This window comes from Rhinoraja longicauda, chromosome 5 (genome assembly GCF_053455715.1).
Source record: "Rhinoraja longicauda isolate Sanriku21f chromosome 5, sRhiLon1.1, whole genome shotgun sequence".
NCBI lineage: Eukaryota > Metazoa > Chordata > Chondrichthyes > Rajiformes > Arhynchobatidae > Rhinoraja > Rhinoraja longicauda.
In genome coordinates this window covers 77067025-77139113 of record NC_135957.1, presented here as the reverse complement: position 1 = coordinate 77139113, position 72089 = coordinate 77067025, and the positions used below count along the sequence as shown (strand labels likewise).

General features: G+C 44.8%; 1 protein-coding gene across 1 annotated transcript; it reads right to left on the bottom strand.

The window, feature by feature from the left end:
* Window positions 1-23366: 23366 nt before the first annotated feature.
* hmgn3 (high mobility group nucleosomal binding domain 3) lies at window positions 23367-46702 on the bottom strand. Its single transcript, XM_078400243.1, has 6 exons — window positions 46437-46702; window positions 36452-36499; window positions 36245-36271; window positions 29334-29405; window positions 25960-26052; window positions 23367-23830 (listed from the first exon to the last, which is right to left on the bottom strand). Exons 1-6 carry the CDS (start codon window positions 46452-46454, stop codon window positions 23792-23794), a joined length of 297 nt encoding a protein of 98 aa, XP_078256369.1. The 5' UTR covers window positions 46455-46702; the 3' UTR covers window positions 23367-23791.
* Window positions 46703-72089: the final 25387 nt, after the last annotated feature.

The window sequence follows — 72089 nt, the reverse complement described above, 5'->3', positions numbered from 1 at the left end:
ACATCCTCAAAAAATTCCAGAAGATTAGTCAAGCATGATTTCCCCTTCGTAAATCCATGCTGACTCGGAACTATCCAAATGCTCTGCAATTTCGTCTTTTATAATTGACTCCAACATCTTCCCCAATAATAAACTAGACTAAACTAAGCCTAAATTAAACAGATATACCATACAATCAAAACAAACTCAAATATAATAGATAAGGGGAAGATGTGCTGGAGAAGATATAGAGTGCTGAATATCGTTATCAGCATTGTGGTGCACAGTATCACTTTGTGATTTCAGGTGGACAGAATCGAGAAATTTGATTGTTGAACTGTATTTTGGCCTTGTGGGTGAAAATGTGTACTTAATCTTGACTGTAAATTGTAATCACTGTACAATTACGCCACCATGTGCTACTTGCCAAATTGAGTTCATAAATTCATAAGTGATAGGAGCAGAATTAGGACATTCGGTCCATCAGGTCTACTTCGCCATTTAATCGTGGCTGATCTATCTTTCCCTCTCAACCCCATTCTCCTGCCTTCTCCCCATCACCCCTGACACTTGTCACACAGAATTATGAGATTCCATGTGCTTCGGGCACACATGCTGGAAGAATACTGAGGAGGATGGATGGATTTAACCCTTTATGCAATGCTCATTTGAACACCCGACCTACCAAAGTGGCTGTGTGTATGCACCTAACACACATAGTGAGTCACGCACACAAATCCAGGTCTAAATGGAATAAAGAATCTCCCAATCTCAAGCCATGCTAAGTTGGACTATTTAAAATAATTTTTGCTGGGGACTGAGAGGAAGGTGAGCTGATTATGTTGGGGTTTTTCAAACAAAATTACATTTATTCAATTATTTACAATATTTACACAACAAACAATAACAAAATACCCACCACCGTAGAACAAAGAATGCAAAGCATTCGTACAACAAGACATCAAATTACTATATTACAATTGTAATCCAGAATACAGTCAGTCCTCCATAGTGCCCAGCGGTCCCGGAACCCCTCCATGGTGCCAGTGGACACTGTTGTGAACACTGCCCAGTCCATCACCGGCCCTGACCTCCCCACCATCGAAAGGATTTACCGGAGTCACTGCCTCAAAAAGGCAGCTAGAATAATCAGAGACCCACACCACCCTGGCCACAAACTCATTTCACCCCTGCCATCGGGAAGAAGATAACAGGAGCCTGAAAACTGTAACGTCCAGGTTCAGGAACAGCTTCTTCCCCACAGCCATTCGGCTATTAAACACTACAACCTCAAATAAGCTCTGAACTACATAGACTATTATTGTTATTATTGCACAAAACTTGTTTGTTTTTTGTGTGTACGTTTGTGTGCGCATGTGTGTGTGGGTGTATGTGTGTGTGTGTGTATATATATATATATATATATATATATACACACACACACACACACACACACACATTATATATATATGAAACAATGGGATTATTAAAATAACCTGGAAGTTTGGAGACTTTCAGTTTTACTACTGAGTGCTGTATTTACAGAAACACCCATATATATATATATATATATATACACACACACACACACACATTATATATATATATATATATATATATATATATATATATAATGTGTGTGTGTGTGTGTATATATATATATATATATATATATATATGGGTGTTTCTGTAAATACAGCACTCAGTAGTAAAACTGAAAGTCTCCAAACTTCCAGGTTATTTTAATAATCCCATTGTTTCATATATATATAATAATAATAATAATAATAATATATTTATTTTATATAGCGCCTTATCACATGCTCAAAGCGCTTTACAAATACAATTAACATAGAAACAAACAGACAAACTATCCTGACGGAAAAGCGGCGAATACTCAACGCCAGCGTCCTCTCACGTCAGGGTCCGGCAGCAGACATCAAAAAGCACAAGACACACAGATACAATTTTTTACACAAAACAGCCATCACAGTGATTGCTCCAGGCATACCCTCACTGTGATGGAAGGCAAAGTCTTATCTCCTCCTCATTCTTCTCCCGTGGCGCCACGAGGCGATCGAGGCTCCCAACCCCTTGAAGCCCCCACCGGGCGATGGAAAGTCCCAGGGCCGAGCCGAGCAGGCCGATGAAAGTCCTGAGCCCCCACCGGGCGATGGAAAGTGTGTGTGTGTGTGTGTGTGTATATATATATATATATATATATATGGGTGTTTCTGTAAATACAGCACTCAGTAGTAAAACTGGTCTCCAAACTTCCAGGTTATTTTAATAATCCCATTGTTTCATATCATGTATTTTAAGTAATGTACATGTTCATGGTGTGTAGCCAAAATAATGAGATCTGTTTTTACAAAGAAAAATATCAGATATGCCCCTGTGTTTTCTTGCCTTTTTTTGGTGACATTTTTCAAGCAGGATTTATACCAGAACGATCACATTGATTTTGCAATTAAATAACTCTATATAAGCTGAATTCTGTTTATGTTTATGATTTATCATCTGATTTGATGGTTTTCTTATGTCTGAATGTCTTGCAGCAAAATGTGAGTGGCAGTCAGTGCCCCTTTTGGTCACGTGTGAAATGTGTGAATTAAAAGCTGAGTAACTGTTTTTATATTTATTGTTTCTTTTTTTTATTGTGTTTAAGCTTTCAATTGAAATACTTAACAATTAATAAAATGTAAAATCATGAAATAAAAACCTAGTTTGCTCACCTATTTCATCGATGTCTCATTCTGTAGTTCCTCCCGTTTTCTGACCTCCTCAATGCTATATGGCGGTTTGTTTCGCACTCTTTGTGATTTTTGTTTTAATTCAAACAGCGCGATTGTAATGACCCTGACCTGAACTACAAGACTCGTGGTGGGTTTACATGCCGACATTCATTTTGCAAGGGAGCTTAGAAATCAGAATAAGAGACAGTGTCTAAGTCAGAATCAGAATTACCGTTATTGTCATCCAAAAAAAATCTTTTGGACGAGATTTCGTCACCCACAGTCCAACAATAAGAGCAATAAAATAAGCAATTACACACACAACCACAAACCAACACAAAACAAAAAAAGAAACATCCATCACAGTGAGTCTCCTCCAGTCCCCTCCTCACTGTGATGGAAGGCCAGAATGTATTTTTCTCTTCCCTGCCGTCTTCTCCCGCGGTCGGGCTGTTGAAGTTGCCACGTTCCAGGCCGTGCCGGACGGTGAATCGTTGTAGGCACAAACTGAGCTCTGAGGAACGCTGTGTTTACTTTTTTTTGCTTGGAATCATTGGTTACTAAAAATCTTTTTGCACGTTTTCGTTCTTTTCTCGTAAATGTTGCTTCAAGTTTACTATAGAAATGTTTAAATTCCGTTAAACTTTCATTGGCTTGTTGCTATATGTTGTTAGAAAGTGAGCACAGTAACGAAGTTGTCTGAGGAAGGGTCTCGACCCGAAACGTCACCCATTCCTTCTCTCCTGAGATGCTGCCAGGAGCATCCCTGACTCCCCTGACTCCGCTATCCTTAAGAGCTCTATCTAGCTCTCTCTTGAATGCATTCAGAGAATTGGCCTCCACTGCCTTCTGAGGCAGAGAATTCTGGTTTTGGTTCTGGTTTTGGTTCAGGTTCTGGTTGATTACTGCGCATCAAAAATATTTATTCAAATATTAAAATAATATATACAATACAATAAAACCAAAACAGAACCCACCACCAGAATACGATACAAACAAATATACCAATTGAAACTATTATACAATTATATTACAATCCCCATCCAGGATACATCCAATCCCCCGCGGTGCCCAGCGGTCCCGGAAATCCCCCAGGGTGCCTGTGGACAGCGCGAGTCCCTCTCCATCACCACCCGGGTGCGGACGTAACCCCGGGAAAGGGGTAGGCAGCTGGCTCAGACAGAGCCCTCCTCCGCCTGGCGCCGTGAGTCGCGGATGGCCAGCTTGGCCTGGCCCAGCAAACACCTTATAAGTGGTTATCTCGCGCAGGTCGGAGTGAGTAGAGTAGTGATTAAATTTTGAAGTGGGCCTTTTTGACCATGTTGAGCAGATCTAGTTGCTCAATCCCCTTTTTAAATGACTGAACAAGGGGGAGCAGCACGTGTGTTGGGTGGTAACATATTCCATTCCCTTATTGACCTAGCTAGGGTAAAGGGAATATTGGTAGCAAAGTTTATTGAAATTCATATTTCTTGATAACGCCATGACATGTCTCGTTGAAAGTATGCTCCTGCCTGCACAGATGCTTTTGGTTCCGGGCAAATTTCTAGTAAATTAACATCGAAATCGATGAAAGGTTACTATATTCTTTCTCATTTATGTATTTAAAAAACAAAAAATTATTATAAATTTTTTAAAAATCTCATTTATTTGTCAAATTTTGAACGCATTAAATTTTGGTCAATTCTGATCTCAAATTAGATCAAAAGGATCATAGGTAGGCCCATTTTTAACTGTGGTATTTCATTATAATTTAATAACTTTCAAATTTGCCCACCCATGTCACAGGTTGGTACCCTTATTTATGGAAATACCCATATATATATATATATATATATATGTGTGTGTGTGTATTTGTGAGTGTGTGTGTATATATACATACACTGAAGTTTTTTTTCTCTCTCGGTTATTATATTGTTTACAGTGTACTGTGTTTACATATTCTGTTGTGCTGCTGCAAGTAAGGATTTCATTGTTCTACCTGGGACATCTATATACTAAAACTCTGTTTGTTCGTTTGTTCCTGAACTACAGCCAAAACAGTACAAGATAGCGTGACAATTTTAGGCCCACCTTACTCACCGTTGTCCCTTTGGTGCTAATGGAAGAAGTTTCATTGAAATCGGTGTTATATTTTTTAAGTTATTCACGTTTTAAAGTTTACATCTGTCTCCTAAGGAGGGAGGGGGAGGGAGGGGGAGGGGAGGGAGGGAGGGATGGGGAGGGCAGGGGGAGTGGAGGGAGGGGTGGAGGGAGGGGGAAAGGGGTTGGGGGAGGGGGGGAGAGGAGAGGAGAGGGGAGGGGAGGAGAGGGTGCTGCAACAATGCAGGAGAGGTTTGGGCCCAACGGGTCCACTTGATCTAGTATGACAATAAAGAACACTGTATGTTCTTTTTCATTGTGTTGTCTGGAGTGGAATAGTTCAGAAGAACTTCCGTTGAAAGCTGAAGTGATATTTTCCTTTTGTCATTTACAAAAATAGAGATACAATAGTGAGGCTTCAATGGTCCTTTATTGTCATGTGTACCGAGGTACAGTGAAATTTGATTTTACCATACAGTCATACCAAAAGAGCAACAAGATACAAAACTACATAAAGATTAAACATAAACAGCCACCCCAGGGCACACAGCATAAGTGAAGACCCACAGCCATCAGTTCAATGTCCGGGCCACACACACGCTCCTTCACCGTGATGTGACCAGAGTTGTACCGACCGCTGTCATGCTCTCTGCGGTCCCTGTCCGCCCGAACAGTCAGAAAGCCGTCCACATTCGCACTAGACTCCAGAACGCTCCGGTGGCACGACGTCCCCGCAAACACCGAGATCACCGCACTCACGACAATCCCTCCGAGTCCCCACTAGCTCAGGCAGCACGTCCATCTTGTTTTTTTGGCGACCTCACATTCCCCACTGTGATGAAAGGCGAATAACTTTTACCTTCTTCCTCCTTTTCTCCCGCGGTCGGAGCGATCAAAACATCCGCAGTCGGGGTGATCCAAGCTCCCGCAGTCGGCAATCAAAGCCCCCAAAATGGGGCGATCGAGGACCCCACGATCGGGGCGGTCGAAGCTCCTGCAGTTGGAGCTCCCAAAGTCGATCCCTAAGAAAGGGACCGCCAGCTCCACGATGTTAAAGCCGCAGTGTGGACGGAGATAAGATACGGAAAAAGTCGCACCTCCGTCGAGGGAATTTTAAAAAAAAGTTTCCCCCAACCCCCACACCGCACATAATACAAAACTTAAAATACACTAAAACATACAAATAAAACAAACTAAAAACAACAAAAGAAGAAAGGTACGAGACTGCCACATACCACCGTGGTGGGCATCTGGATACGCAAGGATATGGATTATGTGCAGCCAGAATAAATTAGTTTAATTTAACATTAAGTTCAGCATGGACACAGTGGACCATGGGACTTGATCCAGTGAACTACCGTTTTATGAAATGGGCGTTCAATGTTTGTCTCATGAGCTGCCTTGCTGCCAATTACTTCCAGCACTTTTCCATATTTAGTTCAGATTTCCAGTATCTGCAGTTCTTTTTAAATTCCATTTTCCTCCATTATTTCTTTTAATACCTTGAGTTGAAAACATTCAGATCTTGATGAGCGGTCTTTCTATTTCATCAATTTTCCTTTCATCTTTTTTTAAACATGTCAAATCTAGTGATTCATCCTCAAAGTTAAATTTTCTTCATATTGCTACTTCATCTTCTGATTGATGATTATATCATTTCCAAAGACTCGAAATACTCAACATTAAAATTAGAGAAAGGTTCGTGAACTTTTGGTTTTGTTAAAATTACCTCTGACTGCGTGATCCTCATCTTAGAAAGTTACGAGAACCAAGTGGACCCATTGGGCCCAAACCTCTCCTGCATTGGTGCAGCACCCTCTCCTCCCCCTTCCCCCTCCCCTCTCTCCCACCCCTCCACCTCACCCTCCCCTCTCCACCTCCCTTCCTCCTCCCCCCTTCCTCCCCTCCCTCCTCCTTTCACCTTCCCTCCCATCCCCTCCATCTCCTCCTCTCCCTCCCCCCCACACTCCATCCCCCTCAACCCCCCTTATGGACAATAGACAATAGACAATAGGTGCAGGAGTAGGCCATTCAGCCCTTCGAGCCAGCACCGCCATTCAATGCGATCATGGCTGATCACTCTCAATCAGTACCCCATTCCTGCCTTCTCCCCATACCCCCTCACCGCTATCCTTAAGAGCTCTATCCAGCTCTCTCTTGAAAGCATCCAACGAACTGGCCTCCACTGCCTTCTGAGGCAGAGAATTCCACACCTTCACCACTCTCTGACTGAAAAAGTTCTTCCTCATCTCCGTTCTAAATGGCCTACCCCTTATTCTTAAACTGTGGCCCCTTGTTCTGGACTCCCCCAACATTGGGGACATGTTTCCTGCCTCTAATGTGTCCAATCCCCTAATTATCTTATATGTTTCAATAAGATCCCCCCTCATCCTTCTAAATTCCAGTGTGTACAAGCCTAATTGCTCCAGCCTTTCAACATACGACAGTCCCAACATTCCGAGAATTAACCGAGTTAACCGAGGGAATTATCCTCCCTCCTCTCCCCTCCCTCCACCCCCCAACCCTCCCTCCCCCCTCCCTAGGAGATAGATTTAAACTTTAAAATGTGAATAACTTAAAACAAATAACACCGATTTCAATGAAACTTCTTCCATTAGCACCAAAGGGACAACGGTGAGTAAGGTGGGCCTAAAATTGTCACCTTATCGTGTACCGTTTTGGCAGTAGTTCAGGAACAAACAAACAAACAAATGAGAGTTTTAGTATATAGATGAAGCAAGTCCTTCACAACAGAGCAAAGAATAAATTCAGAAGATAGACTCAAAAAGCTGGAGTAACTCAGTGGGTCAGGCAGCATCTCGGGAGAAAAGATGTTTCGGGTAGTGACCCTTCTTCAGACTGAAAGTCAGGGGAAAGGGAAATGGGAGATATAGACGGTGATGTAGAGAGATATAGAATAAATGAACAAAAGATAAGCAAAGAGTAACAATGATAAAGGAAACAGGGCATTGTTAGCTGTGTGCTAAGTGAGAATGAGTACAGACCTTACGACTCAACAAGATGACTTCGAAGCTTGTATGACTTGGGTGGGGAAAGGATGGAGAGAGAGGGGATGCAGGGGTTACTTGAAGTTAGAGAAATCAATATTTATACTGAAGGTAGACACAAAATGCTGGAGTAACTCAGCGGGACAGGCAGCATCTCTGGAGAGAAGGAATGGGTGACGTTTTGGGTCCGAAGAAGGGTCTCGACCCGAAACGTCACCCACTCCTTCTCTCCAGAGATGCTGCCTGTCCCGCTGAGTTGCTCCAGCATTTTGTGTCTACCTTCAATTTAAACCAGCATCTGCAGTTCTTTCCTACACAATATTCATACCACTGGGTTGTGAGCTGCCCAAGCGAAATATGAGATGTTGTTCCTCCAATTTGCGTTTGGCCTCACTCTGATAATGGAGGAGGCCTCGGACAGAAAGGTTAGTATGGGAATGGGAAGGGGAATTAAAATGTTTGGCAACCGGGAGATCTGGTAGGTCCAGGCGGGCTGAACGAAGGAGTCTGAGAAACTCAGTTTATGAAGAGAATTCCAAATGCTCGGCCTGGATCATGCGTTTTAAAGTCATTTTTAAAAGGCGTGAACGATTAGTTCACTTAAAGGAGCTGAATAACTTGCAAGTGAGCAGCTGTGAGGAGAAGTAGCGTTGGAGATTTAAAAGGCAGCCGGTACAGACGTTGGCCTTTATCAGTCAGAGTATAGGGAGGAATTACAGACGCTGGTTTAAACCAAAGACAGGTGTATGTGGAAATATATTTCAGGAGGGCAGGAACAGGCAGAAACAATGGGTCCACCAGGGCAGTTGTGTTTATGGATTTTGGGGAGAAGGTAAAACCGGGCCGTGAGGAGATAGAGAAAGATTTCAGTGGGGTAGGAGCAGACAGAAACAATGGCTATATCTCTCGTTCCCCTTTCTCCCGATTCTCAGTCTGAAGAAGGGTTTCGACCTGAAACGTCGCCTATTCCTTTTCTCCAAAGACACTGCCTGATACGCTGAGTTGCTCCAGTGTTTTGCATGTGTCACCAGTCAAGAGTATTGAGTATAGAAGCTGAGAGGTCATGTTACAGTTATATCAGACTTTGGTGAGGCCACATTTAGAGTATTGGGTTCAATTTTGGTCACATTGTTATAGGAAATATGTCGTCAAGCTTGAAAGGGTTCAGAGAAAATTTACCAGGATGTTGCCAGGTCTCGAAGGCCTGAGCTATAGGGAGAGGTTGAGTAGGCTGGGACTTTATTCCTTGGAGCACAGGAGGATGAAGGGTGATCTTATAGAGGTGTACAAACTCATGAGGAATAGATCGGGTAAACGCACAGAGTCTCTTGCCCAGAGTAGGGGAATCGTGGACCAGAGGATCTAGGCTCAAAGTGAAGGGGAAAAGATTTAATAGGAATCCGAAGGTTAACTTTTTCAGCAAAGGGTGGTGGGTGTATGGAACAAGCTGCCAGAAGAGGTATTTGAGACTGGGAGTATCCCATCGTTTAAGAGACAGTTAGAAAGGTACATGGATAGGACAAGTTTAGAGGGATATGGACCAAGCGCATGCAAGTGGGATAAGTGTAGCTGGGACATTGTTGGCCGGTGTGGGCAAGTTGGGCCGAAGAGCCTGCTTCCACACTGTATCACTCTTCGACTCTATGACTCTAATGTCCATTGGCTGGAAGTCGTAAAAATATGCTGCACTTAGGAATTGCTGGAATTTTAAAAAATAAATCAATATTCATTCACATGCATTTTATGAAACTTCTTTTTCATTTCCTCTTATAAATACTGTATAAGGGAAAGACAGATCAAGTTTATTGGTTTTAGCAGTTTCTTGCCAGTTAGGACACAGAATTGCACAACCTTAATGGAAAATGCTTTTAAAGAATTAATTTTTGGATTCAAGGCAATATAAATACAAGATCCTTAAAACAGATTCCAGTCCCACTGGGTCTATTCTTAACCCTACAATGTAATGAACCCTCACGGTCAAAAGATTGCAGTGGGTGAAACACATAGTCATCCATGATTCAGTTAACGTCAGTTCAGTTGAGTTTATTGTCACGTGTACCGAGGTACCCTGAAAAGCTTTTGTTGCGTGCTAACCACTCAGCAGAAAGACAATACTTGATTACAATTGATCTATTTACAGTGTATAGATGCATGATAAGGGAATAACGCAAAGAAAAGCAAACATGTCAAGAACTGTTTGCTCTGGGGCGGCACAGTGGCGCAGTGGTAGAGTTGCTGCCTTACAGCCAAAGCTAGAGACCTGGGTTCGATCCTGACTATGGGTGCCGTCTGTACGGAGTTTGTACGTTCTTCCCGTGACCTGAGTGGGTGTTCCCCAGAAGCTTCGGTTTCCTCCCACACTACAAAGACGTACAGGTTTGTAGGTTAATTGGCTTGGTAAAATTGTAAATTGACCCTAGTGCGTGTGGGATAGTGTTAGTGTGTGGGGATCGCTGGGCGGCGCGTTCTCGCTGGGCCGAAGGGCCTGTTTCCGCGCTGTTTCTCTAAACTAAACTGCACCAAAGCCTGAATGTTTAAACAAAAAATTGTCTTGAATATTTCATTAAAAATGAAAATGATTATAGAGCTTTTAAGTTAGCTTGAAAACGTGCAACCTTAAGAGGAGATTTAAATGTGTCTGGGAAACAAGGCATTGCAAACACACACCCGCTGAAAGCTGTAGGATAATTTGAACAATAGAATTTTCTTCTGAGTTTTCTGAAGAAGGGTATCGACCCAGAACCTCACCTATTACTTTTCTCCAGAGATGCTGACCCACTGAGTTACTCCAGCTTTTTGTGTCTGACCCGCTGAATTACTCCATCTTTTTGTGTCTATCTTCAAATTTTTGTTTTATTTTCTTTACTTTTCCTGAATTCTGGCATTCCTGATTCGCACTGCACCCAGGGCATGGCTTGTGCAGAGCTGCAACATATCTTTACTTTTTCTTACCAGTTAAATGTAAAGATAATAGATTTCATTACTTATACAGCCTAAAGGCTAATTTGCAATAAATTCCTGACAAAATTCTCTTATTTAGTACAGAGTTAAATGTCTCCAGCAAACATCCATTATAGTTCTTGCACGTGACAGAAAGAAACCCAGCAAAATTTAATTTCATTGGCTCGATCCAGAACAACCTAATACTGGAGCTGGACACAAAATGCAGGGTCAGGCAGCAACTCTGGAGAGAAGGAATGGGTGACGTTTCGGGTCAAAACGTTTCTTCTACCCGAATCGTCACCTATCCCTTTTCTGCAGAGATGCTGCCTGACCCGCTGAGTTACTCCAGCACTTTGTGTCTATCTTGGGTGTAAACCAGCATCGGTAGATCCTTCCTACACATTACATATCATTATCTTTCTATTGAGGTACAGTTACGGACTCGCATCTCGGATCAAAGGTGGAGCCTCTATCTGCCACTCGGCACTAACACTGGAGCTGTTGCTTGTCCTATTCCAAGCCTTTGGCTTTCACCACTAGGTTTGGAGATCCATTTCAACTATTGCTCATTCTTTGTGAAGGAAGCTCCTAACGTTGACCTTAAAGTTAAGCTTTTACTGTATTGATCCCATGCTCTTCTTGATCAAATGTTCAGATTCTGAAAATTGCAGCAGCGTGACAATGAGCTTGACAATGCCGCCTACCCAAAATTTTCCCTTTCCCGATATTATCCTTTTAAATAATGCCCACTTTTGCATGCCATTGAGCTAATTTCCCCATTCACACACAATTTCAAAATGTTCCCCTTAGCTTTAGAAACATAGAAAATAGGTGCAGGTGTAGACCATTTGGCCCTTCGAGCCAGCACCGCCATTCAATATGATCCAAAATCAGTTCCCCGTTCCTGCTTTCTCCCCATATCCATTGATTCCATTAGCCCTAAGAGCTCCATCTAACTCTCTCTTGAAAACATCCAGTGAATTGGCCACCACTGCCTTTTTGCAGCAGAGAATTCCACAGATTCACAACTCTCTGGGTGAAAAAGTATTTCCTCATCTCAGTCCTAATTGGCCTACCCCTTATTCTTAAACTGTGACCCCTGGTTCTGGACTCCCCCAACGTCGGGTACATTGAGCTTAAGCAGTTAATATTCTGGATGAAATCCAAAATAGGCTTTTTGGACATTAAAAGCATAAATATTTTTAGAGTCCAAGAGACCTGATCATGCCAACTTGTGTGCCCTCATCAACGGAACGGTTATTGAGAGTCAAAAACTTCAAATTCCTGGGCATGCACATCTCTGAAGATCTGCTCTGGACCCAGCAGATGAAAGAAAGCCCATCGATGCCTCTACTTCCTTAGACGATTGAGGAAATTCGGTGTGCCAATGAATACTCTCTTGAACTTCTGCAGGTATACAGGTACGCTAGAGAATATAGTTTTGTGCAGTGCAGTTGAGAGTAGATTGATTGGTTGAATCACCATCTGGTTCGGCAACTTGAACACCCAGGGATGAAAATTATTGCAAAATGGGGTGAACACTGCCCAATCCACCACAGGTACTGAGTGATACGGTACAGGTACTGAGTGATGCTGTACAGGTACTGGGTGGTACTGTACAGATACAGAGTGATACTGTACAGGTACTGGGTGGTACTGTACAGATACTGGGTGGTACTGTACAGGTACTGGGTGGTACTGTACAGGTACTGGGTGGTACTGTACAGGTACTGGGTGATACTGTACAGGTACTGGGTGGTACTGTACAGGCACTGGGTGGTACTGTACAGGTACTGAGTGATACTGTACAGGTACTGGGTGGTACTGTACAGATACAGTGATACTGTACAGGTACTGGGTGGTACTGTACAGATACTGGGTGGTACTGTACAGGTACTGGGTGGTACTGTACAGGTACTGGGTGGTACTGTACAGGTACTGGGTGATACTGTACAGGTACTGGGTGGTACTGTACAGGTACTGGGTGATACTGTACAGGTACTGGGTGATACTGTACAGGTACTGGGTGATACTGTACAGGTACAGGGTGATACTGTACAGATACAGAGTGATACTGTACAGGTACTGGGTGATACTGTACAGGTACAGAGTGATACTGTACAGGTACTGGGTGATACTGTACAGGTACAGAGTGATACTGTACAGGTACAGGGTGCTACTGTACAGGTACTGGGTGATACTGTACAGATAGAGTGATACTGTACAGGTACTGGGTGATACTGTACAGGTACTGGGTGATACTGTACAGGTACTCAGTGATACGGTACAGGTACTGAGTGATACTGTACAGGTACTGGGTGATACTGTACAGGTACTGAGTGATACTGTACAGGTACTGAGATACTGTACAGGTACTGTGATACTGTACAGATAGAGTGATACTGTACAGGTACTGGGTGATACTGTACAGGTACTGAGTGATACTGTACAGGTACTGTGATACTGTACAGATAGAGTGATACTGTACAGGTACTGGGTGATACTGTACAGGTACTGGGTGATACTGTACAGGTACAGAGTGATACTGTACAGATACAGAGTGATACTGTACAGGTACAGGGTGCTACTGTACAGGTACTGAGTGATACTGTACAGGTACTCAGTGATACGGTACAGGTACTGAGTGATACTGTACAGGTACTGGGTGATACTGTACAGGTACTGAGTGATACTGTACAGGTACTGAGTGATACTGTACAGGTACTGGGTGATACTGTACAGGTACTGAGTGATACTGTACAGGTACTGAGTGATACTGTACAGGTACTGAGATACTGTACAGGTACTGTGATACTGTACAGATAGAGTGATACTGTACAGGTACTGGGTGATACTGTACAGGTACAGGGTGATACTGTACAGGTACTGAGATACTGTACAGGTACTGAGTGATACTGTGCAGGTACAGGTACTGACCTCCCCATATTGAAGGAATCTACACGAGTCGCAACCTCAAAAATGCAGCCAGCATCATCAGAGACCCACACCACCCTGGCCACACCCTCATTGCACTCTTGCCATTGGGGGAAAAAAGGTATAGGAGCCTGAAAACTGTAACAGCCAGGTTCAGGGGCAGCTTCTTCCCTACAACCATTAGGCTATTAAACACAACAAACTCCAAATAAGCCCCAAACAATATAGACTTGGAGGGTCTGAAGAAGGGTCTCGACCCGAAAAGTCACCCATTCCTTCTCTCCCGAGATGCTGCCTGACCTGCTGAGTTACTCCAGCATTTTGTGAATAAATCGATTTGTACCAGCATCTGCAGTTATTTTCTTATAGACTTGGAGGCATTGTGTTTGCACTATTATTATTAGTTTTTTTGATACACACACACATATATATAATATATATATATATACACACACCTAACTTTTTTTTGTTGTTTCTTACGGTGTTTACAGGGTACCCTGTTTACATATCTGTTGTGATGCTGCAACTAAGAATTTCATTGTTCTGTCTGGGACTTATGACAATAAAACACTCTAGACTTGCCGTTTGCCATTTGCATCCACTAGATGGAGAAAGAGTGAGCAGTGGAAGTCACAACAGAAACAGTGGTGGCCAAGGGAGGGAAGTCCCAGTCTGAGTGGTAAGGGCGATGTCAGGTGTTCATTCCGTGCATTTTCCACCATCATGTTAGATGTGATTATCAGCTACTTTGCATAGCATTTCATACACTTTATAAAGACTGCACAATAGCTACAGTATGACCATTAACCTGTTCAGTGCCACCCCAAGTATACTTGGGTCATGGCCAATAATGAAAACAAACTTGGCAGTGAACAGGTTAAGGGTTAGAAGTTAGATAAAGAACTGTAAACAATATTATTACTATAAAACATTTCAACCATGGGCAAGACAATAAACTGTGACATATATATAAAATTAATATGAGAACATTCTTCTTTAATTCAATGTGCAGAGAAGCTTACCAAGACCCAGAAGAGATTGGAGATTGAAGTGAAAATGAATTGATTTATTAAAAATTGGTGAATGGCCAAGCTCAATGATCCCAGGAGTACTGATTTTGGATGATCAGCAATGATCATATTAAATGGCGGTAGACACAAAATGCTGGAGTAACTCAGCGGGTCAGGCAGCATCTCAGGAGAGAAGGAATGGGTGACGTTTCAGGTCGAGACCCTTCTTCAGACTGACCCGCTGAGTTAGTCCAGCATTTTGTGTCCACCTTCGATTGGAACCAGCATTTGCAGTTATTTTCCTACACATATTGAATGGCAGTGGTGGCTCGATGGGTCGAATGGCGTACTCCTGCACCTATTTTCTGTTTCTATCATTTGCAATCTTGGTACTATTAAATAATTATGTCAGTAAATATGTTTAGTTTTGACACAAATGGTAATTAGATATAAAATGTATCAAGCACAATGCAATGTAAAAAATCTGTCCACTGATTGCAAATAATGAATAATATGTCAATAATTGCCACCATAAATATAGATCAATAGGAAGACAGCAATCCTTCAAATACAGGAACATTTGTAGCAATGAAAGGTAGTTCACTTCATATGTGCTTTCAGCAAATAATTTTAACATGTGTATTGTAGCACGTCGATAAAGGCAAGGAGCCAGGTATTCCGAGAAGGTATATTTTATTGTATAACAGTTGTCAGACGGGTCTAGTCTGCCGGAATGGCTTGGCGCCCAAACCTTGTCCTTATATACCTGGTCCCGGACCGCCTCCCTGGACTGGTCCATTCCCGTGCCGAGGGGTCGGTAGAAGTATGGCCCGACCCTTGGGAGCCGCCACAGTACCCCCCCCAGAACAGGAGGCACGAAACGCACTGGTGGTCGCACAACCCGACCAGACCGCGTACGGTAATCGATCGACAGAGGGGCCGGCGGAGGCACAGTTGGAGGGACAGGTGGTGGGACCCGCAAAGGGGGGCGACCTCGTGGCCGAGGCTGGGCAACCCACACCGGTTGGTCGATGTCTAAGTGGGCCGGCTTCAGGCGGTCAATTGACACGGCCTCCGGCCGGCCCCCCATGTCCAAAACAAAGGTTGTCTGTCCGTGCTCCAGCACCCGGTACAGGTCCTCATACGGCCTCTGGAGTGGCATCTGGTGGGCGTCACGGCGCAGGAACACAAAGGCGCAGTCCCGGAGGGCCGATGGCACGTAAGGGCGGAATGTCCCATGGCGGGACGTCGGCACCGGTGCGAGCTTGCCAACTCGCTCTCGGAGGCGCTGTAGGGTGGATGAGGGCGGTTCCTCTCGCCCCGGCAACGAGGGCACGAACTCCCCGGGCACCGTGAGTGGGGACCCGTAGACGAGCTCCGCTGACGATGAAGCTAGGTCCTCCTTGGGCGCAGTCCGGATGCCCAGCAAGACCCATGGTAGCTCGTCCATCCAGTCGGGGCCGGCGAGTCGCGCCTTCAGCGCTGCCTTCAGCTGCCGGTAGAACCTCTCCACCAAGCCGTTTGCCTGCGGGTGATAGGCCGTGGTGTGGTGCAGCCGCACGCCCAACAGGTGGGCCATGGCCGACCACAGCTCGGAGGTGAACTGTGGCCCCCGGTCCGATGAGATGACCACCGGCACACCAAAGCGAGCAATCCAGTGCGCGGCCAACGCACGAGCGTATGTGGCTGTAGACGTGTCGGCCAGTGGTATGGCCTCCGGCCACAGCGTGAAGCGGTCCACCACCGTGAGGAGGTGGGTGATGCCCCGGGACGGCGGGAGCGGGCCCACAATGTCCACGTGCAGGTGGTCGAAACGGCGGCAGGGTAGACCGATCCCTTGGAGTGGCGCCCGGACGTGGCGTTGAATTTTTGCCGTCTGGCACGGAATGCAAGTGCGGGCCCAGTGGCCAACCTGCTTGCGCAGACCGTGCCACATGAACCGCGCAGCTACCAGTGCGGTCGTCGCCCGGATGGATGGGTGAGCCAGCCCGTGGACCACGTCGAACACCCTCCTGCGCCACGCGGCCGGGACGATGGGGCGCGGCTGGCCTGCCGACACATCGCATAGTATCGTCGTTGCATCCTCAAGGCGGAGGCCAGAGATGGCAGTCCGGTAGGCGGGCATCTCCCCGTCCGTTAGTTGGGCCTCCGCCAGGGCAGAATAATCAATGCCGGGTGCCACTTCTAACACGGCATTGATGGCGGGGCGAGACAATGCGTCGGCCACCCGGTTTTCCTTCCCCTCGATGAAGCGGATGGAGGTGGTGAATTCTGATATGTAAAGCCAACTGGCGCTGCTGTCGGGCGGACCATGGGTCGGAGACCTTTGCCAGGGCGAACGTGAGCGGCTTGTGGTCCGTGTAAGCGGTGAACGGGCGGCCCTCCAGAAAATAGCGGAAGTGACGAACGGCCAGGTACAGGGCAAGGAGCTCGCGGTCGAAGGCGCTGTACTTCCTCTGGGCGTTGTCGAGGTGCCGGCTGAAGAAGGCCAGGGGGTGCCAACCCCCGTCCGTGAGTTGCTCCAGTACGGCACCAACCGCCAACTCTGAGGCGTCCACCGTAAGGGCTGTCGGGGCATCCTCCCGTGGGTGAACAAGCAGCACAGCCCGAGCCAGGGCCTCCTTTACGTCGTCAAAAGCCGTTACCGCCTCGTCGGACCACACGACGTTCTTACGCTTGCCCGCCAGCAGCTCGTATAGCGGCCGCATGATGTGGGCCGCGGATGGCAGGAACCGGTGATAAAAGGCCACCATGCCGACGAACTCCTGCAGGCCATGCACCGAGGACGGACGGGGAAACCGGCGGATGGCGTCTACTTTGTCCGGCAGGGGAACCGCTCCTTGCGAGGACACACGGTGGCCGAGAAAGTCGATTGTGGCCACGCCAAAGCGGCACTTGGCGAGGTTTATAGCCAACCCGTGCTCGCTGAGCCGCTGGAAAAGCTGCCGGAGGTGGGCACAGTGCTCCTGCCGCGAGCGGCTGGCTACCAACATGTCGTCAAGGTAGACAAATAGGAAATCCAGCCCGCGACACACGCCGTTCATTAACCGCTGAAATGACCGCGGCGTTCTTGAGGCCGAACGGCATCCGTACGAACTCGTAGAGTCCGAACGGCGTGATGATTGCCGTCTTGGGTACATCCTCCGGGTGGACCGGGATCTGGTTGTAACCTCGCACCAGATCCACCTTTGAAAATATCGTGGCCCCAGCCAAATGGGCGTTGAAGTCCTGGATGTGGGGTACGGGGTATTGGTCCTCGGCGGTAGCGACGTTCAGCCGCCGATAATCCCCGCAAGGCCTCCAGCCCCCGTTTGCCTTGGGGACCATGTGGAGTGGGGATGCCCATGGGCTGTTGGAAGTGCGGACGATTCCCAAGGACTCCATCGTGCGGAACTCCTGTCGTGCCAGGCATAGCTTCTCAGGCGGGAGTCGGCGTGCTCATGCGTGGAGGGGTGGGCCGGTAGTTGTTATATAATGGAACACCCCATGCTTGGGGGTCGACGACCGGAATTGTGGGGCCATAATATCGGGGAAGTCCGCCAGCACCCGAGCGAAATGGGAGTCCACGGACGACAGCGGGCGTATAATGGGGTCATTCAGCCGCAGCGCAATGGGCTCCATCGTGGCGGAGTGGACCAAGCGCTGCTGCCTGACGTCCACGAGGAGAGAATGAGCCCGCAGAAAGTCGGCCCCGAGCAACGGCTGGGAGACGTCGGCGATCGTGAACTGCCACGTAAAATGACTGGCGCCGAAAACGATGTGGACCGTGCGGACGCCATAAGTCTGAATAATGCTCCCATTTGCCGCGGTGAGGATGGGCCCCCGCTTCCCAGAACGAATGTCCAGCGGCGAAGGGGGCAGGACGCTCAGCTCCGCCCCGGTATCCACGAGGAAGCGGCCCCCGGAGCGCCGATCCCAGGCGAAGAGGCGGTGAATCTGGCCGGCCACCGCGGGGACTATTGGCAGCCGGCCCCGGCGTTTCCCGGAAACGTGCACGGCTGGCGGCATTGTCGGGCTGCCGCACCCCAGCGCTGGTGGTAATAACACCAGTACCTCCTGCTGGTGCTGGCTGGAGCCTGCTGGTGTGGGACTGCAGGTGCACGACCACGTCGAGGTCACCAATGTAGCGAGTCGATAAAGGCAAGGAGCCAGGTATTCCGAGAAGGTATATTTTATTGTATAACAGTTATCAGACGGGTCTAGTCTGCCGGAATGGCTTGGCGCCCAAACCTTGTCCTTATATACCTCGTCCCGGACCGCCTCCCTGGACTGGTCCATTCCCGTGCCGAGGGGTCGGTAGAAGTATGGCCCGACCCTTGGGAGCCGCCACAGTATATTAATAAAAATCTCACATTTATAGATTTATTTTTAAGAATACTGGGTAAATAAATAAATTCCAAATTAGTCTATCAGCACATCTTAACTGTGCCTAGTAAACAGAATTCTCATTCTAAGATATTTTCAATTAATTAATTACATTCCCCACATGAATCTTGTAAAAATTGGGTTTTAATTTGTTATTCCTTTGACAGATTAAACAACTGTCATGGACCGAGCAACAAGCTGAGAAATTGTCTTTTGACACGACATACTTGATAAATTGGTCGTAAGTTCGAGCTTTGTGAACCATTTTGTTCACTTCATGGTACTTTGTTGGCTGTGAAATGCTTTTCGAACCTCCAAGATTGTGAAATATATAAAATATCCTCGATCAATGGTAAAATATTGTCGTCAGAAACTGTTTGCTCTGATTGTTCATTACTTTGTTCGTTACGTTGTTTTTCGTCTGGGGGAAATATATGTTTCTGGATCTAATACCCTATGGTATGGCACTTTATTTGACACATGTACCGAGGTACAATGAGATTCATTATTGTATACAATCCAGTACCAGTATCACCATACATAAGCACTTAGATACATATTAGATAAGCATCTCAGATACAGTACAAGTGCAGTACAATACAAGTGGTCAGCAGTAGTACACTGAGACAGTATAGAGTCGCCGGTTTGGTGCCATTTCCAAGTCCCAGTTATTGTAAGTGCAGGGATTTTGATCTGACCATGAAGGTCTGTTGTCATGGCGGGGTTCCAGGGTGGGCCTGGCCAAGCGTAGCCGTGGTGTCCTCCACCGCTGTAGGCCGCGTGCGGTCCACGTGCTCGGCCTCTTAGAGCGGCGCCCAGTCCAGCCGAGCCCCAGGCTGTTGCGGGGCCTCCAGCGGCCCACTCCTATGTAATGAATTCCCGGTACAAAATTCAACCATTCAAGCTTTGATAAAGTCTGAATTAGGGTGCAATTCAAGTTTGCAGGCCGGAAAGGATAATCAAAAGGCTAGTTATTGGCTGCTTTCACACTCTATTAGAAGGGTCTCGACCCAAAACGTCACCGATTCCAGCAATGCTGCCTGTCCCGCTAAGTTACTCCAGCATTTTGTGCAAAGATAATAGAGCAAACCAAGATAGACCACTCGACCCTAAAAACTGTAGTATGTCATGGCACCATTTTAGTAGGCAGGAACCTGCAGAAACATTTACAAAGAAAAAAAAACAAAAATCTGTGAATTGCTAGATGAGATGTATTCTGCATTCTTATGGTATCATCACACATACTGTTTCCCCAAAATACTGATTGCACTGCAAGAGGCAGAGCGAACGGCCTGTTCGGCGGGTTTTGCTTACTAAAATGGCGGATGTTACGCTCCTTTGCGTACTACACTTCAGTCTAGGCGATTTCAACGGAGTGGTTCATCTTGCTCCTCTAGTATCTTTGATTTTGTGTCACTACATCAAATGGCAGATGACAAAAGGTTATTATCAGATGCCTCGAGTTAGTTTGTGTCCCTGTGGTGAAGCAGGGGGGAAATTTTAATGGAAAACTATTTTGCGCGGAACTCTTAAAAATAATCAATTTAAATATCCTCTTTAAAAAAAGCAGCACCCACTACAGATTAGTCCTCCAAAATAATGTGCAGGCTGGTGTGGATTTCTCATCACATGAAACCTGTACCTGACACAATTGAACTGCAGACCTTTTAGTTTCTGACATCAGCAGTTGTATTCTGTCAAAACTTTTCACTTTGGGGTATTGTTGGACAATCAGTTCAATGAATGGACTGCATATGTCCCTGCAGTCTTTATCTGATCTGATCTTTCTCCACCATGTCACCCGCCCCCTCACTCTGTAGTCAGTGACAAGTTAACCAAACCATTCTGTTGTTATCTTGGATTTTTAACTTTTAATCAGGCACATGTTCTTTTAGCCCGATTGTTCCAAAAGTGCGCGTGAAAATACCAAACCTGATCAAAGAAATTATTTGGAAAGTATTTCCATCCCTATAAGTTAATGCACAAAACAACAAAGTCCCCCAATTCCGTAACATGACCAAAGTAATTACAGATGTACCAAATTCTTCTTTTCGTGTCCAGCATTCAAATGTTGACATCACTATCATCGTCTGTCCTGAAAAGGACGCAAGCTTCCGGCAACAATCAGTGCGGGCCATCACTTGTACAATACATGGTGGTGGTCGCAGAATGAGCTCAGGACACTTCCAGTTTCCAGCCCCGCGAGGTGGACGCTTCTGCTATGGGGCCATTTCCTAAATGGACTGATTATTTAGAAGGAAGCAGGTCTGGGGTAGGATATGTATTCTTGTGATTAGAGTCAGAGTCATTCAGTGTGGAAACACGCCCTTCGGCCCAACTTACCCACACCCACCAACATGTCCCAACTACACTAGTCCCACCTGCCTGCATTTGGCCCATATCCCTCTAATGTACCTATCCTTATCCATGTACCCATCTAGTCAAGTCAAGTCAAGTCAATTTATTTGTATAGCACATTTAAAAACAACCCACGTTGACCAAAGTGCTGCATCTAAATGTTTCTTAAACATTGCAATGATCCCTGCCTCAAATACCTCCACCAGCAGCTCGTTCCACACTAAAAAACAGTAGCCTGGACATAGGGTGCAAGTCGAATCAAGAGTTAAAATTGGCATGTCGCAAATGTAATGCTACGGTGGTGGTTATGGGAGATTTCAACATGCAGGTAGACTGGGAAAATCAGGTTGGTAATGGACCCCAGGAAAAGGAGTTTGTGGAGTGCCTCCAAGATGAATTCTTAGAACAGCTTGTACTGGACCCTACCAGGGAGAAGGCAATTCTGGGGCCACAGTTTAAGAATAAGGAGAAGGCCATTTAGAACGGAGATGAGGAAAAACCTTTTCACTCAGAGAGTTGTGAAGCTGTGGAATTCTCTGCCTCAAAGCAGTGGAGGCCAATTCTCTGGATGCTTTCAAGAGAGTTAGATAGAGCTCTTAATGATAGCGGAGTCAAGGGATATGGGGAGAAGGCAGAAACGGGGTACTGATTGTGCGTGATCAGCCATGATCATGGTGAATGGCAGTGCTGGCTCGAAGGGTCGAATGGCCTACTCCTGCACCTATTGTCTATTGTCATTCTGACCATGGTGTTCCTATTGTCAAGATGGTTCAGAAGTAAACATTGTGCAAGGAAGATGTTTCTATGTTTCTAAGATGGTGTTCGCCACAAAAATATTTTTCCTGTTCACTCCTTGTAATGGGTTGGCTGGAGGACCAGTGCAGATGTGGAAGGTAGATTCGTGCAGCATAGAAACCGGTGCTTTGGTCCTATTCTATCATGTCGACCAAGTTGCCTCATTTGCTTGCATTTGGCCTATATTCCTCTGTATCTTTCCCATTCGTGTACCTGTCCAAATATCTTAAATGTCATTGGACCTGCCTCAACTACTTCCTCTAGTAGCTCGTTCCATATCTTAAAGCCCTCTGTAAATGTTGCTCCTCAAGTTAGTGTTACATCTTTTCCTTCTCACACTAAACCTTAACTGACCTGCTGTATTCGAGCCTTGGTATTTCAGCTTTCAACCTTTCTCTTTTGAATGTTTCAGAAATGATTTTAACATTGACATCATTAAGTGATACCTATTGCTTAGATTTTACAATACCTCGGACCATTTTCTGCCAAACTAGCAAGGCTTATGGTCAATTTACAGCAATCTTAACACTTTTAGAATCAGAGCTGTTATCAGGCAACTGAACCATCCTACTGCAACTACTGAGGTCGTAAGGGATAGGAGTAGAATTAAGCCATTCATCTCCATCAAGTCTACTCTGCCAATCAATCATGGCTGATCTATCTCTCCTTCCTAACCCCATTCTCCTGCCTTCTCCCCATAACCTCTGACATCTGTACTAATCCAAGAATTGATTATCTACCTCATTGGTGGCCCTCAGACTATCTTTGATCGGGCTTCACTGGCTTTATCTTGCACTAAACGTTATTCCGTTATCGTGTATTGTACACCATGGATGGATCGATTGTAATCATGTGTTGTCTTTCTGCTTACTGGTTAACACACAAAAGCTTTTCATCGGGAGGGGGAAAAGGGGAGGGGGATGCTGCACCAATGCAGGAGAGGTTTGGGCCCAACGAGGTCCACTTGGTCTAGTATATATCCCTCTAAAACCTTCCCTATCGAAACACCTGTCCAAATGGCTTTCAAAATTCATAATTGTATCAGAAAGCTCATTTATCACCAATATAATAACCAAAAACCATTCAAATCGGTAGTGCAAATAATGGTTAAGGTAAACAAGTTACCTGAACATCACTAATTTGTCCAACAAGAAGAATTCTATAGTAAACAGATGGTTTATTGCAAATTAGACAAGCAGGTGATCACATCAAGTTTACTACATGTCACCATTCATTTATTGCTTTATATAAAAAAATTCAAAAACTGCAACCAAGATTACAACTCCACCTTTTAAATCATTTAAGCACTAAACACCACTGAAGAATTAAAGCCCATTGAACACCCCATCCAAAAGTATTCCAGGAGAATGCTAGTCAAAAACCTTTCCAATTATAAAACTGTACCTTTTTAAGCAGTGTAAGAAGTTACAAATTTCCCTATTTTTCTCAATGTGCTTCAGCATACATACACTAAAGTTACAACTAACCCTAAAAATAATTGTATTTACAAAATAGTTGATAAAAATATTTTCAATTCTACAAGGTGGTACACAAAAATCGACTGAAGTTGTTGATGGGTTTCTCAGTCAGTCTGTTCATTTGCAGATTCAGTTTTCTGCTCCTAGAAAAAACAATAGTGTTATTAAACACAATTATAAATTGGACAGTCAGCTTCGTTATAATCTAGCATTTCCAAAATTAGCTAAACTAACTTAGCATTTTAAACACAGTGCAAATTCACACAATGTAACAGACAGCAAACCCACCCATTTAAGTAATTTTGGTTATTTCTTTTAAATACCTGTATACTGCCTTTTGGGTTACGGAAATGTTCCCTTTCACAATTTACAAATACTTACCCTAAAATTTGAGATTGGGAATAAAATTCACTGGCACTGAATTAGAAAGGCAAATAAATCAACAAAATGATTTTTTTAACTCAATTCTTTCTTTACCTGTGCACAGGTGTTGAATTCATTGCCACTCAGGGCTGTGAAGGCCAACAGTGGATATTGATAAAAGTGGAGATTGACAGATTATTGATTAGTAAGTGTGTCACAGGTTATGGGGAGAAGGCAGGATAATGGGGTTGAGAGAGATAAATCAGCCATGACTGAATGGCGAGGCAGACTTGATGGGCCGAATGACCCATCCTTGAACGTATGATCCAGCTTTGTTACAGGAAAACATGATCTAGACTGTTTTAAGAAAATGTTTTACCCCCCCACCTCATAATGTGGGGATCGGCAGTAATTAATTTCATGGAGGTCCGTCTGATATCTGCAGTGCTAAACAGCACACTTACTTTATAGCAGATTGCAAATTGGCAAAGATTATTCAGGGTGCTCTCACTTGATGAATTATATAATCTGTTTGAATTAGGAGCTGAACAGAACAGCACTGAAAATTAATTCTTCCCTACCCCATAGAACTTAAAAAACAGCTTCTAAAAATTTAGGCTCGCTTATTTGTAATACCATATAAAAATACTTTGAAATAAAAGTAAGAGATCACCAAGATAAAAGATTCCTCTCAAAACAAGATGCATATTATAAACAGTAGGAACAAATATCATAAGGTCATAAGTGATAGGAGTAGAATTAAGCCATTCGGCCCAACAAGTCTACTCCGCCATTCAATTATGGCTGATCTATCTCTCCCTCCCTCCCAATCCCATTCTACTGCTTAAAGCCAATCTTTGACCAATTAGATCTACAATTCTGCTGCATCATCCATTTTGGGTGGTCACTGCATGCAAGATTTAAGATCAGGTTTTTGTTTTGCCATCTTAGTGTTCTGGGCACATTTTGGTATTTACATGTATGCAAGATTCAACATGGTTACGTATTTCATATATTATGCATTTAGATGCTGAAAATAATGTGATGAAGCATTTGTTTATCCACAATGGTGATGTGATATAACAAAGCCATTATTTATTTGAACCACATATGCCTTTACTGTTATAGGTACTACTCAATATTATTTTGTCCATGAGATGGAAGAGTCAAGCATGAATATTTCCAGAAGACGTGTGTTTATCATCTTTCCACTTTCAGGACTATAGTCTCTGGAATCTAGTTTAGAGATACAGCGCAGAAACAGGCCCTTCAGCCCACTGAGTCCTCACTGGCCAGTGATTCCCTTTGCACTAGGACTATCCTTCACACCAGGGACAATTTACAATTTTCCCAAAGCCAATTAACCTACATACCTGTACGTCTTTGGAGTGTGGGAGGAAACCGAAGATCTCGGAGAAAACCCACGCAGGTCACGGGGAGAACGTACAAACTCTGTACAGACGGCACCCGTAGTCAGGATCGAACCAGAGTCTCTGTAAGGCAGCAACTCTACCGCTGCGCCACCGTGCCGCCCGATGTTTTATGTGCACACGACCAATAAGAAACTCTTAAGATAGTGTAAACACTGCATTCAAAATCTTAATTACAGCATGAGGAATCTCTAAGTTTTAGTCATAACCAAGCAATCACAGCACACCATTATATATACACTGCAGACTTTTTACTATCGTACCCTTCACTGCCACATGCTCAACCTGCCCTTTCACTGACAGGGAGCTGGGAGGGATACTTCTAGCTGATGTCACACTAACAGAGGATCGTGAAACATGGATCTGCAACGAGTGTTGAGCAAAAACAAAACTGAACATGCAATCAAAATTCTCACACTTTGCATTAAAAAGTTTATAGTTTTAAGAAAACAAAAAAGTGTACGAGATGCAAGTTTTACCTGATCAGGCTTTGTTTCTCCATTCTGAGCAGACGCGGCCTCTTCCTTAGTTATCTTTTCTTTGGGCAGTTTCTTGGGCTTTGGGGAGGTCTTCTACGGAGAAAGAAAATAAGTTTAGAAAACACAATATGAAAAAACTGAACATTAAGTTCACACTGCAGGAAATATTGAACTCAAAACTTATATTCCATCACCTTCAGCTTTATAATTTTCAAAACTAGAGTCAAGGTTTCCATAGGTTGTAGCTTTCGTTCGGGTGTCAGGGGTTATGGGGAGAAGGCAGGAGAATGAGGTTAGGAGGGAGATAGATCAGCCATGATGGTAGAGTAGACATGATGGGCCGAATGGCCAAAATCTGCTCCTATCACTTATGACCTTATTTATGCACTACAAGCAACTCAAGATGAAGTATTTTAGTTGCTTTAACAGTCATGCAGCAGTAGGGCAGCATGGTGGTTCAGCGGTAGAGACCCTGGTTCAATCCTGACTACGGGTGCTGTCTGTAAGGAGTTTGCATGTTCTCCCCGTGACCCGCGTGGGTTCTCTCCGGTTTCCTCCCACACTCCAAAGATGTATAGGTTCGTAGCTTAATTGGCTCGGTATAATTGTAAATCATCCCTAGTGTGTGTAGGATAGTGTTAGCATGCAGGGATTGCTGGTCGGCGCGGACTCGGTGGGCTGAAGGTTCCGCTTCCGCACTCTAAACTAAACAGTTGTAGGTCCATAGCTTATTACTGCTTCAATTCTTAACGTCCCTTCAGGATTGTACACATCTACAAAGCACATCAGTTCGTTTACCTCAAACCTCTTCCCTGCCTATTTTCTTACATTTGCTATTTCCCCATATTACAAAATCCATGATGAATTGTGTTTTCACTCCGAGCACTTTCATATTGAGAACAATCTCATTTGTATTAAATCTTCTCTGAACCTTGTTCAAATAGAAATAGACCACCCATACGTGATTATTATCTTGGTTCATCTCTTGCCACAGAACTTCCATCTGCTCTAAAAGTTTGTCAGAGATGGACATCGAGATTGTAACTGCGAACCAAATATTGATTAGCAAACATTTCATTTTACCACTCATTTCACTTTCCAAAGCTCCATGTGTAAATAAAAGATCCCCTAATTCACAAACTTGCTCTTAAACAATTAACCTAACACCAACTGCAAAAGGTTCCCGCACCTCAACATTGATAATGGGACTTCCATTCCTTTGATGGCTAGTGTAAAATGTAGGACGCGCAAGAGCAAAATTTAAAACATCACTCTATCATACATTGCAAATTTATAATTTCCTTTGCCTTCACCCAACCTAATGACTGAGTTGAACTCCACACATAAAATGATTTCAGTCTGAATGCTTGCTTGTCAAAATAAACAAAAATCTTTAATCATTCGGACAATAGACAATAGGCGCAGGAGGAGGCCATTCGCCCCTTCGAGCCAGCACCGCCATTCATTGTGATCATGGCTGATCATACACAATCAGTACCCCGTTCCTGCCTAGCTCTCTTGAAAGCATCCAGAGAATTGGCCTCCATTGCCTTCTGAGGCAGAGAATTCACATATTTATAACTCTCTGACTGAAAGTTTTTCCTCATCTCCGTTCTAAATGGCCTACCATTGCAGATTGATTTTTGTATCAGGTTCTTCATTATAAAGCAATTGAAATCTGAAGACAGCAAATAACATTCATTTTGAATTAAAATTTAACGAGTTTGAAGCATTGGGACTTTATTTTGACTTATTCTGCACTGAAAGTACTCTTTTAGAGAAAAATTAAATCAGAACAATTCCACTACATTCCTAGAAAGGTGGGTGCATGGTCACTGTTTGAATTGGCTCCTCCAAGCTGCGTGCTAACACTAAGGTGGAAATTATCCTCCAAAAGGAATTTGAACAATGAGAGACAACCCTAAAAGCCAGCATTTGAAGTTTGCGTGACAAGCTTCACACAAGCAGCACAGCAATAGAGATGCTGCCTTACAGCACCAGAGACCTGGGTTTAATGCTGTCTCTACGGGGTTTGTACGGTCTCCCCGAGATCCGCGTAGGTTTTCCCCCGGAGCTCCAATTTCCTCCCACACTCCAAAGACGTGCAGGTTTGTAGGTTAATTGGCTTAGTAAAATTGTAAATTGTCCCTAGCGCGAGTAGGATAGTGTTTGCGTGAGGGGATCACTGGTCAGTACAGACTCAGTGGGCCGAAGGGCCCGTTTCCACGGTAAACTAAACATTGATAAATGCATTTATTACTGTTTGCTGCTTATACATGCAAACCAGGAAAGTCAGCTTCAAATACTTAGTCTGTGTTGGACATCTAGTCACAGGTGAGGCAATCAGGCTGCTCAATATAGCTCTGGGGCAGAAAAATACTCTTGAATGATTTCCACCCCAGCATCAGTGGGCGATGAACCTAAAGGCAGGCATGTGGATATCTGGGGCAGTCACGTCATTGGACTCATCTGCACAATCCTCCAAAGCAGCATAAACCCACCATTACATAGTGTGTCGGCTCTGCACCGCACAACCGTACGGACAAACCATCAGTGGCTGCCAGATATTGCTAGAAGCAAGCAGCTGCACAAGTCAGGATAGGAAATAAATCCTGTTTATAAATTAAGGTGATCATTAAATTTCAAATAGTGAAAGGCTTGGATAGAGTGGATGCGGAGAGTATGTTTCCATTAGTGGGAGAGTCTAGGACTAGAGATCATAGCCTCAGATTTAAAGGACATTCCTCTGGGAAGGAGATGAGGTGGAATTTCTTTGGACAGAGGGTGGTGAATCTGTGGAATTCTTTGCCAAAGAAGGCTGTGGAGGTCATCAATGGATATTTTTAAGGCAAAGGTAGGGCGGCACGATGGCGCAGCGGTAGAGTTGCTGCCTTACAGCGAATGCAGCGCCGGAGACTCAGGTTCGATCCTGACTACGGGCGCCGTCTGTACGGAGTTTGTACGTTCTCCCCGTGACCTGCGTGGGTTTTCTCCGAGATCTTCGGTTTCCTCCCACACTCCAAAGAAGTACAGGTTTGTAGGTTAATTGACTAGGTAAATGTAAAAATTGTCCCTAGTGTGTGTAGGATAGTGTTAATGTGCGGGGATCGCTGGGCGGTGCGGACTCGGTGGGCCGAAGGGCCTGTTTCCGCGCTGTATCTCTAAATCTAAAAAAAAAATCTAAATCTAGACAGGTTCTTGATTAGTACGGGTGTTAGTGGTTGTGGGGAGAAGGCAGGAGAATGGGGTTAGGTGGGAGAGATAGATCAGCCATGATTGAATGGCGGAGTTTGCTTGATGGGCCGAATGGCCTAATTCGGCTGCTCTCACTTGTGACCTTAGGACGGCAAAGTTTTGACAGTATAATTTCTTACCCTGCTACGTTTCTGCGGTTTGGAGTCTTCCTTTGGGACAGCAGCAGCAGCGGCCGCGGCAACAGCAGCACTCTATGATGGAAGTGTTAAACAATCCTTAAATTAATACAATAGACAATAGACAATAGGTGCAGGAGTAGGCCATTCAGCCCTTCGAGCCAGCACCGCCATTCAATGCGATCATGGCTGATCACTCTCAATCAGTACCCCGTTCCTGCCTTCTCCCCATACCCCCTCACTCCGCTATCCTTAAGAGCTCTATCCAGCTCTCTCTTGAAAGCATCCAACGAACTGGCCTCCACTGCCTTCTGAGGCAGAGAATTCCACACCTTCACCACCCTCTGACTGAAAAAGTTCTTCCTCATCTCCGTTCTAAATGGCCTACCCCTTATTCTCAAACTGTGGCCCCTTGTTCTGGACTCCCCCAACATTGGGAACATGTTATCTGCCTCTAATGTGTCCAATCCCCTAATTATCTTATATGTTTCAATAAGATCCCCCCTCATCCTTCTAAATTCCAGTGTATACAAGCCCAATCGCTCCAGCCTTTCAACATACGACAGTCCCGCCATTCCGGGAATTAACCTAGTGAACCTACGCTGCACGCCCTCCATAGCAAGAATATCCTTCCTCAAATTTGGAGACCAAAACTGCACACAGTACTCCAGGTGCGGTCTCACCAGGGCCCGGTACAACTGTAGAAGGACCTCTTTGCTCCTATACTCAACTCCTCTTGTTACGAAGGCCAACATTCCATTGGCTTTCTTCACTGCCTGCTGTACCTGCATGCTTCCTTTCATTGACTGATGCACTAGGACACCCAGATCTCGTTGAACTTCCCCTCCTCCTAACTTGACACCATTCAGATAATAATCTGCCTTTCTATTCTTACTTCCAAAGTGAATAACCTCACACTTATCTACATTAAACTGCATCTGCCATGTATCCGCCCACTCACACAACCTGTCCAAGTCACCCTGCAGCCTTATTGCATCTTTCTCACAATTCACACTACCCCCCAACTTAGTATCATCTGCAAATTTGCTAATGGTACTTTTAATCCCTTCGTCTAAGTCATTAATGTATATCGTAAATAGCTGGGGTCCCAGCACCGAACCTTGTGGTACCCCACTGGTCACTGCCTGCCATTCCGAAAGGGACCCATTTATCCCCACTCTTTGCTTTCTGTCTGTCAACCAATTTTCTATCCATGTCAGTACCCTACCCCCAATACCATGTGCCCTAATTTTGCCCACTAATCTCCTATGTGGGACCTTGTCGAAGGCTTTCTGAAAGTCGAGGTACACCACATCCACTGACTCTCCCTTGTCAATTTTCCTAGTTACATCCTCAAAAAATTCCAGTAGATTTGTCAAGCATGATTTCCCCTTCGTAAATCCATGCTGACTCGGAATGATCCCGTCACTGCTATCCAAATGCTCAGCAATTTCGTCTTTTATAATTGACTCCAGCATCTTCCCCACCACTGATGTCAGACTAACTGGTCTATAATTACCCGTTTTCTCTCTCCCTCCTTTCTTAAAAAGTGGGATAACATTTGCTATCCTCCAATCCACAGGAACTGATCCTGAATCTATAGAACATTGAAAAATGATCTCCAATGCTTCCACTATTTCTAGAGCCACCTCCTTAAGTACTCTGGGATGCAGACCATCAGGCCCTGGGGATTTATCAGCCTTCAGTCCCATCAGTCTACCCAAAACCATTTCCTGCCTAATGTGGATTTCCTTCAGTTCCTCCATCACCCTAGGTTCTCCGGCCCCTAGAACATTTGGGAGATTGTGTGTATCTTCCTCAGTGAAGACAGATCCAAAGTAACGGTTTAACTCGTCTGCCATTTCTTTGTTCCCCATAATAAAATCCCCTGCTTCTGTCTTCAAGGGACCCACATTTGCCTTGACTATTTTTTTCCTCTTCACGTACCTAAAAAAACTTTTGCTATCCTCCTTTATATTATTGGCTAGTTTACCCTCGTACCTCATCTTTTCTCCCCGTATTGCCTTTTTAGTTAACTGCCAAAACATACATTGAATCCCTGCATTGTTTTTACGCTAGGCTGGTGTAATTTGGGAGGGGGGGGGGGGGTGTTGGAGAGAAATCATGAATAATTTCTTGATTAGCACGGGTCTCAGAGGTTACGGGGAGAAGGCAGGAGATTGGGGTTGAGAGGGAGATAGATCAGCCATGATTGAATGGCGGAGTAGATTTAATGGGCCGAATGGCCCAATTCTGCTCCTCTTACTTGTGAACAAAAGAAGTCTAATTTTTCAATGGTTTAACAGTGCTTTATTGTCACGTGTGCGAAGTGCAAACGCAGAGTGAAATTCCTTTCTTACTCTAACAGGCCAGTAGCATATCACCTCACCACACCTTAGCAGTTGTACAGAAATAGGCGTCATTTTCCAAGTCCAGTCTGTGGTTTGGTTGCTACAAGAGGTGCCAGTTCCAGGCCAGCCCCAGGACCTCCAGCCACCGATACAGTTAAAAATACTCTGATCAGTATGTTATGTGATCTGACGAGTAGAGTTAAAAAATGAAAAACAATTCCATGTAGATGCTTGGAATAACAGGAAGAGGAAGGGAACAGGGACTTGGAGCTGGAGGGAACGATGGAAGGACTTTATCCGGATATGGTAGACACAAAATGTTGGAGTAACTCAGCGGGTCAGGCAGCAATTCAGGAGAGAAGGAATGGGTGACGTTTCGGGCCGATACCCTTCTTCAGACTGCACCTTACCAGGATATGGAATACCGTACAGACAAGAGTCACAAATGTGGCATAGCATATGGTATGCTTGTCTTTTAAGATTATTATTAAGGGCGGCACGGTGGCGCAGCGGTAGAGTTGCTGCTTTACAGCGAATGCAGCGCCGGAGACCCAGGTTCGATCCTGACTACGGGTGCTGTACTGTAAGGAGTTTGTACGTTCTCCCCGTGACCTGCGTGGGTTTTCTCCGAGATCTTCGGTTTCCTCCCACACTCCAAAGACGTACAGGTATGTAGGTTAATTGACTGGGTAAATGTAAAAATTGTCCCTAGTGTGTGTAGGATAGTGTTAATAGTGTTAGTGTGCGGGGATCGCTGGGCGGCGCGGACTTGGTGGGCCGAAAAGGCCTGTTTCCGCCCTGTATATATATGATATGATATGATTATTATTAAGATTATAATATAATATAACGTATAAGATTATTAAGGGGTTGGACACGTTAGAGGCAGGAAACATGTTCCCAATGTTGGGGGAGTCCAGAACAAGGGGCCATAGTTTAAGAATAAGGGGTATGAGAACTGAGATGAGGAAAAACTTTTTCAGTCAGAGAGTTGTGAATCTGTGGAATTCTCTGCCTCAGAAGGCAGAGGAGGCCAATTCTCTGAATGCATTCAAGAGAGAGCTAGATAGAGCTCTTAAGGATAGCGGAGTCAGGGGGTATGGGGAGAAGGCAGGAATGGGGTACTGATTGAGAATGATCAGCCATGATCACATTGAATGGCGGTGCTGGCTCGAAGGGCCGAATGGCCTCCTCCTGCACCTATTGTCTATTGTCTATTTATTGGTCGGGGCATTGAGTACAAGAGTCAGGAAGTCATGAGGCAGCTTTATTGGACTTTGGTTAGGCTGCATTTGGAGTATTGTGTGCAGTTCTGGTTGCCCCATTAAAGGAAGGATGTGGGTGCTTTGGAAAGGGTGCAAAAAAAGTTTTAGCAGAATGAATGATCAGATGCTGTTAGCTACAAGGGGAGATTGGACAAACTTGGATTGTTTTCTCTGGAATGTTGAAGTTTGAGGGGAGACCTGATAGAGGTACAGGCACCTTGTGATTTACACGTGCTTGATTTGGGTGCTTTTAGAATAAAGCGCTTGTCTAATTACTACCATCGCTTAATTTTTTCCGAAATAATGCACTCCAATTTATACCTGACAGCTTTCGAGGTCTTCTTGTAAGTTCAGTTTTTCTTAACAGAAAGAAAACTCAAGTGATTTCCTGCAGCTATTAGGTTATATGTTTAAATGTATCTTTCTTTGGGATATATTATACCAATTACAGAGCAAAAACAGGTAATTTATTCCTGTAATTTATTCTCTGACAATTAGCACCTTGAGGAGACTCAGTGACGCAGCGGTAGAGTTGCTGCCTTGCAGTGCCAGAGACCCAGGGTCGATCCTGACTATGGGTGCTGTCCTTGCGAAGTTTATACTTTCTCCCCGTGACCACGTAGCTTTTCTCCAGATGCTGCGGTTTCCTCCCACACTCCAAAGAACATACAGGTTTGTATGTTAATTTGGCTTCTGTAAACTGTAAATTGTCCCTAGTGTATAGGATAGTGCTAGTGTACGGGTTTATTGCTGGTCTGTGTGGATTTGGTGGGCCGAAGGACCTGTTATCTCCAAAACTAAAACATGAATTTCAGGTAAAGTGTTGGACAAATGAAAGGGAAAGTTTTACAATGTTATATGATGTGATTTACCCTCATTTCTATCAACTGGCTATGTAATCGCGTGCAGTCCCTGGCAAATGTTTGATTTATGCACTGCTTTTCAAGCTGGTAACCCCCACATAAAACACAAAGCTGCCTATATATAAAATTATGAGAGGCATAGATCGTCAGAAACTTTTTCTCAGGATGCAAATATCAAATGCATTTATATTTATATTACTAAAGCTCTCTGTCGCTGTGAGGGATGTTTGTTTGTTTGGCTGAGGTTTGTTAGTTTGGCCGCCTGTAGCGTGACAAATTGAGGACAACCTTACTCGCCTTTGCATTGGGAACCCTTTCATCCAAGTTTCATTCAAATTGGTCTTATATTTTTAACGTTAGAGAGATTTTAAAGTTTAAAAATTTGCTTAATAAACTGAAGCTTGGCAAGGTTCAGCGTGTGGTCACAGTGGGAGGGGGCGACCAATGAGGGAGGGAGCTGGAGCCGCCAGAGTGACGGGAGTGGTGGCCAATGGGGGGGGGGGGGGGTAGAATATTCTCATTCAAAAACAACAGTTTAGCTTAAAGAGGAAAAAAAAGCTCCGTTTAATTCATTCTTTCAAAAGAAAAGAGGGGATGGTGTGGGTGAGTGGGGGGGGGGGGAGGGGGGCAGTGGAGGGGAGGGGGGAGTGGAGGGTAGGGGGAGGAAGGGGAGTGGGGGGTGGAGGAGAGGAGGGGAAGGGGAGGGGGGAGTAGGGGTGGAGGAAGGGAGTGGGGGAGGGTGCTAGACCAATGAAGGAGAGGCTTTGGGTCCACGGCTCGCTCTGGCTGCAGCGCTGGCGGCACGGGGCCGAGGTGAGTGGCACCCTCCCCCCTTCCTTGTCCCCCCTCGCCCACCCACGGCCCCGGGAGACACTCAGTTGGAGGGTTGCCAGGCCCGCAGGATCGTCAGTTGGGGGAGGTTTGCCCCAGGAAAGATTTGGACCCTATGGGTCCACTTATGAGATGCATAGATAAACTAGATAGTCAGAAACCTTTTTCCCAGGATGCAAATATCAAATGCATAGCTTTATATAGCTAATAAGGTGAGAGACAGAGAGGTACAGGGCATTTACTTTATAAACAGTGCTGGGTGCCTGGAATGCACCTGGATGGTGCAGGCAATAACGATAGCAGCGTTTAAGATTTGTTTGGACATGGAGATGCCGGATAAGAGTTGGTCTTGATATTATGTTCAGCACAGACATTGTGGGCCGGGGGGCCTGTTCCTATGCTCTACTCTTCTATGTTCTACAATTAGGGCTTGTTGGATTGAGGCAAAAGCAATCAGGTGCTAAATGACAAACAAGAGGATACAATAAACTGATGAGACCAAGAAAATAGAAGATAGGTCATAATGAAAGGTCAACAAAACCTAATTAAAAAAGCAAGAGACGTTGCTGATCTGAAGTAGTGGGTGTGGACAATTCCCATGTGCACCCAGCTTTGACATACCAACCGGTGACAAAATGCAACTTCTATTTATAACTATTTGCAGTTACACATCGACTGAGAGGTAAGGGCAAAGTTTTCCCAGAATCTAATTAGGGATGTACATTGAGATAGCAGGAGAGAAGCATTTGAGCACATTTCTAGGCACGTTAGATTGGGCAAGGATCAATCAGCAGGTTCTCAAAGATAATCTCATTATTTTTAAACTCAACACTGGATTGTTACACTGGCTGCTTCATTTATGTCAGGTTGAAATTTTTTATATGAACTGGTTCATGAAAAGTTGTTCAACATAAAATCAAAATGTTAACCATGTAAGTAAGGAGGAGGGGGGGGACCTCATTGAAACGTACAGAATAGTGAAAGGCTTGGAAAGAGTGGATGTGGAGAGGATGTTTCCACAAGTGGGAGAATCTAGGACTAGAGGTCATAGCCTCAGAATTAAAGGAAGTCCTTTTAGGAAGGAGATGAGGAAGAATTTCTTTAGTCAGAGGGTGGTGAATCTGTGGAATTCTTTGCCACAGAAGGCTGTGGATGCAAAATCAGTGGATATATTTAAGGCAGAGATAGATAGATTCTTGATTCGTATGGGTGTCAGAGGTTATGGCGAGAAGGCTGGAGAATTGGGTTAGGAGGGGGAGATGGATCAGCCTAATTCTACTCCTATCACTTACGATTTTATGAATTTTTAATAACAGAACAAACTTCCATTTTTTTGTCCTATATCTCTCCACATCATCGTCTATATCTCTCGTTTCCCTCTTCCCTGACAGTCTGTAGAAGGGTCTCGACCCGAAACATCACCAATGCATTCTCTCCAGAGATGCTGCCCGTCCCGCTGAGTTACTCCAGCATTTTGTGTCTATCTTTGGGTTAAACCAGCATCTGCAGTTCCTTCCTACACATAGGACACACTTGTGCTGGACAAGTATTAAAGCAAGCACATCAATTTATTTTGTTTTTTAGCTTAGTTGTAAACTACTTACTTTCACCAATCTTTTAGATCTTCTGGGCTGCAAAATAAAAGTTTTTTTTAAAATACATTGAAACGATACAGAAGATAAGACGTTACTGTCATTAAACTTTCTTGGCATGGCCATGTTACTACAATTCAGCCATGAACACATAGTCGTGAGAACAGAGTATCACCAAATTGAACACTAAAAATGTAATCTGAAAACATTCAAGCTTACCTGCTTAACTCCTTTTGTATCCTGTTTTTGTTCGCTTTCATTTGGTGCCTGAAAAGACAATATCCCATTTAATGTCAATCTGTAATCTGCCCCATTGTGCAAGGATAAATTTAGGTTTTAAAGTTGCTGGCTACTCTAACTTTCCACCCAGAGAGAGCAGTAAACACAGCATTCTCTCTTTCTACTTTTTAAAAAGGGAAACAGTGTGCACCTGTACACATTACCAGCTGACAACAGAAAATTTGACACATCACGATGCAGGCCTAGTAGAGCCAATGCCTTACAGCGCCAGTAACCCAGGTTCAATCCACATCTCCAGTGTCACCACTGATGACTTTGCACGTTTTCCCTTTGACTGCACTTCCTCCAGGTGCTCTGGTTTTCTCCCACATCCCGAAGACATCAATGGTTCAATCGTGCTTTATTGTCACATATGCACTGCACAGTGACATTGTTTTGCATAGATTACACAGGCACGAGTCCCCATATTTCGCAGCATTCACAAAAAGTCCAAAGTCCGGTCGGTCCACGCGCTCGATGTACTGGAGCGGCTCCCAAACCAGGCAATCCCTAGACGGCTGCAGGGCCTCCTCCGTCACCCTCGACTGGCTTGGTCCGCGAATCGACGCCCTACCGCCTTTGTGTCCAGGGGGCGCCTCTTGCAGCCGACTTTGATGGTTCTGGAGACAACACCCCGGTCACTCTCCTAACGGCCCACTCCTCGCGTCCGTCATCGCCAGCGGCTCCCTTCTCCTCGGCTCTCCGCTCTTCGGGGTCGAGCTCGGTTGTGTCCGAGCTTCTCCCATGCACGGTAAGTTAAACGGCCACTGTAAATTGTCCTAGCGTATAGGCGAGTCTTAGAATCTGGGACCCAGGGGGCTGAGATGGAGTTGATGGGAAAGTGAGGAGAATGGCAGGAAGAGCGCCATGCAATCCCATATCCACCATTCTCAATTACTTCACTACTCAATTCCACTACTTCCATAATTCCACTACTCCCTAAACTTTGCCGTTTTGATCGAACAGTATTTGGAATAAAAGACTCATAGAGTATCAGTTAAACAGAATCCAGCTGCCTTGCAGTGACTATGCTATCAATAGTCTACACTAACTTGGTGTTGAATTCAGATTTGCATGCAAAACAATAACATTTCAGCATTTTTTTTAAAATGTAATCTTTAGGGGACAGAGGATTTATTCGATTATCAGACCTCCCAACATTTGATTTTACAAATTCATAATTTTACATCAAAATTCATAATATGGCGCGTAATGCAACTTTTCAGCAAAAAAAAGTATACACGCCAAATGCACGTACACATTGCGCTACATTCATGTGTGAAAAATGACTATTATTTCCAGCAGTCTGTAGTTCTTGGACTACATGTACAATGTCAGGCCTATCATGAGTATATTCTGCTATTTATAGAAAGGATATTGAACAGAAATACTTTTTACAACACAAAGAAAAAATTGCTTTGTTTTGTTTTTTCTATTTTGCTTTTTCCTTACACATCCCAATTCTTTTGGTATTGAGTAAAAGAACAATGGTCATAAAATGTATGACTAAGTTATGAAGAAAGAGTTTCATTTAAAACTGCACATGCCTAATTTAATTGAAGACACACTTGCTCCAGTGGTCTTCAACAGCAAATCACAATGGTCCATACCACCCCCCCCCACTCTTCCCCCCACCTCCACTCCCCCTCCCCCTCCCATCCCATCCCCACCCCCCTCCATTCACCAACCCCATCCCCTCTCAACATCAATGGGCCTCACGTTACGCGAGGCATGCTTTTTGCAGAAAAATGTCAGGCGAAATCGGAATGGTGGAAATAAAATAAGAAAGCGGAAACTTTCCGCCAAATTCGGAAGGGTTGGGAAGTCTGGATTATCATCGCTAAAAACTCCAAGCATCAATTAATGAGAGGAGAAACACTATCCCTCCATACACCATAAAGATGTAGACCAAGTTCAAGTTATAGGAGCAGAATGAGGCCATTCAGCCCATCAAGTCTACTCCGCCATTCAATCATGGCTGATCTTCCCCTGCCTTCTTGCCATAACCCTGACACCCGTACTACTCAAGAACCTGTCAATCTACGCCATAAAAATATCAATTGACTTGGCCTCCACAGCCTTCTGTGGCAATGAATTCCACAAATACACCACCCTGATTAAAAAAATTCCGCCTCATCTCCTTTCTAAAGGTACGTCCTTTCATTCTGGAGCTGTGGCCTTTGGTCATAAGATTGCAAGGGAGCAGGCAAAACATATAGGTGGTATTCTGTGTAGCAAAGTTTGCCACCTTCCATTTTAGATCTTGGAAGGACTTACAGTCAGAAGACTTTCCTAATGGCAAAAAAAAAACAAGAAGCTGTGGAGGAGCAAGAATGGCTGTGCACAAATCACTAAAAGCAAGCACAGATAGATAGAAATAAAATAATAAAAAGGGAACACTAATCTGTACCACAAGAAAATCAAAACACAAGTGGAAAAGTGGCTTCAGACGTACTGAGGTAATTGAGAAAGATGTGTTAGAATGTCAGCAAAGCCTGAAGGGTGAGAGTATGGAGATGATGCTAAAAAAATTGGCTTGAATTCCCAGCTGCGCAACAGGGTGATCTAAATAGTGTTTAAAATGATAAAAGGGTTTGATGTTTATACACAGGGGTGTGCCTGCAAAAAGAACCTAGAACAAAGGCATGAGATTCTAAAATTAGAGCTGAACCATGTCGGAATGAAGGCAGGCGGCACCTTTTCCACACCCAGCATAGGTAATGTAGAAGTTCTCTCGGTCTTTAAGCTGTGAGCATTGGATGGTATGGGGACTTTTTGAAACCAGTTCAAATGCCTTTCAGTAGAGCGCAAATAGGGAGGGAAGACAAGTACAAGGAACTATTATGGAGACCTGCCCCTTAATCCAGCTTGAACCAAATAAGCAGTGTCCTTTGGACTGAAGAACCTTCTCTCATTTTTGATGTTCATGTCCTGTCAATGACAGACACAACCTTCTCCAACATTAATATTCTCCATTAACTCCTTTATATTGGCATTGATATAGACACTGCATCCACCTTCATCAAGGCTGTCAATAAAAGGGAGATATAACATAGAAGTGGGCACATCTACCCATTGAGTCTGTGCCAACCATCAAACACCCAGATATATTAACCACGTTAAGGTAGGGAAATAAAGGAAATACACATGGTCACAGGAAGAAAGTGAAAACCAGAGATAACAAAAAGCCCTGATTTGGATTGGTGAGGCAACACCGAGCTGCCCTTATTCTAAGAAGAGATGAGCAGTGGGAAGAAGGCCTTGTGTGGACAGGGTCTTGCCCAGTTTTACCCATGTTTCCATCAGCCTGATATTCCACAGTCCACTGGAACTGATCTCTGGCACTGTCAGTAAATGCTGTCTTTTGGAATGTAATATTATCTGGATGGCTACAGATGCCCAGCAAAGGCTATCTGTGGCGGCACGGTGGCGCAGCGGTAGAGTTGCTGCCTTACAGCGAATGCAGCGCCGGAGACTCAGGTTCAATCCTGACTACGGGCGCCGTCTGTACGGAGTTTGTACGTTCTCCCCGTGACCTGCGTGGGTTTTCTCCGAGATCTTCGGTTTCCGCCCACACTCCAAAGACGTACAGGTATGTAGGTTAATTGACTGGGTAAATGTTAAAATTGTCCCTAGTGTGTGTAGGATAGTGTTAATGTGCGGGGATCGCTGGACGGCGCGGACACGGTGGGCCGAAGGGCCTGTTTCCGCGCTGTATCTCTAAATCTAAATCTAAAAAAAAATCTATCCACCAATTCTCTTAACTTGGTTGGCCAGGGATCTAACTGTACGACTGACCTTTCCAGAGAACTGAACAAGACTGTAATCTCACAACCCTTTTGTAACTGGAAGATCGCCATTACAGAAGATCCTGGCCGCAACAATTCTGCTGAACGGCAGGAAATATATTGTACTGCGCAGTGCGAGTGAAGCTGTGGCCTCCACTGCCGTCCTAGTATTCCTTCCAAACTTCTCCAGGCTTGACCCTCCAAACCACATGTAGTACAGACATCGGGGGGAGATCAACTAAACTGTCAACTATATACAAGTGGAAACATTCGAGCAAGGGAATTAAGGTTTTCAGCCAAGCAAGCATCCCATTGATTGTGGAGGAAGGAACTGCAGATGCTGCTTTACACCGAAGATAGGCACAAAATGCTGGAGTAACTCAGCAGGACAGGCAACGTCTCTGGAGAAAAGGAATGGATGACGTTTCAGGTCGAGACCCATCTTCAGACTTCCCATTGATTGTTTGAAGAAGGATCTCGACCCGAAAGGTCACACATTCCTTTTCTCCAGAGATGCTGCTTGACCCGCTGAGTTAGTCCAGCATTTTGAGTGTATCGCATTGACAAGGTTGCAACAACAAAAAAATGATAATGAAGGAAACCATGTGGACCTCTATCTGGTCTGCAGGCACAGTCTCGTGCCACTAAGTAACATCGGTCACCATATGGCATAGGGTTTCCATGTTCACTCTAATCCGCAGACTTGCATCGCACCATGTTCCTCATATGATTCAATGGTACTTTTTTTGGCTGACATACACAGGTACAGTGAGATTCATTTCTGTATCAGGTCATAAGGAATAGGAGTAGAATTAGGCCATACGGCCCATCAAGTCTACTCCGCCATTCAATCATGGCTGATCGATCTCTCCCTCCTAACCCCATTCTCCTGCCTTCTCCCCATAACCTCTGACACCCGTACTAATGTATTACTAACACCTGTACAAATCTAAACAGTTCAGTACAAGTATGGGTAGACACAAAAAGCTGGAGTAACTCAGCGGGTCAGGCAGCATCTCTGGAGAGAAGGAGCGGGTGACATTTCGGGTCGAGACCCTTCTTCAGACTGAAATTCAGTACAAGTGTGGTGTTTAGACAGCCCAATTATCATGCGTTTTAATCTCTCATCTCACTCACCAACTTGAAGGTCCTCTCCCAGACTGTTTACCACCCCCCCCCATACAACATCAATCCAATGGCTCACCCCAAGTGCTAACTGATACTCTCAGCTCAGCTACATAAAGTTATCATTTATTTCCGCCTATCCCAAGTGATCCCTTCCCTCTTCCACAACCATCCCCTCTTCCCAAGAAAGCCAATGCACTGTTTTTGCTCAAATTGTAAAAGCGAGATTTAGATTCCTAAATCTATAATAAAATTACACACTCGGTGACAAGGATTGCCGAATGAGATACTGAAGCCAGTCCTGCTTTAAAATTAAAATCCAAAATTTTGGGCCATTGGCCAAAGTAAATATTTTCACATGAAACTCACTCAAAATGTTAGTATCTGTTCTCAATCCCCTGCTCCAGTTCTGTGGGCCTCTTCACATGCATCTACAAAACTCCACAAGTTGCTTGATCTTTTAAATAACCATTCCCCTTTCTACTTGGATCTATCTTTATTCCCTCCACAAACCACATCCCTACCCCACTAGTTCACCAATGCATTGATGATTGACTTGCAGTGTTAAATATTTCTTCACTGGCTTGCTCAGTGTTTTCAGCATTTCTGTTACATAGAAAAATAGGTGCAGGAGTAGGCCATCCAGCCCTTCGAGCCAGCGCCGCCATTCAATATGATCATGGCTGATCATCTAAAATCAGTACCCCGTTCCTGCTTTTCCCCCATATCCCTTGCTTCCTTTAGCCTGAAGAGCTAAATCTAACTCTCTCTTAAAAACATCCAGTGAATTGGCCTCCACCGTTTTCTGTGACAGACAATTCCACAGATTCACAACTCTCTGGGTGAAGTTTTTCCTCATCTCATTGCTAAATGGCCTACCCCTTATTCTTAAACTGTGACCCCTGGTTCTGGACTCCGCCAACATCGGGAACAATTTTCCTGCATCTAGCCTGTCCAATCCTTTTAGAATTTTATATTTTCTACAAGATCTCCTCTCATTTTCCAGTGAATACAAGCCCAGTCGACCCATTCTTTCATCAGATTTCCATTTGCAGTTTCTTTCTTCCTCACACCTCCCCTCTCCTCCAATTGTAATATCATGCATTACTCCAATACACACCATCCATTAACAACGTCCAACAACAGCCCAAAATACTAAAATCCTTCATCTAATACATTGTTTCTTTGCTCTACCGTCAAGCAATCTCTTCAAATGGTTACCCGAAACTCCCATGATAATTACTGTCTCTTTGCCCTCACTGAAATTCCACTCCCTCCCCACACCCTCTGTCCCAAAGCTTTTGGCTGCCTCAGTTCAGCGGCCACCATGGACTTCTACCAAGAGTTTTTTCCTGAAACAGGGACCTGACTATTTCTCGCTGGCCTGGCAAGCTTGTTCTCCCATTAAACAGCAACTCCTTGGGTTATCTCAACTCCAGAGTTCATGCAAGCCATGTGGATCTAAGCTACGACTTTTACTTTTTGCAACTCTGGTCCCTTTCCTCACCATTGCTTTGCTGCTATATTGCTCACTGTCTTCAAAACACAAAGTGCTGGAGGAACTCAGCGGGCCAGGCAGAATCTGTGAATGGAATGGGCAGGCAATATTTCAGGTCTGGACGCTTCTTGGGATGGAAATCATCCATCCACTCCCTCCGCCTGATCCACTGCGAACCTCCACAGATGCTGCCTAACCCACCAAGTTCCTCCAGCATTTTGTTTTTTGCTCAAAATTCCAACAATTCCAATTTCTCGTGCCCCTCGTTGACTGTATGGCTGATAATTCACAGTCTATCAATGCATCAAGGGTACTTCATTGTCACGTCTACCCAAGTACAGTGATTTTTTTTCTCCATACAGTTCAGTGACAGTCCTACTATACATTAAGCACAATCATAGTAAATCACAATCATACTATACATTAAGCACAATCATACTGCAATATAGTAGACCACACTGAGTCAGTACACCAGTACACCAGAATCATGTTTTAGACACCACCATGTAACTTGGAAGTTACAATCATTAAAAAAATGTTAGACTTAACTTGGCCGACAAGGCCCATTGTCCTGGCAACAGCATTGGCTTAGAATGCAAGGGATTGCATCATCTTTGCTCCAAATTTCCACCTTTGCTTCTTCCCTTCAATAATACATCTACATCAACTCCAAATTCATTTTAGGGTCTAGACTACAAGTCCACGGTGGTGCAGTGGTAGAGTTGCTGCCTTACAACACCAGAGACCCGGGTTCGATCCTGACTACGGGTGCTTGTCTGTATGGAACATTTTCCCCGTGACCTGCGTGGGTTTTCTACGGGCACTCTGGTTTGCTCCCACACTCCAAAGACGTACAGGGTTTGTAGGTTAATTGGCTTTGGGAAAGATAGCAAACTGTCCATAGTGTGTAGGATAGTGTTCGTGCACGGAGATCGCTGGTCGGCGCAGACTCAGTGGCCTGCTAGTAGGAATGAGTGACGTTTCGGGTCGAGCGTCCGAAGAAGGGCCTCGGCCCGAAACGTCACCCATTCCTTCTCTCCAGAGATATCGTCTGTCCTGCTGAGTTACTCCAGTATTTTGTGTCTATCTTCGGTGTAAACCAGCATCTGCAGTTCCTTCGGACAAACCTCAGGACTCAAAGAGCTCACACATTTCAATAGTCAACAACTAGCACTTGGCTTCTTCCCCCACATGCCCCATTATTCAATCCTGTCACAATGCTTCCCAGAAATAGACACAAAACGCTGGAGTAACTCAGTGGGGGACAGGAGAGAAGGAATGGGCGACGTTTCGGGTCAAGACCCTTCTTCAGACCTGAAACATCACCCATTCCTTCTCTCCAGCCGCTGAGTTACATAGAAAATGGGTGCAGGAGGAGGCCATTTGGCCCTTCGAGCCAGCACTGCCATTCATTGTGATCATGGCTGATCATCTACAATCAGTCACCTGTGCCTGCCTTCTCCCCATATCCTCTTGGTTCAACATTACTCCAGCATTTTGTGTCTATCTTCGGTTTGAACCAACAGCATCTGCAGTTCCTTTTGCGGTTGCAGCTCCTAGACTGTGGAACAGCATCCCACTTCCCATCAGCACTGCCCCCTCCATCGACTCCTTTAAGTCCAGACTCAAAACCTATTTCTACTCCCTAGCGTTTGAGGCCCTCTGAGGGGGCCGCTGTAAATTCTTTTATTCTTGTGATATTCTTGCTATTGAGGGAGTGCAGCGGAGGTTTACTAGGTTAATTCCCGGAATGGCGGGACTGTCGTATGGTGAAAGACTGGAGCGGCTAGGCTTGTATACACTGGAATTTAGAAGGATGAGAGGGGATCTTATCGAAACATATAATATTATTAAGGGGTTGGGGTTAGAGGCAGGAAACATGTTCCCAATGTTGGGGGAGTCCAGAACCAGGGGCCAGTTTAAGAATCAGGGGTAGGCCATTTAGAATGGAGACGAGGAAAAACTTTTTCAGTCAGAGAGTTGTAAATCTGTGGAATTCTCTGCCTCAGAAAGCAGTGGAGGCCAATTCTCTGAATGCATTCAAGGAAGAGCTAGATAGAGCTCTTACGGATAGCGGAGGAGTAAAGGGGTATGGGGAGAAGGCAGGAACGGGGTACTGATTGAGAATGATCAGCCATGATCACATTGAATGGCGGTGCTGGCTTGAAGGGCCAATAGGTGCAGGGGTAGACCATTCGGCCCTTCGAGCCAGCATCGGTGGCACCGTGGCGCATCGGTAGAGTGTCTGCCTTACAGCGAATGCAGCGCCGGAGACTCAGGTTCGATCCTGCCACGATGGATCGTTGAATGTCTGTACGGAGTTTGTACGTTCTCCCCGTGACCTGCGTGGGTTTTCTCCGAGATCTTCGGTTTCCTCCCACGCTCCAAAGACGTGCGGGTATGTAGGTCAATTGACTGGGTAAAATGTAAAAATTGTCCCTAGCGTGCGTAGGATAGTGTTAATGCGCGGGGATCGCCGGGCGGCGCGGACCCCGGTGGGCCGAAGGGCCTGTTTCCGCGCTGTACCTCTAAATCTAAAAAGAAATCTAAAATCGCCATTCAACGAGCCTATTGTCTAAACTGTTTATGTATGTGTTGCGTGCTACTATTGTACGTTATTTTCTTGTACCTGCACCGACCGATGTGATTGATGTGCAGCACTTTTTGGTCAAGGTGGGTTGTGTACAAAAATGTGCCCTACAAATAAAACTGACCTGACTTAACTGCACGAGGCACCTGGTTTGAATTCCCCCCCCCTTTGCAACTCATGAACCTTGAGGAGGACGCGTGGACGCGCCGCGGCGCTCGCGCCCGCGCGGGGGGGGGGGGGGGAGGCGCGCGCGCGCGCGGCTGAGAGTGAGTGGCAGGTCCATACGGGTTCCGCTGGGGGAGCCCAGAGACGCGGAGATTAGTTTTTAAACATGGCTCTATAGCCCCCCTTTTGCAAAGAGGAGGAGGAGGAGGAGGGTTTCATAAACAAACAAAAAACTCCGCGCATTCCCCTCTTTGCAAAACATGCATCAAATTGCAAAAGCACATCGTTGCATTTGATGACAAATTACGTGCAAAGATTTTTTTTTTTTTTTTAAACAAAAATGCACGAAGGCGAGAATGCAAAAGGTATTAGATTAGGTACAGCATTTTCCAAAAAGTGAAGACATACCCACATTTGCTTCAAACATCATGGAGGGGCGAGCGAAAGGCGCCCAGACCATTCGAAAAATCATTTGCAATTTAATTACTGCGCCACTCTTTCATTTTAAAAAAAAATATATATATATTTTTAAAAAGTTTCTCAAATTAGAAACCACAAAATAAAACACAATTTTAAAACTGTGCACTTGATAAACGCGATTTAAAAAAAAAAATCTATAAATGTGCCATAAATTATAATAGCTACACGTTGCAAAAAAAAAAATTTGAAAAACAACAACCCCCACACACATTATTGGTGCGTTTTAAAATTACGGGCGGGGGGAAATTAAAAAAAAAATAACATTGCAGTCAAACTTACCGTCCTTTTCAGGGGCATGATTGCAAAAAGCGGGCAGAGAGAGAGAGAGAGGGTTGCACTACCACAGCCAAGCGTTTGCAACCGCTGTTGTAAGTTTCACGTTCCCGATCAATTTCTAAACACCTTGCTAATCGGATGATAATGTCATTCTGAGCAGATGCAAATGGAGTGCAAGGAGAGTCAGCTCTGGAGTGGTGGGGATTCGAACGTGGTCCCGCCTGCCTGCACGCCCCCAGGGCCAATGCCTCTTTTGGTGAAAGGACAGCGTCCCTTTGATGCCTGCCAACCCCACCTACAGTTACACTTACACTTTAGGGATTGGTTCTTCAATTTGCAATATTGACTTATTCCACTCCCCCTCTCTCCCCTTTCGAAATTAATGCGATTTATTTGAAATTTGAAATGAAATTGCAAGGGGGGATGTGGTCGGGGGACCTCGTCTCAGCTTGTGTTTTGCACACAGAATGCCAGCTCGCTGCAATTGCATTTGCACATCCAATCACAACGGTGGGAAAGATGCAATTGCCTGGTTGGACATTTTGAATCTTTTTCTTTTTTTTGAAAAAAAAAAAAAATCAAACATGTTATGCAAAATAGCAAAGCAAGACCTGCAATGCTGAAATTGCAAATGATGGATAAAAAATAAAAATAAACATGCATCAACTCTTTTGACCAAGAGCTCGTAATAATTAGCAGTACTTTTCGTTTGAGCAAGTTCTTTACGTGAATGCAAAGTTAAGGCGACAACTGACATTCACAGCACGTTATTTCACCCTGGCCACATATTCTTTACACCGTAGAGAGTAGAGCAGCCATCGTCCATTTATGGTAACGCTGCGATACAAGAAGTAACATTATTATTTTTTTTTACACACACACGACAATGTAACCCGATCGCGAAGGTTGACGTAAATAAACATTTCAAAGCGTTGTGGATACGGAGCAGGAAAAAAAGGCGGGGTTGAGGTTGAGAGAAGTTGCAATTCTTAAATGGAAATATGAATCTTTAAGAGCTCTTGAAAAGTACGGAGGCAGTTAGCAATGCAAAGTATTTTTGTGGTAGAGTTACATCAGAGAGCTGCAGGAAACCGAAATGGATTCACGCAGACGCTTGAATTTTGAACAAAAACAAATTGCTGGAGGAACTCAGCGGGTCAGGCAGCATCTGTGACAGTTCCTCCAACAATTAGGGTTTTTTCTTTTGCAGAATAATGAATCTATCACGTCCTGGACTTTGGAAATGGCTGGAAATGCCAGGATTCATTGTCCTTTCCTAATTCCCCCCCCCCCCCCCCAGAATCTCTGGTGACCTATCTTTTGAAGAAATTTATTTCACAAAATGCTGGAGTAACTCAGCAGGTCAGGCAGCATCTCAGGAGAGAAGGAATGGGTGATGTTTCGGGTCGAGACCTTCAGACTGAAGAAGAACTTTTGAAGAAGGTCTTCGGTCTGAAGAATGGTCTCGACCCGAAACGTCACCTATTTCTTTTCTCCAGAGATGTTGACTGACCCGCTGAGTCACTCCAGCATTTTGTGTCTATCTTGTCTTGAACTTCTCCAGTCTTTCTGGTGACAGTGTTGCCAGGGTGCTACAGTTGGGGAAGAAGTTCCAGTGCCCACTGCCGCTGTATGTGACTTGGGTGGCGACCTCATAACAAGAGGAGTTGAGTATAGGAGCAAAGAGGTCATTCTGCAGTTGTGCAGGGCCATCTAGTGAGACCACACCTGGAGTACTGTGTGCAGTTTTGGTCTCCAAATTTGAGGAAGGATATTCTTGCTATTGAGGGCGTGCAGCGTAGGTTTACTATGTTAATTCCCGGAATGGCGGGACTGTCGTATATTGAAAGACTGGAGCGACTAGGCTTGTATACACAGGAATTTAGAAGGATGAGAGGGGATCTTATTGAAACATACAAGATTATTAAGGGGTTGGACACGTTAGAGGCAGGAAACATGTTCCCAATGTTGGGGGAGTCCAGAAGCAGGGGCCACAGTTTAAGAATAAGGGGTAGGCCATTTAGAACGGAGATGAGGAAAAACCTTTTCAGTCAGAGAGTTGTAAATCTGTGGAATTCCCTGCCTCAGAAGGCAGTGGAGGCCAATTCTGTGAATGCTTTCAAGAGAGCTAGATAGAGCTCTTAAGGATAGCGGAGTCAGGGGTATGGGGAGAAGGCAGGAACGGGGTACTGATTGAGAATGATCAGCCATGATCACATTGAATGGTGGTGCTGGCTCGAAGGGCCGAATGGTCTACTCCTGCACCTACTGTCTATTGACCTGCTGCTGCTGCTGCTGCTGATGTTCCTTGTTGCCTTCCTGGTGGTAGAGTCAACATTTGGGAGGTGTTGTTAGAAATGCACAGGCAATTAAAGTTGTGCATATTGTAGATAATCCATTTTGCAGCCACATTGGATAGGTGGTAAAAGGAATGAATGCTCGATATGGTGGATGGATGCCAATCAAGATGGCTACTTCTACCTGGATGGTGTCAAGTTTCCTCAATGTTGTTGGAATTGAACTCGTCCAGGCAAGTATCTTGTTGGTGGTGTAAGTCCTTGAGGTGTCAGGAAGGTGGGAAGTTTGGCAATAGTAGTGTAATTAATGTAATAGTCAGAGGGTGGTGAATCTGTGCAATTCATTGCCACAGAATGCTTTGGAGGCCAAGTCAATTGATATTTTTAAGGCAGAGATAGATAGATTCTTGATTAGTAAGGTGTTGTGGAGAGGAGGCAGGAGAATGGGGTTAAGAGGGGAAGATAGATCAGCCATGATTGACTGGCGAAGTAGACTTGAAGGCCCAAATGGCCTAATTCTTCTTCTATCACTTCTGAACTATGAATGCAAGGATAAGTGGTTAGATTTCATCTTGTTTTTAGATGATTGTTACATGGCAGATCAGTGGTGTGAGTGTCACTGCCACCTGGCAGTCCAGTTATGAATGCGGGCATGGACAGCTTCATTTACTGAGGAGCTGTAAATGAAGTTGAACATTGTGCATTCATCAGGAAATATCTTCAATCTGATGTTGTGATTGGAAAAAAATGCCATCGATAGAACAGTGGCAAACACAACAAGTAGAGGCAGGTGCAAGTCCTTTGGCCATAATGCCTCATCCTTCAACACTTAATAAGATCATGGCTCACCTTTCACCTCAGTCCAATTTTCCTGAATTAAACCAAAATCCCTTCATTTCCTTCCAATCCAAATAAGATATCTCTTTCAGAATGTGCTCAGCAGTCAATCCTCCACATCCCTTCTGGATTAAACCTAATGATTCAACACCTTCTGAATGAGGAATTATCTTCTTATCTCTGTGCATATTGACCAAACAACCTGTTTGTTATCAACATTGATGTTCACATTGTTAATAAATCTGTAAACCTGACTGTAAAATTGATATTATAGTGGACAGCGAGGAAGGATAATTGCAACAAGATTCCACGGGATTCCACGCAACCTGGCATGGTGAACCCAACATTAGTTTTGTGATGGGAAGCAGAGCATGATGGCGGAGGGATGCTTTTCAGATTGGGTGTTTTGTGACCGATGGTGCACTTCCAGGGTTCTGGGACTGTTTACAATATACATTTATAACTTGGATGTGAATGTATGCTTATGAATAGAAAATTTGCAAATTACATTAAAATTGGTGGTGTTGTAAATAATAAGAGTGGTTGTGTAAGGCTCCAGCATGATATCGATCATGCTGTAGCTTGCAGGACAGTGGTAGAGTTGCTGCCTTACAGCGAATGCAGTGCCGGAGACCCGGGTTCCATCCCGACTACTGGTGCCGTCTGTACGGAGTTTGTACGTTCTCCCTGTGACCTGCGTGGGTTTTCTGCGAGATCTTTGGTTTCCTCCCACACTCCAAAGACGTACAGATATGAAGGTTAATTGGCTTGGTAAATGTAAAAATTGACCCTAGTGGGTATAGGATAGTGTTAATGTGCCGGGATCGCTGGTCGGCGCGGACCTGGTGGGCCGAAGGGCCTGTTTCCGCGCTGTATCTCTAAACTAAACTAAACTAAACTAAAGATCAAGAAGTTGGGAAGGTGGGCCAAGGAATAGTTTAGTTTAGTTTAGAGATACAGCGCAGAAACAGGCCCTTCGACCCACCGAGTCAGCACCGACCAGCGATCCCCGCACATTAACACAAGCCTACACACACTAGGGACAATTTACATTTATACCAAGTACACAAACCCAAGCCAATTAACCAACAAACCTGTACGTCTTTGGAGAGTGGGAGAAATCCAAAGATCTCGGAGAAAACCCACGCAAGTCACGGGGAGGACGCACAAACTCCGTACAGACAGCACCCATAGTCAGGATCGAACCCGGGTCTCCGGCGCTGCAAGTGCTGTAAGGCAGCAAACTCTACCGCTATGCCACCATGCCACCCTGGTACAGTCCAATGGTAAATGGAATGAAATCTGACAAGTGTGAGGTTTTGCACTTTGGTCTGTCAAACTAGGGCAGGACCTGCACAGTAAATGGTATGGCCAGGGAGATTGTTGTAGATTAGAGAGATCTGGGACCACATGTGTATGTATGGTTCCCTTAAGGTGACGAGTCAGGTGGGCAGTGTGGTGAAGGAGACGTTTAGCACACCTGCCATAATCGGAAGGGGGACTGAGTACAAAAATTGAGACATCACGATGCGGCTGTACAAGTCATTGGCGAAACCACACTCATAGAGTACTGGGTGCAGTTCTTAGCACCTAGCAACAGGAAGGATGTCATTAAGTTTCTTTCCAGCCGTTATAAGGCAACTGACCAGCTAGAGAGAGGTCCTGACCTTCCTTCTACCTCAGTATAGACCTTCGAACTATCTTTAAACTGACTTTATTGGACTCTACTTTGCACTATATGTCATACCCTTTATCCTGTGTCTGGCTTGATTGCAATCATATATAGTCTTTTTGCTGACTGGATAGCACGTAACAAAAACCTTTTTACTGTATCTCGGTACACGCGACAATAATAAACTAAACTAAACTAAATTAAGTTGGAAAAGGTGCAGGAGAGATTCACCAGGATGTTACGAGGTCTTATGGGCTTTTGCGAAAGGGAGAGGTTGAATAGCCTGGGACTTTTTTTCTTTGGAGCCTAGGAGGCTGAGGGGTGACCTTTTTGAGGTGTACAAGCTCATTAGGGGCATGGATAAAGTGAACACTCAATCTGTTTCCAAGGATGGAGGATTTTAAAATCGGCAGAGAAATGACGGATGGAGGTTAATCCGAGCAAGTATGTTGCACTTTGGGAGGTGGAATATCAGAGGAAAATATACAATTAATGGCAAGACCCTTAACAGCATTGATGTACAGAGAGGACTTGGGGGTACAAGTCCATAACTCTCTGAAAGTGGCAGCACAAATAGAGTGGTAGACGCCTTGCCATGCTTGCCTTCATTGATTGTGGCAGTGAAGAGACGAGTCAGAAAGTCATGATGATGCGTTATAGAACTTTGTTTCGGCCACATTTGGAGTATTGGATGTAGTTCTGGTTGCTCCAATACAGGAAGGATGTAGGGGCTTTAGAACGGGTTCAGAAGAAGCTAAACAGAATGATGTGTAGGAAGGAACTGCAGATGTTGGATTAAACCGAAGATAGACACTAAATGCTGGAGTAACTCAGCAGGACAGGCAGCATCTCTGGAGAGAAGGAATAGGTGACTTTTCGGGGTCGAGACCCTTCTTCAGACTGATGCCAGAACTTACCAGAATGATGCCTGGATTAGAGTGTATTAGCTATGTGGGGAAGTTAGACAGACTTGTTTCCTCTGGAATGTCAGAGGTTGAGGGGAGACCTGATAGAATGAGGGTTGAGGATTGAGGCTTGGTTAATGGATAGAAAGGAAAGAGTTCTGTCTACCCCATTTCTACCTCTCATATTTTTATATACTTCTATCAAGTCTGCCCTCAACCTCTGACATTCCTGAGGAAACAATCCAAGCCTGCCTAACTTATTATCCCAACACAATCCTCCAATTTTCTTTAATGATCCCTTGAACGCACCTTAATGATCTCTTGAACGCATCTTATCAAAAGAGAGAGGATCCAGCCCTCAGGATCTGAGGGGCAGGTTTTTGACAAAGAGGGCGGCAAGTATCCAGAACGAGCTGCCAGAGGTGGTGATACAGGTAAATACAAATACAACATTTAAAAGGCATTTGGACTGGTACAATGGGGGAGGCAATGTATGGAGAGGGATATGGGCCAAACACAGGCTAATGAGACTGGCATAGGTAATCATCTTGGTTGGCATGGACACGTTAGGTCGCAGAACCTGTTTCCATGCTGTATAATCCTATGAATCTATAAATCCAGAATCAGATAAAATAGAATGCATGCTGAGATATATGACTGAGGCAGGGGAAATATTTTAGGTAAAAGAGCAAGATTTAATGAATTAATTAGAGCACAGGAAGACTGTGGATGATGGATATCAGCAGGAGAGAGCACGAACGCTATAACATTTTTGGTTTGCGCTCTGCACATTCAGTCTCTGTGCCAAATTCATTTTTAAAGTAATTTGAGATATTTCTGTATATTAAAGACTCCTAATTAATATAAATTAACAGAAGGTCAAATAACATATTCTGCAGGAAGGAACCGCAGATGCTAGGATTATACCGAAAATAAAAACAAAATGCTGGAGTAACTCAGCAGGACAGGCAGCCAGCATCTCTGGAGAGAAGGAATGGGTGACGTTTCGGGTCGAGACCCTTCGTCAGACTGAAGATCCATTCCTTCTATCCAGCTACACATCAATACTATGAGTGCCAGTCAATGCAATAGACAATAGGTGCAGGAGGAGGCCATTTGGCCCTTCGAGCCAGCACCGCCATTCAATGTGATCATGGCTGATCATCCACAATCAGTACCCCGTTCCTGCCTTCTCCCCATGCCCCCTGACTCCGCTATCATTAAGAGCTCTATCTATCTCTCTTGAAAGCATCCAGAGAATTGGCCTCCACTGCCTTCTGAGGCAGAGAATTCCACAGATTTACAACTCTGAGTTAAAATGTTTTTCCTCATCTCCGTTCTAAATAGCCTACCCCTTACTCTTATACTGTGGCCCCTGGTTCTGTGTCGGAAATAATTGCCCCAGTAAAGACCCACACACCATGGGTATCCAGCCTTGTGTGTGTAGAAAAGCCCAATGGGAAGTTGAGAGTGTGTTTAGACCCGAGGGATCTGAACAAGGGGCTTAAAAGAAGTCATTACCCAATGACGACGATCGAAGATGTCCTCACCGACCTGAATGATGCCAAGGTCTTTAGCACGTTTGATGCCAAGAACGGGTTTTGGCATGTGGAACTGGATGATGAGAGTTCTCAGCTTATGACATTTAACACACCATATGGTAGATATAGGTGGAGACGCATGCCGTTTGGTCTGTCCACGGCCCCTGAGGAGTTCCAGCGACGACAGAACCAAGTGCTGGAGGGCCTGGAAGGAGTGAGGTCTGTTGCTGACGACATCCTAGTGTTTGGGAAAGGAAAAACGGCAGAGGAAGCAGAAAGAGACCATGACAGGAAGGTTAAAGCTCTGATGGAGAGATGTCGTGACCGTCACCTGAAGCTGAACATAGAGAAGGCAAAGCTGAAGGTGAAGGAAGTCACTTTCATAGGACATAGAGTCTCTGCTGCAGGACTGAAACCAGATCCAGGGAAGGTAGAAGCCGTGCTACTTATGCCTAACCCAACGGATGTCCAAGGAGTTCAGCGATTTATTGGCTTTGTTAACTACTTGAGCAAATTCCTTCCTGGATTAAGCGACCTATGTGAACCGCTACGCAAGCTGACACAGAAGGATGTAGTTTGGTGGTGGGCACAGGTGCATGACAGGACGGTGATGGACATAAAGAAGCTAGTAACTGCCGAGCCAGTACTCAGATACTATGATCCATCCAAGGAGCTGACAGTACAGGCCGACGCGTCAGAAACTGGACTTGGTGCGGCGCTGATGCAGGAGGGCCATCCAGTTGCCAATGCCAGCAGGGCCCTGACGGATGCGGAGACCAGATATGCACAAATAGAAAAAGAATTGCTGGCAGTGATGTTTGGTCTAGAGAGGTTCCACGTGTACACATATGGAAGGCCAGTGAATGTGCAGTCAGACCATAAGCCACTGGAGATAATCGCCACAAAACCACTTCATCGGGCACCAAAGAGATTGCAGAGGATGCTGGTGAGGATGCAGACCTATGATGTGACAATAAGATACAGACCAGGGAAGGAGATGCACCTTGCAGACACGCTGAGCAGAGCATATATTCAGACTGGCAAGACTGACAAGACCATGAGAGAACTGGAGACTGTAAACCTGGCAAGGCACATCCCAATAGCACAGCCTCTGCTAAATGGCATAAGGGATGCAACAGGAGAAGATGAGACTATGCAGAAACTGCAAGAGGTGATCAAACGAGGCTGGCCAGAGAACAAGAAGGATGTTGACCCAGAGCTCATCTCCTATTTCCATGTGAGGGACGAGCTGAGTGTTGGAGATGGTCTCATATTTAGGGGAGAGAGAGTAATCATCCCTAAAGCCAGGAGACGCGACATGCTCACAAGAGTACATGATTCCCACATTGGTGTGAATGGCTGTCTAAGAAGGGCAAGAGAATGTCTGCACTGGCCCGGAATGAGTGCAGAAATCAAGGACTTCAAACAAAAATGTGAGACATGTCAAGCTCAAGGAAAAGAGCAACCAAAAGAAACGCTGCATTCCCATGAAATTCCAGAGAGACCATGGGCGAAGGTGGGTGCAGATTTGTTCCACTTGGATGGAAGGAACTATTTGATCACTGTGGACTATTTCTCAGGATATTGGGAAATAGACTATCGAGAGAAAACACTGGCAGTGAATGTCATCCATAAAATGAAAGGCCAGTTCGCAAGATATGGAATACCAGATCAGCTCATCACAGATAATGGGTCACAGTTCACAGCTGAGGAGTTCAAGAGTTTTACCAAGAAGTGGCAGTTTGAACATACGAGCACATCACCCTATTATCCACAGAGTAATGGAAAGGCGGAGAGCAGTGTGAAAGTTGCGAAGTCATTGCTGAGGAAGGCTAAGGCTGCCGGAGCTGATCCTTACCTGAGCCTACTAGCTTTTCGCAACACACCAACACCTGGCATGAGTAGCAGTCCAGTTCAAAGATTGATGAACAGACGTACCAGGACCATTCTACCGACTACTCAGAGGCTGCTCAAACCTGAAATTCCAAAAAAAGTAAGAGATGAGTTGAGAGCAGCTAGAGACAGACAAGCAGACTACTACAACAGAGGATCTCAAGATCTGATTCCCCTGAAAGCTGGCGATCCAGTTCGAGTGAAGCCGACCGATAATCGACATCAGTCCTGGAGGAAGGCGGTGGTTGTAGGCCGTGTTGCGCAACCCAGATCTTATGAAGTCAGAACCGAAGACGGTGTCATCTATCGTCGGAATCGGCGCCATCTGAGGAAGACCAACGAGCCATTTCATCGCGTTGATGTTGACCTAGATGACCTGGTGACGTTGCCTGAACCGGAGCGAGAAAATCGACCTATGAGCCGACCACCGGTCCCCAGGGAGCATCAAACCCTGACAACAAGATCTGGTAGATGCGTTCGAAAACCACGCTATCTGCAGGATTATGTGCCCAAATAAGGATAGGGCCTGTACATGTAGTTAAATATAGGTGTAAAGGCTATTAGGTTATGTTTAAAAAGTTAATGTTATATTTTCGGTTATAGTTTGATATGCATTGTTTTATGTAATGGCTAATAAAACTAAATAAATAAACAAACAAATTAATAGATAAAAAGGGAAAGGGAATGAGGAACCAGACATGTGTTGTTCAAAGTTTAGATAATTCCGAGCACTGAACTGTCGCAGATCCAAGGGAGGAAAATTTGGAAGCTACCACGGAAATGGATTGTCAAAGGCATGTTGGAAAATGGACTGTTGGAGACATGTTGGACTCAGTGAAATAAGATACCATGGAAGAATTTAATTTATGGTTATACATGTAAAGTTCCTGTACATATCTGTTTTGTATATAAAGGGGGATGTTATGGGAATAGCGCACCCGGTGGTGCAGTACCGGGGATATATTACCCATGAGGCTGTAGCCAGAGTGATCCTGAATTAAAATGGCTGAACCCAAGACTCGAGTGTAATGCCTCTGTTAATTAGTTGTGTAGCTGTACTGTAGCAGGTTACAGAAAGGAAACACACTAACAAAACAGCCTACCCCTTACTCTTATACTGTGGCCCCTGGTTCTGTGTCTGGCAACATGAACACAAGGAGAAAGAAAAGAAGGATAATAGTTAAGAATAGGAGAACTGGCTAACTTTAATACTGATAAACTGTGATAGACTCCAGAAAATTTGTTTTTTAAAGAAATTTAATGGGGAAAGAATGCAGAAATCGGAGGTTCAAAGGGATTTAGGAGTGCTGGCACAGGATTCCAAAAAGGTTAATCTGTAAGTCGAATCAGTAGTAAAGAAAGCAAATGCAATTCGAGCATTTATTTAGAGGGCTTGAATACAAAAACAGTGATGTAATGCTGAGGCGCTGTAAGGCGCTGGTCAGGCCGCATTTGGAATTTTGGGCACCATATCTGAGGAAGGATGTGCTGGCTCTGGAGAGGGTCCAGAGGAGGTTTACAAGAATGATCCCAGGAATGAGTGGGTTAACATACGATGAGCGTTTGACAGAACTGTGCCTATATTTGCTGGAGTTTAGAAGAATGAGGGGGGGCCTCATTGAAACGTACAGAATACTGAAAGGCTTGGATAGTGTGGAGGTGGAGAAGATGTTTCCACTAGTGGGAGAGTCTAGAACTAGAGGCCGTAGCCTCAGAATTGAAGGACACTCATTTAGGAAGGAGATGAGGAGGAATTTCTTCAGTCAGAGGGTGGTGAATCTGTGGAATTCTTTGCCGCAGAAGGCTGTGGAGGCAAAGGTAGTGGATATATTTAAGGCAGAGATCGATAGATTCTTGATTAGTACGGGCGTCAGAGGTTATGGGGAGAAGGCAGGAGAATGGGGTTAGGAGGAAGAGATAGATCAGCCATAATTGAATGGAGACGTGATAGGCCGGATAATTCTACTCCTATCACTTATGAACTTATGATGCAACCACAAAGAAAGCTCATCAATGCCTCTACGTCCTCGGAAGATTGAGCAGGTTTGGTATGTTGACAAATACTCAACTGAACTTTGAGGTGAATGGTAGAGAGCACTGGCTGGTTGCACCATGGCCTGGTTCAGCAATTCAAACACCCTGGAATGAAGAACATTACAGAGAGTGGTAGACACTGCCTAGTCCATCATTGTTGTTGTCCTCCACACCATCAAAGGGATCTTTAGGAGGAGCTGCCTCAAATAGGTGCCCAATATGATCAAAGACTCACATCACCCTGGTCATCCTCTGATTTCACTCCTACCACCAGGAAGAAGGTAAACTGTGACCACTCAGTTCAAGAATAGCTTCTTCCCAACAACCATCAAGCTCTTGAACACTAACCTCAGCAACTTTAAATGTCTCTGGATTATTCTCTGTGACGAACGGCAATTATGTTCTGAAGCCAGATCAGAGGGAATCATCTTCCTTGAATACAGAAGGCCAACAGGAGGGGCAGATGTTTTAAATCATGATGGATTTGGAGTAAATAAAGAACAACTAGAGTCCCAGTGACAGAATGATAAATATCCACACTACTCATAAGTAAGGTGATTGTAGAGACATTGAGGAATAATGTTTTACACATGAGTGACCAGGAATGTAGAGTCCCTAAAGATAGACACAAAATGCTGGAGTAACTCAGCAGGTCAGGCGAAAAGGTATAGGTGATGTTTTGGGTCTTCAGACTGAGAGTCAGGGGAGAGGGAAACTAGAGGTATGAAAAGATGCAGAACTAATCAGAGCAGTGCCTGACTAGTTTGAAGGAACAGAATCAGTTGTAGTCTTCTGAACATAATTGGCTGAACACTTGAAGGAGAAAAAGCAGGAAAATGAACAAATTTCATTGCCCTTCAAAAGAGTTGGTGCAGGCTTTATGGACCAAATAGCTTCATTCAATGCAATACCCGTTCACTAATGTTATTTCTATCCGATGAATGTCCATTCTGAACCTTCATTCTGACCAAGTCTTCAACCTCATTCATTAGCTCTGCTTCCCTTTCAATAGGTGCTGTCTGACCTGCTCTGTGCACCATGCACTGCCTGTTTTTGTTCAGTTTCCCAGTGTTTACAGGTTTTGGAGTCACAAGACCAGAACGTATCAAGATGATCTCAGGGAAATTTGAATAGGCTAGGGTTTTGCAAAGGACCGTCTGGTAAATCATAAACAATGACCTAGATCTCTTGGGCAAATGCCTGGTTCTGTGCTGAAGACTACATGTATTTCCATTTAATTGCTAAAATAACCTGAAAATACATTTGATGGTCTAAAGAACTTTCATCTTGTATGCTATAAAAAACAATCTTGCAAAGGATGGGAAAGGTTTAGAAGGATATGGGCCAAATGCAGGGAGGTGGGACTAGTGCAGATGGGGCATCTTGGACGGTGTGGGCAAGTTGGGCCGATGGGCCTGTTTCCATGCTGTATGACTCTATGACTCTATCATTCGCTGACTCAAACCAGTTTCTTTTTTTGGTGAATAAGTAGTTTGCTAAAAATGTTAAATACTTAACATTGCTTTACAGCATGATAAATATCATTTCAAAACTGTGACTATATCTATACAACTGATATATTCAACCTTTCATCTCAGATCATAAGATATAGAAGCAGAATTAGGCCATTCAGCCCATCAAGTCTACTCTGCCCATTCAATCATGGCTGATCTATCTCTCCCTCCTAACCTCATTCTCCTGCCTTCTCCCCATAACATCTGACACCTGTACTAATCAAAAGTCCATCTATCTCTGCCTTAAATATATCTACTGACTTTGCCTCCACAGCCTTCTGTGGCAACAAATTCCACAGATTCACCACCCTCTGACTATAGAAATTCCTCCTCATCTCCTTCCTAAAAGAACGTCATTTAATTCTGAGGCTATGGCCTCTGGTCCTGGACTCTCCCACTAGTGGAAACATCCTCTCCACATCCACTCTATCCAACCCTTTCACTATTTTGTACGTTTCAATGAGGTCCCCCCTCATTCTTCTAAACCCCAGCGAATATAGGCCCAGTGCTGTCAAACGCTCATCACAGGTTAACCTACTCATTCCTGGGATCATTCTTGTAAACCTCCTCTGGACTCTCTCCAGAGCCAGCACATCCTTCCTCAGATATGGTGCCCAAATTTTCTCACAATATTCCAAACAGGGCATGACCAGCGCTTTATAGAGCCTCAGCATTACATCCCTGTTTTTGAATTCAAGCCCTCTCGAAATAAATGCTAGCATTGCATTTGCTTTCTTTACTACCAATTCGACTTGCAGATTAACTTTCTGGGAATCCTGCACCGGCACTCCCAAGTCCCTCTGCACCTCCGATTTCTGGATTCTCTCCCCATTTAGAAAATAATCTATGCCTTTGTTCCTACTACCAAAATGCATGACTCTACACTTTGCTACACTATATTCCATCTGCCACTTCTCTGCCCACTCTCCCAAACGTATCCAAGTCCTTCTGCAGAGTCCCTGCTTTCTCAACACTACCTTCCCCTCCACCTATTTTCATATCATCCGCAAACTTGGCCACAAAGCCTTCAATCCCCGCATCCAAATCATTAATATTCAACATGAAGAGCAGCACCGAGCCATGCAGAACTCCACTAGTCAATGGATCATGTGCTGGGCCCAGAACAAATCTTCAGTGATATGCATGCCTTGGAACTTGATGCTGTTGAATCTAATAAATCTGTTCTGTACCCAGTCTGAAACCTGCATGTCTTTGCTGAAATGTGTTTTCTAGATTTGAGATCAATCCAAATTGTTCCATTTAAGAAAAAAATGTAACCTGTGGAATGATCTGCCTGTCACGGATAGGCCTAGTCAGTCACACAAGGAAATGTAACCACAGATGAAAAATCCCCCTCTCCAAGCAGGACAACGCCAAACCGCACCATCATCTCCCGCAGATGGACGGATGCCTATAGGTCGAGTATAATTTCTTGGTGACTGCAGTCATAAGCCGTGGAACTTCTAACATATTAAAAGAGTGCACCAGATGGAAATTGCTGCAAGGTACCAATCAATGTGTAGGAAGGAACTGCAGATGCTGGTTTACACAGAAGATAGACACAAAATGCTGGAGTAACTCAGCGGGTCAGTCAGCATCTCTGGAGAAAAGGAAAAGGTGATAATATATATTGTGTATATATTTGTTTGTTCCCGAAATACAGCCAAAACGGTACACAATAGCACCACAATTTTAGGCCCACCTTACTCACCTTTGGCCTGCGGTGTGCAAGTAGCAAGTTTTGTTCAAATTGTTGTTATATTTTAAAAGTTATTGACATTTTAAACTTTAATAAATCACTTTTCCACTTTCCCTGCCCGTCCGCCACGTTCAACGTCACAATGGGAACCCAACAGGTCTGTGCCTGCGCAGTTGGGGCCAGGTTCTAATACTTACGTGTTTATCTTGCATCACAATGGTAAGATGGCCACCGGATCGTGTGTGTGCAGTTGGGGGAGGGTTGCCATTTTGAAATCGCCATTTTGAGATCACCATTTGATTGACTCTACCACCTCCCCCCCATGTGGAGTCCGGCGAGTACTGATTGGCTCCTGCCGCTCCCCCCTTGTAGGGTCGATTGATTGGCTCCGACTTCCTGCTCGACGTTCAATTGGTCGCTGTGCCAGGTCTCACGTGGGGGGAGCGCGCCGCCACTCTGATTGGTCGTCGGCTCTTCCCACTCAAAGCACGCTGGTTGTCCGCCAGGGCTCCTTCCCACTCCAAAACAACGGCCATCACCGTCGAACCGCCGTTGCTGCTGAATGAGGGGACAGTCGCTGTTGAGCCACTGCCGCCTCAAGGCGGGTTGAAGGGGGATGGAGTGGGTAGTGGGTGAGGGAGGGGGAGGGGAGGAGGTGGGTTTTGGGGGATTGAGGGGGGGTGGAGTGGGTGAGGAGGGGAAGGGGAGTGGGGGGAGGGGTGAGTGCTAGACCAATGCAGGGGAGATTTGGACCCAATGGGTCCACAGCAGCTAGTTCTTACCAAATGCGGCACAGCTAGTAACTCACAGCTCCAAAGATGTGTTAGATCCTGCCCTCGGGTGCAGTCTGTCTGGAGTTTGCACATTGTCTTTGTCACCGCATGGTCACAAATTCATACAATTCGGAGTCACAGATTCATACAATGTGAAAACAGGCCCTTCGGCCCAACTGCCCCATGCCGACCAATATCGCCCATCTACATTAGTCCCACCTACCTGCATTTGGCCCATATCCCTCTAAACCTGTCCTATTCATGCAGCTATCTAAATATTTCTTGAATGTTGTAATAGTACATGCCCACTTCCTCCCATTGCTTTGGTTTCCTCCCATATGCAAAGACGCGCTGGTTTATAGGTTCATTGACCTTTATAAATTGCCCTAGTGTGCAGGGAGTGGATGAAAAAGTGGGATAACATAGAACTGGTGTGAACGGGTGATCGATGGCCAGCAATAACTCTGCAGACGGAAGGACCTGTTTCCATGCTGTATCTTTAAACTCTTTTTTCCAATGTTAGATTTCAACCACGTTGTGTCAGCTTATTCCATTGGCCTTTCCCTAAGTCCATTTCTATAATTTTCTCTGCATCTGCACATTACCAATTTGTGCCCTTTGCCTCCACAGCTATGTAATTGAAGAATGATTTAAAAAGACAGCACTGCTCCCAGTACTAACCAGGGAATACCATTATGTAAAAGCCATTCAACACAACCATTGTCACAAAAGTTCATTGACCTGAACTGCTGAACAGTTCCAGTATTTTCCGTTTTTATTTTAAATTTCCAGTATCTGGACTATTTTGGTTTTGCAGTCAGTACAAATCTTTTGTGTTATTTTTCCCAGCCAATCTAACATATTGTACATGTTTTCATTTCCTATTTTATCAGCGTTGTTATCTATGTCTAAAATGTACTTGTTACTTTATCAAATGTAATTTGAAATAAACATCAACATTACCTCGGGGAAACAAGGAATTGCAGATGCTCGTTTGTAAAAAAGACTGAAGAAGGGTCCCATCTCGACACGTCGCCCATCCATGTTCTCCAAACATGCTGCCTGTCCTGCTGAGTTACTCCAGCACTTTGTGCCTTTTTTGGTAACTGAGCAGCTGCAGTTCCTTGTTTCCTCGAGGTAGTGTTGATGTTTATTTCAGATGACATTTGATAAAGTAACAAACACAAGTAACAAATCCAACAAGTGGCTGAGATTTGTCTCAACAACTATATTTTCTGAAAAAATGTTCCATGTTAAATTGGTTTCTGATTCCTAGATTTTTCCTTCGCCCTTTTATTAAAATAAACATAGCACAAAAAGTAAGGAAATTTGTGTTTGGTAGATTATTTCTTTGTTGTAACAATGCTTCTTGGCAATAAATCTTATACCGTTGGAAAGCCTGTTTATTTCCCTTTTAAATGGTGCCACATTTGTAAGGAACATGCATTTGTGGGATGAGCAGCAGAGCTGAGTATGTGGGTTGCGCCCATGAAAAATTTGTAATAATCTTCTCTGCCAATGCCAAACAGCTTATTCTGCTGTTGCTATTGACTCTTGTTTTGAGCTTCTGGTACCCCCAGGTGCTGACAATCAGGTGCCTGATTGGCACCTGATTGGCAGCATCTGTGAGCATGGGCCGGGCTACAGTGGTCAGTAGGTGTCTGCTCCAAGAATCGGCATGCCACATTTGACTGATCTGGATAGGGCCCGTGCGATAGGGCAACTTCAAGCTGGTGTTCCGCAAAACCAAGTTGCGGCATTATTTGGAGTGAGCCCTAGTACCATCTCCAAAGTGAAGGCCAAGTTCCATATAACGGGGGATGTCAGAGACAGGCCGCGAAGTGGGCGTCCCAAGAAGACGACACCCGAAGAAGACCGTTTCCTCACCCTGTCAGCACTTAGGAACCGTAGGCTGTCTTCTACAGATTTGCAGTCAAGGTTTGCAGGACGATATGGCCGATGGCTCTCTGCCCAGACAATTCGGAACAGACTGCACGCAGCCGATCTCCGGTCTCATAGGGCTGCCAGGAGGCCTGCCATGACTGCCCTTCACCGTCAGGCCCATTTGCGCTGGTGTCGGCAACACGTGCACTGGAACCTGAACATGTGGAGGAACGTTATGTTCAGCGATGAGTCCAGATTCTGCCTACGGCAGTTGGATCATAGGGTCAAAGTGTGAGAAGACGTGGAGAACGCTATGCTGATTGCTGCACCGATAGAGTAACATCTTTTGGTGGAGGCAGTGTGATGGTGTGGGGCGGCATCTCCCTCACTGGAAAAACGAGACTTGTCATCATTGGAGGCAATCTCAATGCAGAGAGATATCGAGATGAGATTCTGCAACCAGTGGCAATCCCATATCTCCAGTCTGGGACCGAACTCTATCCTCCAAGATGACAATGCTCGCCCCCACAGAGCAGGGTTTCTCAGAGACTACCTCCAGAATTTGGGAGTGGAGAGGATGGAATGGCCTGCCAGCAGTCCTGACCTCAACCCCATTGAACACTTGTGGGATCAGCTTGGGCGTGCTGTTCGTGCCAGAGTGACCAACACAACCACGTTGGCTGACTTGCGACAAATGCTGGTTGAAGAATGGGATGCCATCCCACAACAGTGTGTGACCAGGCTGGTGACCAGCATGAGGAGGTGCCAGGCTGTTGTGGCTGTGTATGGTTCTTCCACACGCTACTGAGGCTCCTGTTTATTAAATGAATAAATTGTTAAATTGCCAATATGTCTTGTTTCTTCAGACTTCAATCATCCAATCCACCAAACAACACCGAACAAGAGTCAATGGCAGAATAAGCTGTTTGGCATTGGCAGAGAAGATTTGGCAGATTTTTCATGGGCGCAACCCACATACTCAGCTCTGCTGCTCATCCCACAAATGCATGTTCCTTACAAATGTGGCACCATTTAAAAAGGAAATAAACAGGCTTTCCAACGGTATAAGATTTATTGCCAAGAAGCATTGTTACAACAAAGAAATAATCTACCAAACACAAATCTCCTTACTTTTTGTGCTATGTTTATAACCCAATATTCTCTCCTCTAATACCACCCCTGTATTTAACAAGGATTGAATGAATGTGCACAACACTTGGTGATTTTGACCCTTGCTTCCCTCAGCAATCATAGATCTATTGGTTTAGTTTAGTTTAGAGATACAGCATAGCACAGTGGTGTAGTGGCAGAGCTAGTGCCTTACAGCATCAGGGTTCGATCCTGACTACGGGTACAGACCCTCTGAAGAAGGGTCTCGACCCGAAACGTCACCCATTCCTTCTCTCCTGAGATGCTGCCTGACCTGCTGAGTTACTCCAGCATTTTGTGAATAAATACCTTCGATTTGTACCAGCATCTGCAGTTATTTTCTTATACTATATATTCTGACTATGAGTGCTTGTCTGTATGTGAGTTTGTATGTTCTCCCCGTGACCTGCGAGGGTGTTCGCTGAGCTCTTCCGGTCCCTCTCACACTCCAAAGACGTACAGGTTTGTACGTTAATTGGCTGGCTGCAAATGTTAAATTAGGGTAGCGTTAATGTGCGGGGATCGCTGGTCGGCGTGTACTCGGTGGGCCAAAGGGCCAGTTCCCGCACTGTATGTCTAAAGACCAAACTGAACTAAATGTGCTTGCTGGACTAACGTCTGTTCTGATGCACTCATTTGACTAATCCATCAGCTACCTGGTTCTTGGTTCTGGGTCCTCCAAAATATTTCAAATGGAATTTAAACTGGAGGTGGTACCTGTGACAATCAAAGCATAAAGCGTTGGAGTAACTTAGCGGGTCAGGCAGCATTTATGGATGGAATAGACAGATGACGTTAAGGCGAGCAAAGGGGGAATGAAATGTAAAGATAGATGGAGGAATATGAGTGGAAGGACACAGATGGGAGGGGGTGGGGGTAAGAGGGAGGAATAAGATACTTCTATTAACTCATATTAACTTTCAGTTTTAAATCATGTTCAACAGCGATCTTTTCCTGTCATCTATTCTGAACACAAGCGTTTTCTAAATGTAAAAATACACAACCCAATTTCATGAACGGCATCAGGCTACTATGTGCAACTCTTCAATTCCAACTGTTGTTCAGGTGGTCATTGTCATCCCTGCTTTGGATATTTGTTCCACTTGCTTAGTTGGCTAATCACCACAAATTATGCAGAATACTGGGTGGAAAAAACCCAAAACCCATTCATTGGCTTTGTGTCCATTTAGATACCAACCAGCTTGTTGTCAGGCCACATCCCATAACCGACAAGAAAAGCAAATGCATTTTTCATCCAGATGTTCCATGAAACATTTTCGTTAAAAACTCAGTCAGATGATGAGATCAAGCACAGTTGCAGAGGAAAGCGAGCACATTTATTACGTGGAGTTCTCATAAGGTCATGAGGAATAGGAGTAGAATTAGGCCATTTAGCCCATCAAGTCCACTCTGCCATTCAATCATGGCTGATCTATCTCTCCCTCCTACCCCATTCTCCTGCCTTCTCCCCATAATCTCTGACACCTGTACTTCTTGTATAGCTTCTGGTCAATAAGAGTTGGTCTTGGTATCATGTTCAGCAGACATTGTAGGCTAAAGGGCCTTTTCAAGTAATGTACCGTTCTATGTTCTATGTTCTCGTGGCATCCATCAGATGCCATGAGTATTGCCCCATCTGTAATGTTTGGGTTCAAACCTATTAGTCTGAGCTCTGGGCATTATATTTGTTTGTGAAGTCATTACCACCATCAGCACCGAGCCCAGTACTCTAGATTGGAAGACATTTTTCTAAGAGGACATTGCCTGGACTTGAGGGCCTGAGCAATGGGGAGAGGTTGAGCAGGCTAGGACTCTATTCCTTGGAGTGCTGGAGGATGAGGGGTGATCGTATAGAGGTGTACAAAATCTCGAGAGGAATAGATTGGATAGATGCCCGGATCAGGGGAATCGAGTACCAGAGGACATAGTTTTAAGGTGAAGGGAGAAAGATTTAATAGGAACCCGAGGGGTACCTTTTTCACATAAAGGGTGGTGAGTGTATGGAACGATCTGCCGGAGGATGTAGTTGAGGCAGGTATTATTGCAATGTTTAAGATACAATTAGATAGGTACATGATAAAACAGATTTAGAGGGATATGGGCCAAACGCAGGCAGGTGGGACTAGTGCAGATGGGACATGTTAGTCAGTATGGGCAAATTGGGCCGAAGGGCCTGTTTCCATGCTGCATGACTCTATGACTGTACAAGTGTAAGTGCTTCAACCGCTTCACTACTTGTATCTTTGTTTAGGGGGAATGGAAGATCTGAAAAGACAAGTGTTGTATCTCCTGTGGCTGATTCTGAAGGCGGCTCGAGAGAGAGAGAGAGAGTGGGTATTGGTGTACATGGATTAGGGAATCAGGTGGCCAGGCTTTCAAGTTTGTGTCAGAACCTTGTTGGTTCTGCTGTAAGCGGGAATGCTGGACGTGCTCAGCAGGTCAGGTGGTATCTGTCGGTAGGGGAGGTACCATTCACCTGAGGCTCCACAGATGCTGCCTGATCTGCTGGGCTTTCCCAGCCCTCTCCTTTACACAACAGCTGCTACGTTCTGCATCTCACCAATCCAACAGTTCCTCTTTCCTCGTTTCCCCTCTCATCTGTTCTCCCCATATTTACGCCTCCTTCAAGCAGATTAGTTACCACTGACTTTGCCCTCTCCCAGTCAATGCTATTCTGAACAGGCCATAGGTTCATAAGTCATAGGAGCAAAATTAGGCCACTCAGTCATCGAGTCAACTCTGCCATTCAATCATGGCTGATCAATCTTTCCCTCTCAACCCCATTCTCCTGCCTTCTCCCCATAACCCCTGACACCCTTATGAACCAAGAATCTGTCTATCTCTGCTTTAAAAATATCAATTGACGGCCTCCACTGCCGTCTGTGGCAATGAATTCCACAGATTCAACCTCATCTGACTAGAGAAATTCACTCTTGGTCTCTGTCCCATCACAGACACTCCCACCTTTCCCCTCTCCTACTTTGCATCTTGAAACATTCCTTGTATCTAAATATTCCCTGTTCTGACGAAGAGACTTCACCCTGAAAAGTTGACTCTATGTCTCTGTCCAGGGATTCCGCCTGACCTGCTGAACATTTTCAGCATTGAGTCATAGAGTGATACAGTGTGGAAACAGGCCCTTTGGCCCAATGCGCTTACACCGGCCAACAAAGTCCCAGCTACACTAGTCCCACTTGCCAGCGTTTGGTCCATATCCCTCCAAACCTGTCCTATCCATGCACCTGTCTGTTTCTTAAATGATGGGATAGTCCCAGCCTCCCCTGGCAGCCCGTTCCATACACCCACCACTCTTTGTGTGAAAAAATATCCCCTCGGATTCCTATTAAATCTTTTCCCCTTCACCTCAAACCGATGTCCTCTGGTCCTCAATTCCCCTACTCTAGGCAAGAGACTGGGCAATAAACCCGATCTATTCTTCTCATGATTCTGTTCACCTCTATAAGATCACCCCTCATCCTCCTGTACTCCGAGGAATAGAGACCCAACCAACTCAACCTCTCCCTGTAGCTCACACCCTCTAGTCTTGGCAATATCCTCGTAAATCTTTTCTGAACCCTTTCAAGCTTGACAATATCTTTCCTATAACATGGTGCCCAGAACTAGGGGTGCCAACTATCTCATTCCCAAATAAGAGACAAGGTGACATCAGTGCCCCGCACCCCATGTGACTTCACCCAGCCAGCGGCCAAGTGCTCCCGCTCCACCAAGGGCGGTCGCCCGGGCTGGGAGGCGGGTTGCTATGCAACCTCCGTTAGGCGGCGCTCCAGCTCCCGGACCTACACTGTCCGGATCTACACTCTCCGGGCCTACAGCGCCCCCCGGGCCTACAGCACCTCCCGGGCCTAATACGGGACAAGGGCAGTCCCTCAAGGGACAGACCAATTTAGCCCAATATACGGAATGTCCTGGCTAATACAGGACAGTTGGCAACCTTACCCAGAACTGAACACAATATTCTAAATGCGGTCTCACCAACCTCTTATACAACTGCAACACGACCTCCCAACTTCTATATTCAATACTCTGACTGATGAAGGCCAACAGCGTCCGGGCCTACAGCGCCGCCCGGGCCTAGTACGGGACAAGGGCAGTCCCATACGGGACAAACCAATTTAGCCCAAAATACGGGATGTCCTGGCTAATACGGGACAGTTGGCACCCCAGTTTGAGCCATAGAATTGAGCATTTAATTCCAGCATTTTGTGTCTCTCTCCTGTGCCTGTTCCACCTTTCCAAACCTGTGGAATGACTTCTGCCAGCAATTTGCTGACCGTGCTCATCTCTTGTTTCAGAGGTACAGACGTACCTGAAGGCAGGCCTTCAGTCATCAAAAGTAGCTAAGTAGCTTCAACAGGTTCAACCACTCAATATTATCTTTGTGGATGTTCGCTAAAATAATAATGGTTTGATGCTGAAATAGTGATCAGATGGGAGCACATATTTTTCGGCATCATGGATCAGATCCAAAGGGTGCATGGTTGGGTTATTTACATTTCGCATTTGTTTTGCTTTCGGCACACATTTTCTTGCAGTCTAAATTAAACCCCATTTTAAAATGTCCTCCACATTTCACTGGATATATACTGCAGCATCACCATCTAGTGGTAGACTATCATATGGCATGGAAGGATTTCATAAAGAGCTTTTAAATTTATAGATTTGAGCAATACATCTGCCCAGACTGCTTTGGGTCAATAATTACTAATTAAATTAATTGAATTTGAAAAGGAAAATTAAATTACTTTAAATACTTTAAATATGAATGTTTGATTTATAGTAATTGTAATTTTTCCTTTCCTCGGCAGATGATTAACATGAACATAACTCTCAATATAACATGATACTTTAAAGCCCAATCAATCACACCTAGTGGGATGCAAACATTTTTCTGGTATGACTGAAAGAAGATTAGCCTCACACTTAAAAAAGCAAAGCAATTTCACAATATATTGGAACATAACAACAGCAAACAGTCTTTCCAGGTGAGACAGAGGTTCACCTGCACCTCCTCCAACCTCATCTATTGTATCCGCTGCTCTAGATGTCAATTTCTCTACATCGGCGAGACCAAACGCAGGCTCGGCGATCGTTTCGCTCAACACCTTCACTCAGTCCACCTTAACCAACCTGAACTCCCGGTGGATGAGCACTTCAATTCCCCCTCCCACTCCCACTCCCAGTCTGACCTTTCTGTCATGGGCCTCCTCCAGTGCCATAATGCGGCCCACCGGAAATTGGAGGAACAGCACCTCATATTTCGCTTGGGCAGCTTGCAGCCCAATGGTATGAACATTGACTTCTCCAACTTTAGATAGTTCTTCTGTCTCTCTCTTTTCCCCCCTCCCCCCCTCCTTCCCAGTTCTCCCACTGTCTTCCTGTCTCCACCATTATCCTTTCTTTGTCCCGCCCCCGACATCAGTCTGAAGAAGGGTCTCGACCCGAAACGTCACCCATTCCCTCTCTCCTAGATACTGCCTGACCTGCTGAGTTACTCCAGCATTTTGTGATACCTGTGATAACAACATTAAAGATGCGCTTACAAACCTGTATTTGACGATTATTCTTTTGCAGATTTCAAAGCAGTCCATCAATTCCAGCGGTCAATTAAATGTATCATGTGCATAAAAGCTGAGCTATAACAGTCATAGTGTGAAAAACTTCAGTACATTTGCCACTGCTGGATTGTAGAAGTGAATGTGCAGGTATCTTCAAACTGGGTCTCTTCCCCTCGTGATGAAAAGTCAGGTCTTTAAAAATGTCAAAGGTTTTGAGGGAGAAGACACAGAGAATGTTTATGCGTGTGACAGAAGATGGGGATGAAAATAGCTATGAACAGGAAACAAGGACTCTGCAAAAGACATACAAATAGGTTAAGTGAGTGGACATAGGTCTGAAAAAATGGAACATAATGTGGAAAATGTGAAATCATCCATTTTCGCACAAAAAGTATCTAAAATGGTGAGAGCATGCAGAGGGACTTAAATGTCCTAGTAAGTTTCTCAAAAGGTCAGTGAGCAAGAAGCATGGAAAGCTAACAGAATTTTGCTGTTTATTGTTCATAAATTGAACGTAAATGTTGGGAGTTGTGCTTCGGCTACAAAAGACATTGTGGCGCACGAACATGCAGCAGGTTGTTCTGCTATCTCTTGGCTTCTGCAGTCCGAGTTTAATTCCAACCTTCATACCCCTTATACCTCCTAATCCAGGCATCATTCTGGTAAACTTCCTCTGCACCCTTTCCAAAGTCTCCACATCCTTCCTATATCGGGCCGACCAGAACTGCACACAATACTCCAAATGTGGCCTAATCAAAGTCCTATAAAGCTGCATCATGACCTCCTGACTCTTATACTCAATGCGCCGACCAATGAAGGCGAGCATATTGTACCCCTTCTCTACCACTCCGCAGTATCTACTTGTGTTGCCATTAAGTCTATATTTTTCCCTTATGTTCGACCTCCGAAAGTGCAACTTGCTCAGATTAAACTCCATCTGCCTTTTCTCCACCCATTTCCTGCAGATCTATATTCCACTGTCAACATTGAAATCCTACATTCAAACAGAGAATATGTGTATTTATGTGGATCAATTCCCACATTGCAGGAACCACCATTTGGAGAAGAGTCATTGATGACAAAATTCTTTCCAATGTGCAAGCCTTCTGCTGGCTGAGTAAGAGAATGTCTGAAGAACCAGTTGTTCAAATCCAGCACAGGCAAAGTGATCTTTGTCCACTTCAGAGACTTAGGCAACCTATGATTGTACTACCGACATAATTTCTACAAAATCCTACAAATATATTGGCAGGAAAGGTAAATCAATATCAGTTTCCTTTCCCAGCATCCCTGCACCAGGCTCCAAACATGCTCTACCAGCTCTCAGATGCTAGTTTCCCAAATGCAGAGGAGGCCACAAGAGAAAACCAAACGTGGTTGATAAAGTAGGAGGAGCTGCACGTGAATCTTTGCCTCATTTGGAAGGGCTGATTAGGCCCCTGGACGATGGTGAGGGAGGTGGTGTAGGAATATGTGTCGCACCTCCTGTGGTTGCAGGGGAAAGTGTCGGGTGTCAAGGAGGGATGGGTGCGTAGTGATGAACAGACCAGGGCATCATGGAGGGAGTTGTCCCTGTGGAAGACAGAAAGTGGCGAGGAGGGGAATATAAAGCTAGTGATAGAATGCTATTGCAGTCAGTGGAAATGATGAAGGATGACGTGTTGTATTTGGTGGCTAGTTGTGTGATAGAAGACTTAAAGAACTCTTTCTCTGCTTAGCTTGGAGGGAGGAGTAGAAGTCTAATTAATAATGGAAAAAAGACAAAATGTTACAGGAGCAATACAATTACCTTGATTTTGGATTACTTTTGTTTAGGACTACAGCTTCTGTGGAAGATGAACATCAACTTGAAATAGTTGGGCTGAATGGCTCATTTCAGTGT

Coding starts and splice junctions, on each gene's coding strand:
- hmgn3 (XM_078400243.1), bottom strand. Junction 36,272..36,451: donor ATACAAAAGGAGTTAAGCAG/GTAAGCTTGAAT, acceptor TTTATTTTGCAG/CCCAGAAGATCTAAAAGATT. Junction 23,831..25,959: donor GAGAAACAAAGCCTGATCAG/GTAAAACTTGCA, acceptor TGTTTTTTCTAG/GAGCAGAAAACTGAATCTGC.